Raw genomic sequence first — 72,089 nt, 5'->3', positions numbered from 1 at the left:
ACTACAATATTGATAGTGGTTTTCCATCTCATGAAAACATTGCTTCCCACAAGAGTATTGTACTGTCGAATCTTTGAGACTATTGAGCAATGTTCATGAACCTTAAGTTGATATACCTAAAACTGATGAACTACTGATGTTTCAGCCATGAAGGAAAATAAGTGGAAAGCAACGACTCTGACGTAAAATTATATTAAGTGGAAAGCAGTTGCGCATCCTGAATTAGTAGTTGCAAAGAAGGAATATGAGGGTTGTTGACAAGATGAGGGGAAACAGAAATTAGCTCGACCCAACTCAAGATAAAATTAAGAAAAAGAGGAGACGAAATGCTACTCCTATTAAAGGTATTAACAATTCAAGTATCATTACACTCACTTCCAATAATGGTAAACATCCAACAATGGTCGGTAATATGTGAAAGGCTAAGCTGACAAGGATAAGCCCTAATACAAGGAAAGCAATGACTATGACGTAAGCTTCCAATAAAGGCTAAGCTAAGCAGATAAGCCCTAATACAAAATATTCATACAATATATAATTAAACACTGACAAGGATTTTATAGCAACATACATGAAGCGGCATAAATAAATTCAAACAAGTATCATGTGAAAATAAAACTCACATTCAAAAAGTTGAAACCAAACTTTCGACGTAATCCTTAGCCCACGACCACCGTATATATTTAGTAATTCGAATTTTTTCTACTCTGTTATCTCTGCAATTATAGGTTAATGCCATTCCATCTTCATAAATTCTTGAGTATACACTCTTATAGGTTAATATCAGTTTATCACGATTCTCAGAAAGATACAATGGCAACAAATCCCAACATTCAACACTTGTCGAAGATATATTCGTAGAACTAATTTTGTATAATTGAATCCAAGACTCCTGAACTCCAAAATATTTCATTTGCCATATAACAAAATGGGTTTTCTCAAAATCATGACAAAAACAAAGACAATCCATCAAAACTACAATCGTTGGCTGATGATGTGACACCTTATCAAAACCTCGTGGCAGTAACAGTTGAGAGTATGTCTCAGTTGAGAGATCAAGTGAAAGAATCACATATTGTTCAATACTAATACTACTGTAATTCAAACGAAAGTAATCTACAACAGAGTAATCGCGAAGAGCCAACCAATTAATAGTACCACTTAAATGCACACCATTATTCTGACTAGCAAACATCTGATTTTGAAGTGGAAGCACAGGGAAAGATTGAATATATCTCCAACAAGTATCCCCCAAGCTGGAAACTTTCACCATGCTTCTTAGATTACCATGATCACGCTCTACACAAAACTCTACGACCTTAAAAGTTTCAACCAGGTTATCATAACCAAAAGAGTACACTGGATATTCATACCGAGATTCATTAAAAGAATAAAATTCAGAACTTTCTCCTGTGGCTGGGTTCCAGATAGAGAGGCGTTGATGATCGGACGAGGCATGCTGATCAATCAAGCATAGCAATCCATTGCAGGAACCAACAACCCACCAATTACAGCTATTATATCTCAATTGATAGTAAGGATCAAGAGGAACGGTGATCGGTATTTTATCGAGTAAATGGGAAATTGGAAAGGTGAAAAGAATCGCATCAAAGTGTTCCAACATAAGTGCGAGGTGCGGATTTCGTGCGGATTTCTTGAGATGCATTTGAACGAAGGAAGGATCAGAGATGATAGAGTTAAATGACTTGTTGACGGACTTGAATCGAACGAGAGTTTTCACCGGCAGCCACGAGATGATTTCTATTATAAGTTCATTGGGGAGGTCAGGGAGGTTGGGTTGACTCGGAAACAACCGCCGCCAGTTCATGTTGAACCCTAGCAAACAATTAATTGTTATCAATGGAACATATAACACACACAAACTCAAACAAACTAACAAAGAGAACAGAGGAAAGACTTTCTATTAACCACTCTTTTGTTATTCATAAAAACTTGAAAGGTTATGGAATTTATAGGCTTTCTAACCTTAATAACTAAGAAATTAAAAGCTGCGGTGATAGTACTTTGATATTTTTTACTTTTTTTTTGAAAAAAGTACTTAGATATTTCTACTTCTTAATGACTAAGCAAATACATGGCTGTGCTGCATATTTTTTTTAGTCTTAATGGCAAAGTAACTTAATAATCTAATCTTATCTCATAAGTAAAAAAAAGCAAATGGTGCCACATCATAACTTCTTTAATCTTCTAGTATAATCTTGATTTAATTTTAAACATTGCATCCCTTAAATCAAGCATTCAAACTTGTCATTCCAAGCATCATCTTCAACTTGTAAAATAACTCGATCTTCAACAAGCTTTGTAAAAATATTTGTAATTTGTTCTTCAGTGGGACAATACTCGATCACCACTTCATTTTCAGCAATCAACTCTCGTATCTTGTGAAACCGGATATCAATATGTTTGGACCGCCCTTGGATAAACTAGATAGACAGTGCAATCGCTGACTTGTTATCACAATATATCTCTGTAGGAGTATTCTTCTTTTGATCCATCACTTCTAAAATTCTTCTCAGCCACACTGTGAGTAGCACAACTATATATTGTGCTTAAGGTGTGGAAAGAGCGACAACATGTTGTTTCTTCGAAGACCATGATATTGCACCAGTGCCCAAATGAAATGTTTACACTGACGTACTTTTTCTTGTTTCTATACCTCCTACCCAATCACTATTTGTATATCCAACAAGCTTCACATTACTATTATTAACATAAAAAATTCTATCGGTCAGTGTACATTTGATATAACGAAGAATCCTCTTGGTTCCTTGCAAGTAACTTGCATGTAGCTCTTCCATGTATCTGCTAAGTAAACCAACTCCATATACTATATCTGGTCTTGTTGCAGTCAAATATCTCAAACTTACAATAAACTTTTATATCTCAATTGATAGTAAGGATCAAGGGTGAACGGTGATTGGTAGTTTATTGAGTAAACGGGAAATTGTAAAGGTTAAAAGAATCGCATCAACGTGTTCCAACATAAGTCCTAGGTGTGGATTTCGTGCGGATTTCTTGAGATGCATTTGAACGAAGGAAGGATCAGAGATGATAGAGTTAAATGACTTGTTGACGGACCTGAATCGAACGAGAGTTTTCACCGGCAGCCACGAGATGATTTCTATTATAAGTTCATTGGGGAGGTCAGGGAGGTTGGGTTGACTCGGAAACAACCGCCGCCAGTTCATGTTGAACCCTAGCAAACAATTAATTGTTATCAATGGAACATATAACACACACAAACTCAAACAAACTAACAAAGAGAACAGAGGAAAGACTTTCTATTAACCACTCTTTTGTTATTCATAAAAACTTGAAAGGTTATGGAATTTATAGGCTTTCTAACCTTAATAACTAAGAAATTAAAAGCTGCGGTGATAGCACTTTGATATATATATATATATATATATATATATATATATATATATATATATATATATTTTTTTTTGAGAAAAGTACTTAGATATTTCTACTTCTTAATGACTAAGCAAATACATGGCTGTGCTAGATTATTCCTAGCGGTGCTACATATTTTTTTTAGTCTTAATGGCAAAGTAACTTAATAATCTAATCTTATGTCATAAGTAAAAAAAAGCAAATGGTGCCACATCATAACTTCTTTAATCTTCTTGTACATTCTTGATTTAATTTTTAACATTGCATCCCTTAAATCAAGCTTTCAAACTTGTCATTCCAAGCATCATCTTCAACTTGTAAAATAACTCGATCTTCAGCAAGCTTTGTAAAAATATTTGTAATTTGTTCTTCCATGGGACAATACTCGATCACCACTTCTTTTTCAGAAATCAACTCTCGTATCTTGTGAAACCGGATATCAATATGTTTGGACCGCCCTTGGATAAACAAGATTTTTAGACAGTGCAATCGCTGACTTGTTATCACAATATATCTCTGTAGGAGTATTCTTCTTTTGATCCATCACTTCTAAAATTCTTCTCAGCCACACTGTTTGAATAGCACAACTATATATTGTGCTTAAGCTATGGAAAGAGCAACACCATGTTGTTTCTTCGAAGACCATGATATTGCACCAGTGCCCAAATGAAATGTATACACTGACGTACTTTTTCTTGTTTCTATACCTCCTACCCAATCACTATTTATATATCCAACAAGCTTCACATTACTATTATTAACATGAAAAATTCTATCGGTCAGAGTACCTTTGATATAACCGAAGAATCCTCTTGGTTCCTTGCAAGTAACTAACATGCGGCTCCTCCATGTATCTGCTAAGTAAACCAACTCCATATACTATATCTGGTCTTGTTGCAGTCAAATATCTCAAACTTACAATCAAACTTTTATATCTCAATTGATAGTAAGGATCAAGGATGAACGGTGATCGGTAGTTTATCGAGTAAACGGGAAATTGGAAAGGTTAAAAGAATCGCATCAACGTGTTCCAACATAAGTGCTAGGTGTGGATTTTGTGCGGATTTCTTGAGATGCATTTGAACGAAGAAAGGACCAGAGATGATAGAGTTAAATGACTTGTTGACGGACCTGAATCGAATGAGAGATTTCACCGGGAGCCACGAGACGATTTGTATTATAAGTTCGTCGGGGAGGTTTGGGAGGTTCTGTTGACTCGGAAACAACCTCCGCCAGTTCATGTTGAACTAGGGGTGTTCAAAACCGAACCAACCCAATAGAAAAACCGCAAACCAAACCAATCCAAACCGAAACCGCAAAAAACCGCACTTGGTTCGGATGAATTCGGATGACTTTTGCACTGAACCACGCGGTTCGGTTTGGTTTGCGGTTTGCATCTCAGCAACCGAACCAAACCAAACCAAACCGCAAAAATAATGAATATTACTTAAATATGTACTAGCCCAATTACATAGCTCAAGAATAATCTCTTTTGATTCGATTTTTCCATCGTTGCACCATCAGGTTCGATTATAATTCTTTTCCATCTCTTTCAATTCATTTCCAGTGATGAATTTGTTTTCTTTACTTCCCAATAATTTGTTTCATGCTTATGTTTATTCTTAATTTTACCTATTTTGATATAAGTTTTACCTAATATTTTATCATATAAACATCAAAATAAAATGTCCTATGTTTATTTTGTAACAAGTTGGCAATATTATAGTTAATGTAATATTTTTTTATCTCGCGATAAACCGCACAAACCGAACCAATCCAAACCGCATTGGTTTGGTTTGGTTTGGTTTGGATGAGTTTTTAAAAATCAACCGAACCAAACCAAACCGCATGCTTTTTTATCTCGCGGTTTGGATGACTTTTTTGCTCAAAACCGAACCAAACCGCACCGCGAACACCCCTATGTTGAACCCTAGCAAACAATTAATTATAATCGTTTTCTTTGTGTTTACCTTATATTAATTTCATTTAATATAAAATTAGTATCTATTCTATACTATTTTTAGAGAGAATAGCATGTTCTATTTTTTTTTGTTGATTTTTCTTTTTTAAAATTACCCTTAATTTTCAATATAAATTACAGTAACAAACATATACGAGTAAATTCAAATATTAAAATAGAAGTGTAAGAAACACGATATGATTATATACATATTTAGATTTTTTTTCTTTTATCTTTTAAAACGTGAAACAAACTCGATGCGTATATCTATACTTACTTTTTCGTTATCCCAATTATATCCTTAAACAACTTTTCATATATGAAATATTGTTGTTGGCGCATTAAAAGAATAAGAATTTATATTATATTTTTTTATTATATTCTTGGTATCATTGAAAAAGATAATCATGGTTAGTTTGATTTATTATTATTTTAAAGCAACAAACATTTATATTTTTAGTTTTAATCAAAATCAAAATTTCATAAAAAAACACTGTTCATAATTCTTAAACGTTAGTGTAATAAAAGAGCAGAAAAACAAGCATGTGAGTGTCCGTCTTTTCGCTAGTATATATAGAGAAAGTAAACCATTTTAGTTTGAGTTTTTCTCTTTAAATTTATAGCCTAAAGCAAATTTTAAAAGTTAAGAATATTATTTATTTATTTATTTTTTGGGTCAAGAGGCTAGTGGCTAGAGCTCACACATTTTAAATTTGGAGAAGTGCATGTCTAGGGTTCGAACCCCGACCCCTGCATATAATATGCAATATTCTAAAACATATTTAAAAATACAAGAATTTATATTGTATTTGTTATATTATTGGTATCATTGAAAAATATAAGCATAGTTTGTTACAATATTAAAAAAGATAACAATTTATATTATATTTGTTATACTTTTTTAAAGATATTATAATTGATATATTGTTCGTTTCATCGAAAAAGATAATCATAGTTTTTTACAATATGAAAAGGTATAATATATATTATCTACGATATATTGTTCGTTTCATCGAAAAAGATAATCATAGTTTTTTACAATATGAAAAGGTATAATATATATTATCTACTAGCGAAAATATAGATAGTGTCCATCTTTCCGCTCATTTTATTGCGCTAACTCGTGTACATTATGAACTGTATTTTGTATGAAATTATAAATACAAGTATTTGTTATTTTCAAAATGTAACAATCCCATAAAATAATGTTTATCTTTTTCAATAACAAAAGTAATTTAAAAAATATAATATAAATCCTTATTTTTTAAATACCGCTAAAAATATAACATTAATATAGGATAATTTGTTTAAGGGTTAAATTACGCAGATCTTTGGACGAATTCCTCTTCTAAGAGTTTATAAAAACTAGACCATCGACCCGTGCTATATGGATCGTAATATTTGACAGTAATAGGTAACAAAATAGTTTAGATGAATGTCATGATTGTCATATAGTGTTTCATAATATTAAGAAGCATAGACGTTGGTACTGTACCATAACATAATTTTCCATGACTATCGTCCTTGATACCATAACGTAACATAATAGATTAAGTATAGCAAGACGGGTTATCATTTATAAGTAAGATATTATGTTAAGTATAGCGAGACGGGTTAACGGTTATTCCTTTCCAAAAAAACAGCATATAAAAAAAAAATTAAGAACATAATTTTATTTTACTTTAGATAAACATTAAATGCAAAAGTGTGAAGAGAAAAATTAGGTTAAAATTATGTTAAGTATAGCGAGACGGGTTAACATTTATAAGTAGAGATTTCCAAAAAAAAAAAAGCATATAATTAGAAACATAATCCTTATTTTTTAATTTTGTTAAGTATGCAGCAACTTAACCTTATTTTTTCCCTCCACTAATCCCTTATTAGGTTTGCAACAATCAATCCTAAAATTTTGGATCTAAATTTGCATCCCTCAACCCTAAATTTTGGCTCTAAATTTGCATCATTAGTTTGTGATTATCCAAGCTACCTCAACAAAAACCATAATATTTTCCTTTTTTTTCTTTACCTATCCATGATTTTTCTCGAGGTTTCGTTCAACCTTTCTCTCTTCCTTCTTTCTTTTTTCTTCACCGCTTTCCATATAAATTCACAATCACTCATTTTTCTTTTCATTTCAGGATTTTTGGCAATTACTGCTTCAATACCTCCTTCAAAAAACTCGCTTCTTCTCTGGTAATACTTTTTTATATATGCATTTCTCTGTTTTTTATTTTTTCATCTTAATCCCTAATTTCAATTCAATTTCGCACGCACTTTTCTAAATTCTATTCGATTTTATAGAACATGAATCGTTCATCAGACTCAAAGAATTAATAACGAACTCAACATGCACAGGCGCTGAGTCAGACCTATGCCGAGACGAGTCCGCCGCATTCGTTCTCAAATTCATCGCTATGGCGTCGATTCTCTTAGCCGGAATGTTTGTAGCTGATATCTTCGCACCGACAGTAACCTCTTTGTAGCTGCAAAAGCCTTCGCTGCCGGTGTAATCCCCGTTGCCGGTATAAATAGCATTTCTCATTAGATTGAGAAATTGTTTGGGTTTGTCTTTGTAAAAACAGGTTTGAGAAAGAGTACCAGTTAACGGTTTGATAATTTTTTTCTTATTTATGTGATATGCAATTTTATTACGATTCTAATAATAAAAGGGAAATTTTGTGCATTGAGTACTTAGCATCAAGTGAGCCTATTTCTTACTCTAAAATAGCCTTGATCTTTGCTTTTTATAAAGGTGTTGTTTCTTATGAGGCAAAATTTGTGGTAATAATAATAATAATGGTAGAGCTTACTAGGAGGCAAGTTTATGAGACTATACCAAGTTGTATTCATGATTTTTTTTTTTGTACAAGTTGTATTCATGATTTTATTCTTAATGAAATGATAAGTTTGCTTGCCTAGAAAAACAATTCAATTTCTCCAAGTAGCATAAATCTCTATTTTTTTTTTTACATAAACCATAAATCTCTATTCTTCATATTCAATACTTTTTTTACATTCATGAACAAATCTTATAGTATTCAGATAGAATCTATAGAAGAAATTAAATATATCCAAAACATTAGTGTTTATTACATTTGTTATTTTTGCTGTTCTTTTTATTCTTCACAGACATAAAGATAGGCTTTGGTAAAGAAATATTATTTTGATTGGAACAAATTTAAAGAAACAAAAGTCATATTTATACCACGGGATACCAATTATTTCATCTCTTATACTTTAATTTTATATATTACAGTCCATTCGACACGTGTGGCGCATGGGTCAACAATCTAATTTTATTTTACTTTAGATAAACACTAAATGCAAAAGTGTTAGGGAAAAATTAGGTTAAATATAGAGAGACGGATTAACATTTATAAGTAAGTAACATAATAGGTTAAATATAGCGAGACATGTTAACATTTATAAGTAAGAGATTAGGTTAAGTATAGCGAGACGGGTTAACGGTTATTCCCTTCCAAAAAAACTACATATAATTTTTTTTTTGACAGAAAAAAATAGCATATAATTAGGATCATAATTTTATTTTACTTTAGATAAAAATTAAATGCAAAAGTGTGGAGGGAAAAATTAGGTTAAAATTATGTTAAGTATAGCGAGACGGATTACCATTTATAAGTAAGAGATTTCCAAAAAAATAGCATATAATTAGGAACATAATTTTATTTTACTTTAGATAAACATTAAATGCAAAAGTGTGAGAAAAAAATTAGGTTAAGTATAGCAAAACGGGTTAACATTTATTGTAAAGGGATTGACACATAAGGGATTGTTGCAGACTTAACAAAATTAATAAATAAGGATTATGTTAAGTATAGCGAGACGGGTTAACGGTTATTCCTTTATAAAAAACAGCTTATAATTAGGAAAATATTTTTATTTTACTTTAGATAAACATTAAATGCAAAAGTGTGGAGGGAAAAATTAGGTTAAAATTAGAGATGACATTTTGCATAAATTAAAACTAGGGTTAAATATTGTAAAGTCACGCGAAAAAATTAGGTTAAATTTAGGGTTAATATTGCGTCACGAGTTAACATTTAGAAATAAGAGATGACATTTTGCATAAATTAAATCTAGGGTTAATATAGAAAATTCGCGCGAAAAAATTAGGTTAAATCTATGGTTAATATTGCATCACGGGTTAACATTTAGAAATAAGAAATGACATTTTGCATAAATTAAATCTAGGGTTAATTAATATAGTAAAGTCATGCGAAAATATTAGGTTAAATCTAGGGTTAATATTGCGTCACGTGTTAACATTTAGGAGTAAGAGATTTGGTCAGAATCTGATGTTGCTACAGATTCTGACTCATAGTATGAATACAACGGAAATACAGAACACAAAGATAAAGAGTCAGAGAGATAGAAGACAAACACAAAACAATTTATACTGGTTTCACCCACAACACAGGAGTAGTGTAGTCCCCTTGTACTTCCAAGGGATTTAACTATAATCACTCTGGATTACAATTTACTCAAAGACACATCCAATAGACTTCTCATTGATTATTTTAAAAAACACATTTGCAAGAGACTTCTATGCTCTAGGAATCCATCTTTACTTGTTGCCCAAACTACCTAAGCTTAGTTTACTTTGCTACTCTATAGCATTGTTTAGCTTATGGTGCACTTGCATTTGTATGTATAAACCGGTTGTAACACTTGATTCAATAATGAGAATTCACTTTTCTATTCTTTTCATTGTTTCCTAATATATATATTATGGTACAACAAATAGGCAATTGGGTACAGTATGAAGAAGTAATTTCAATAAAGATGAAATTGTAGAATTCCACTACAACAAATAGGCAATTGGGTGGGTGAGAAGTTGATTCATAGAACTTAATAATACATAGGAAGTTGATGCATGGTGTCTCATGTGAAGCGGTTGGCATAACACGAAGGTCCAAATGCAGATTAAAAAAATTGAAGAGGAAACGTATGCTTGGGTCTTGTGAGAGAGGAAGAAAACCAGGAAAAATAACGAAGAGGAAGCGGCACGTTTCAAGAGAAGAGGTAACATATTTTTCTTTATTCAACTTTTCCGATTCTTTTTTAGTGGAATTTGATTACGATCATGTATTTTGATCCAATGAATGATATTAGCTCCTCTCATTTAAGTTGCTCCTTTCACTTGATATGCCCTAAATCTTATTGCCATTTGCAAGTTGTCATTAAATCACTGAAGCTTTCCTTTGTTTTTTTTTTGTGATGAAGCTACTAAATCTTTCTTCCTGTTTAAACTAGAACACTGGTTTTGAACCAAAATAAATACAATAACCAGTTAAAACAAACAAAGTTTTAAAAGAAAAAGAAAAAAATAAAGTCAGTTCTCAATTCTCACGTGGAACCCAAATGATTGTTTTTCTCTCTTTTTTCAGGAATTTAAATGTTTTTGTTTAACTAAAGTTGCTTAAAATAGTAGAAATTGATTGTTTGATAAAAAGTAAGTGGGCGTAGATTGTTAATTTACTCCTTAATGATTTTTGATGGATGTAAATTACCATCCCCGTGTTTTTTTTTGTTTTTTTTTAATCAGCAAAATATTATTATAAACACAATCCGAAATAGCTCAAGACGAACCGAAACTGAACGCCAAAAACACAATAAACAAAGGCGCCAGCTGCTTGTGTACTTAACAGCAAAACAACTGCACAATCCACCAAAACATAAAAAAGGAAGCTGATGCGCAAGACACCAAAACCACAACCAAACTAAAGCACACAGCACCTGCCAAACAACCAAAACACTAAACCACACACACTCAACTACTTCAACAAACATAGGCTTGGATTCAAACATCACTAATAATAAAGACACGCCGGAATTTTCAACCTACCAAGACTCCACTGCCACGACAACACCTTTATTTTATCTACCAAATCAACCTCCTTGACCATATTATTAAAAATACAATCATTCATTTCTTTCCAATTCCCCCAAATTACAGCGTGCCAAATTAACCAAAATCCCACGTCTTAGCTTTCTAGGTTGAGCCTCCGCTGACCAACAATCACAGTGCACAAACAGATTTGGAGGATTGATGAAATTTATCTGAATCCACATAAATAACTTCAGCCACACCTTAGAAATGAAGTCACAATGCAAAAAAAGGTGAGTAGGTTTCTTAACCAACACCGCAGAAAGCACAGTTGACCGAAGCCTCCTTATTCAACACTCTCCTATAAGCTAGATTCATCCGAGTTGCAATCCGATCTAGAAGTAAGGACCAAAAGAACACAATTACCTTGGATGGAGCCGGACTCTTCCAAATATACCTAAACACCACTTTCTCCGCATCCCTCACCCCACCATCTATCAAACACCTCTTTTCAAGTAACAAATAACATGATTTTACCGAAAATCCACCACTTCCCTTCGGCCTCCATAACCACGAATTCTCTTCCTTCAATGCTACAAACCCATCCAAAATCCCCAAAAGATTATTGAAAAGATCCAATTCTCACACAAACAACCTTCTACACCTAAGACATGGGAAAATCTCCCAAAGTGGGTTTGGCCGCACCCACTTATCTTCCCAAAACTCGTAGTAATTCCATTACCCACCTTACGTGTCACCTCCATATTGAACCAATTTGTACCCATTGCATCCTTCGACCAGGTGGATGCCACCGAAGGCCAACTCTCCACATCAACATTCACCACCCTACAAGCTCTAAACCCTATTACTCTTTTCCAATGAGGTTGATAATCTTGAATAAGCCTCCATTTCCACTTTGTTATAACACTGAAATTCACCAATTTGACATCTCTAATTCCTAAACCTCCTTCCTCTTTTGGTTGGCACACCCTCATCCACTTCACCCCACCACCCCCCATCCCCCCCCCCCCCCCCCCCCCCCCACACACACACACACACCCACCCACACACCCACCCACACACACACACTGCGACCTCCCAAACTAATGTATCAATATCCCCAAGCATTAGGCCTATTTTGGAGTTTTTCCAACAAAGGCTCACAAGTAGCCAATTTCTTCCGATTTGACCCTATCGGAAGACCCAAATACATAAAAGGAACGTGACCCCTATATATATATATATATATATATATATATATATATATATATATATAATAAAATCGAGTCAACTCATGAATGAAAAAAGCTAAATTATATATAACTCATGTTCAGCTCACCTCTATCATGTGTTGCATTTTTCCATCTACCATTAACATTCTATCTATCTGGAAGGCTTAAAATGAGCATTTTGGCAGTATAATTTTGATTTTGAATGTTATGGTTGTGGCAAAATTTCCGAGAGAAAGAAAAACTACTAAGAAGAATAATGCTCTTGAGTCACTAAGAAGAATGTTATAATATTAGGAGCATATAATGCAAAGTATTAAATCAAAAGTGTAACTAGGGGTGGCAAAGTTCAATTCAGACCCAAAACTGTGTCTGAACTGAACTGAACTGTTTTTTAGTTCGTTTGAACTGAACTGAATTACAATGAATCAATTCAAATCAAATTGAACTACTACTTCAAAATGGTGTACTGTTTCATTTTAAAAGAAACTGAACTGCTACTTCAAACAGTTTTTCCTAAAAGCAATCCAAATTAAGATCAAATCTCCAAAATGAATTAGATTAAAGTGCAAATTAAACAAGCAACCAACATCAATTAATCAGAAGTTCTCCATCGATTAATCAGCAACCAACATCACAAATTCTAGATTAATCAACAAAATGATTCCAAACATGCGACCGATATTTACGGCCAAACGGTGGCAAACCAGAAGAAGGAGCTGTCGATGGAGCGACAACATGAGTGGTAGAAATGACATCTTCATTCGACGACATTCTGGCAGAAAATGCATGATCCATTAAATTAAATGACAAACATACACAATGCAGATGTATTTGAATAAGAGGTGTGCATAGGTTTCTCAAACATTGCCCTTTTCATAAGCTCTTTTCATTTATACACAGCTTATAAATAAGTCCTTATAAATAAGCTGCAAATTAAGCTATTCATCAAAACAAGGCCTAAATCTAACTCAAAAGCAATAAACAAACATGAAAAGAATTGCAACACATAATCAAAAACAACACACTGCAAATTATAAAAAACTTAACTCAAAAGCTTATGAAATAACTATAAAAAAACTTAACTCAAAAGAAATAAACAAAGCTGCAAATTAAGCTATTTATATTTGGTTAAAGAAACAGCTTATAAATAAGTGCTTATATGCTATATATGAGATATGATCACTTAATAAGACAACTCGTGGTACTTGAATGCAAAAATCATTGCAAAGCAATGCAAAAAATTACCTTGGATGTAAATCAAATAACAGTCAATCAAATCGCCCAAATTTCCATTCAAAGTAGCAGTAACATATAGAACATCACATTCAACCTAAGCTAACAAAACCCCTAGGGATATATTCCAGCTACATGCAAAATTCACTGTCATTGAATAACCCTCAATTGTTGAAAAGTAAAATGCTGATAATGTATGTATCTTGCAACGCTTTGGGAGTTCACGACCTGCAGAGCAACATTATAGGCTTGACTTTCCTCATCAAAATCCTACAAGAAGTCAACGGTTAAATAATGATAAATCAAGGTTAATCATTAACCATAAAATATTCCAAAAGTTTTGATACATAAGGAGGTCATAGATTCGGTTCTCCAAACAAAATAACAACTAAAAACTAATGTTTGTCGTTAAAAAAAAAAAAAAAAAAAAAAGAAGTGAGTTCACCATGTGCCTTTCAGAATGCCAGATTTTTGGTTTTCAATTATAGTATGATCTCTTCACATGTGGGAATTATAAGTGAAACTCTATTATGTAAGTTTTGTAATTTTAACAGTTTACATGCTTTGAAATTTTATAGTTGATGAAACTTGTTCTCATTATATTTGTTACAAAGTGGTGTCTTTACCTAAGTTCTACACATCTATTTATTTATTTTCCTTAAACTATATTGCATTATCAATCATTCATTAAGTCATTAAGTACACAGCAGGAAGAAAAAGATTAAAAAACCAAAGTTGGAGTCTGTTAAGGGTGATACAATGAATTCTCTAGAAAAAGAACATGCATGAGACTTGTGACCTTGAAAAGGAAAAAACACAAGTTGCTTGAATTTGGTAGTAGGAAATGTATCAAAAATGCAATATTGACAGTGGCATGAATGAAAACACTACTTCCCACAAGAATATTTGAGAATATGAGCAAACTTTATGAAGCTTAAGTTCCTATACCTAAAACTGCTCAGACGCAAACCCTCAGGCACTCATTAAAATAATCAAATTATAATAAGGGGAAAGCAGTCGTGCCTCCTGAATTAGTAGTTGCAAAGATGGAATTTGAGGTTTGTTGGGAAGATGAGGGGAAACACAAATTAGCTCGACTCAACTCAAGCTGAAGTTAAGAAAAAAAGGGGACAAAATGTTACTTGTAATAGGTATTAACAATTCACATGCTACGAAGGTAACTCAAGTATCATTCCACTGATTTCTACAGGCAAACATCCAATAATGGTCGGTAGTTAATCGACAATATATACAGGATAAGCAGATAAGCCATCACACAATATATTATACACCAACAAGGATTTTATAGCGTCAAACAAGTAATATGTGGATGAGAAACTCACATTCAACAAGTTGAAACCAAACTTTCGACATAATGCTTGCCCCATGACCACCTTAACTTTTTAGTAATTCGAACTTTCTCTACTATGTTATCAGTGTTTCACCATTCTTATAACTAATATTGTATAATTGAATCCATGACTCCTGAACTCCAAAATCCTTCATTTTCCATATAATAAAATGGGTTTCCTCAAAATCATGACAAAAACAAAGACAATCCATCAAAACCACAACTGCTGGCTGATGATGTGGCCCCTTATCAAAACCCCGTGGCAATAACAGTTGAGTGTATGTCTCAGTTGAGAGATCAAGTGAAAGAATCACATATAGTTCAATACTAATACTACTGTAATTCAAATAAAAATAATGCAAACCAGAGTAATCGCGTAGAGCCAACCAATTAATGGTACCACTCAAATGCACACCATTGTTCCGACTAGCAAACGCATACTTGTGACTGTGAAGTGGAAGTACAGGGAAAGATTGAATATATCTCCAACAAGTATCCCCCAAGCTGGAAACTTTCACGGTTCTTATATTACCACGATCACGCTCTACACAAAACTCTACGACCTTAAAAGTTTCAACCAAATTATCATAACTAAAAGAGTACACCGGATATTCACGCCGAGGTTTAAAAGAATAAAATTCAGAACATTCCCCAGTGGCAGGGTTCCAGATAGAGAGCCATTGACGATAGGGTGAACGCTTCTTATCAATCAAGCATAGCAATCCATTGCATGAACCAACAACCCACCAAAAACAGTCATTATTATATAATTGATAGTAGGGATCAAGGTGAACTGTGCTCGGTAGTTTCTCGAGTAAACGGGAAATCGGAAAGGTTAGAAGACTGGTATTGATGGATCTTTGTTCACAGATAACAATCAAACAGAAAATTGTGCAGGAAAATTAAAGGAAAAACTGCAAACAAAACAAAAGAGAAAATAACAACTTTATTCATATCTTGTCCAAGAGGATAACAGTACTTAAATAGCTAGGTCACTGTAGACCTAATACAGAATTGGGCCGTGGGCCTCTTGAAGGAAAAGATAAAACTAGATAACTTATTATTGGCCCAACTAGCAAATTACTTCTTGGTCACATAATCTTTCAACCAAGCTGGCTTTTGACTTGTCCTTGCAGGTTTAGTAGTAATTGGCTTGCTAACATTACTCTCCGGTCCACCAACGACCTTGACCTCAAGGTCGGAGCTCAGTGTGGTAGGTTCCACAGGCAGATTGGTATCCAGGGGTGATGAAGAATCCAGAAGTTTAGAGTGTGGTAAGGTCAGGGGGGTCGGTGTATTAGTGTTGTTGAGTGTGACCTCTTCTTCTGGATCTGGTGAGGTACCATGCAGCTCTGGTGGGATAGGAACAGCGTTGGGGGTCTGAAGAGAACCATGATATGCTCTTAGTTGAGATACATGTATCACAGGGTGGATTCTCGTCTCTGGTGGAAGGTCCAGTTCATAAGCTAAGTTACCAATCCTTCTAATGATAGTGAAAGGACCAAAGAAGCGTTTAGAGAGCTTTGGACCGGCACGGCGAGCCACTGTCTGTTGACGGTAGGGTTGGAGGCGCAAGAGCACCAAGTCTCCAGGCTGGAAAACACAGTCTCGCCGTTTCTGGTTAGCTTGAACTTCCATTAGCTGTCTTGTTCTCTTCAAATTCTGCTTCAGAGATGCTAATATTGTTTGTCTGATTTGCAGGTTGGTATCAAGCTGGGGAATAGCTGTCTGGTGTTCTGTATAATCCAGGATGGTAGGTGGGAGACGGCCATAAAGCGCTTCAAATGGTGACATGCGGATTGCTGAGTGATAAGACGAGTTATACCAATATTCTGCTAAGTGAAGAAATTTGTACCACTGTTTCGGATGGTCGCTTGCAAAGCAACGAAGGTACGTCTCTAGACTCCGATTCACAACTTCAGTTTGTCCATCTGTCTCTGGATGATAGGCAGTGCTGTATTGAAGTGTCGTGCCCTGAAGGCGAAATAACTCCCTCCAAAATTGACTTAGGAATAGGGGATCTCTATCGGAGGTGATGGTTTTAGGCATACCATGGAGACGGCAGATCTCAGTGGAGAAACGGGTGGCCAGATCTTTAGCAGCAAACTTCGTGGGAAGCGCAATGAAATGGACATATTTCGTCAAACGGTCACATACCACCCAAACAGCCGTGTGACCAAATGAAGCAGGAAGATGAGTCACAAAGTCCATTGTGAGTTCCTCCCATACCTTTTCTGGAATTGATAACGGCTGAAGCAGACCTTGTTTCTTTGTGGGCATATATTTGTTTTGTTGACACACATCACAACTACGAATGAACTGTTTAACATCAGTGTAGGTTCCTGGCCATAAGAAAGATGTCGTCAGCCTTGAAAGAGTGGGCTTCAGACCAGAATGTCCTGCTGTTGGAGTGCAGTGGAATTCAGTGATGATGTTGTTGCGCCATTGGTTGATGTCAGGTATGTAAATACGGTCCCTGAAATACAACAAACCATTTTTGAAAGTGTATAGTTGTTGCATTGCCGGATCTTGAGAACTTTTAACAACCAATTGTTTGCCTCCTGCCTCTGTTGTAATAGGATCGCAGTTGTGACAAGAAGGATGGAACGGCTGAAGAGAGTACCAACAAGAGGTCGTCAGAAGAATCTGCAACATGCACTACACCATTTGTTGTCTCTGGCAACACTTTTTTAGGGGACGTGCATAAATTGTCCCCTAAAAGTCCCTAAGGCAACGTCTTTTGATTGTCACTAGAAATAAATTCGCAACCCCTGGAAATCGTCCCCTTAGATACTTATGGGGACGTTTTTGGAGCGTCACTCTATTATTTCTTTGGTAACAATCATGAATTGTCCCGTTAAATACTTTTGGGGACATTTTTGGAGCGTTACTCTATTATTTCATAAAAATTTCAACAACATCAAATTTTTGGTGGCAATCTTCCCTCTAAACTTGTTCACCAAAATACAAATTTTCCCTCCAATCATTCTTAAAAAAAATTAAAAAATCAACACAAAATATTGCTAACACAGCACGTAAAAAAATAAAATATAGCTTTTTTTTTGTAACACATAGTAGTAATAATAATATATATCTTTACGTAAAAATAATATAGCTTTTTCTTTTGTAACACATAGTAATAATAATAATATATCTTTATTTTGTAAAATAAAAAAAATAACATAATAACTTTTTTGGGGAATTAGTCACTTTAGTTCCTGAATGAGAAAAGAGTATTCACTTAAGTCCCTGAATGTAGAGAAATTGCAAAACGGTTCTTGAATGTAGACTTTGTTAGTCAATTTCAGGGATTAATGTGACTAACTGCGTCTACATTCGGGGACTAAAGTGACTAACAAAGTATACATTCAGAGACTATTTTGTATGGTAAAAATAATATCTGCATTCAGGGACTAAAGTGACGATTTCTTTCCTATTCAGGGACCAAAATACTTATATTTTTTTGACAAAAAAACATAATAAATAATAATAATAATAATAATAATAATATAATAATATAACATAAGAGTATCTTATCTTTATTTGTATGGTAGAAATACAACGTAATTAACTTTCCCAAATTCATTCAACACAAACCTAATCCAAATCACTCTTCCCTTCACTCTGTTCCATTCACACCCTCGTTTCAATCTAAGCCTAAATCAAACATTTCTCCAGAATCATGTGACCCTCGTTCCAGAATCGCTCTTGTTGTTCAACCTCACTTCATCTTCAAATTATCATCGTTAGTTTTTTGGCATAGAGTTAGTTTTTCAACCTGACTTCATCTTCTCCGGCAAAAGGGTTCTGACTTTCGACGAACGCAAGGATAAACACTCCAGCTATCTAAATTTTGTCACCGATCTACTATCTTACACAAAACAAGGTATGATTTTACACTGATATGTTGCTGAATTTGCATTTGAAACTGAAATGGTGATGATTGTCATTTTCATTCGAATCCAAAACCCTTATTGTAAAAATTAATTTTGTTAAATTTTAATTTACATGCTTGAAGTTAGGAGTGCTAGCTAATTGATGGTTTTAATAGCTAGCTATGTTTATCTTGTTGGTCTTATCTCTTCTGCTACTTATTTTATTAATTTTTACTTGTAATATGAAATGAGTTTATTATGAGGAAAAGTAATATATTACATGGAAACGATTCATTCACGAAAAAATAAACAAATTTTGAAAGGGTTTAATACCCAACTCCCCATTATACGGACTCTTGATACTCTACTCATTATAACTAAAAATTCTTCAATTAATAATTCTGCAATACCCGTTAATTTGATAGCTAACTTGTTAAGGAACTACTTAAAAAGGAACTACTTAAAAAGGACCAAGCCTTCATTTCTATTTTTATTTTTATTTTTATTTTTTTTATTTCAATTGAAAATCGATTTAAGTTGTTTTAATCGTTAAAGTTCCGGTTTTTCGTTTTTGAATGTTTCTGTAATACATGATATTTGTTTTATCGGTGGATTCGAGGGTTAATGATGTTTAAATTTTTGTCATGTATTCTTTGAGCAATTGTTTTTAATTTATGAAAAAAAGTTTCTTTAATTCGATTATGAAATTAGCTTTGTGTTTGTGAATAACCCAGGTTTAATTATTATAGTTTAATTTTAAAGTAGTAGTTGGTTTAGTTTTAGTGTTTGTGATGTTTTGGAATTTCTTTTGATGTATTTGTTGACCCTTTTATGGGTGTTTTGTCGTGAGCTATTGAAATAGGGTTATTTGGATTTGAATGACCATGCCACTAGAAGTTAGTTGGTTACTAGGCTGTATTGACACTCAGTTTATGAGCCATGTTTGGATTAGGCGTGACCCATTGTCAGACACGCGTTGTGTTCGACACCGACACTGACATATAATTACACATAATTATATGATTTTTTTTTTAAATTAGTAGCGTGTCTGTGTCCGGTAAACTAGTTATATTTTGCTTGTTAATATATGCAAAAAGTTGTTAGTAGTGACATCACTTGGAATGTAGGCAAGTGCCTGAAACTGTTAAGTTGCGTGTGTAGGGTCAGAATTAGAGCTGTGCGAATTTATGATTATGTTGTTTTGCTGAATTGTTTAAGATGTGTGTCTCGGGTCGGATTCTGTTTGTGGTGTACAATTTTATGCATATATTTTGTTTTGCTTGTTATTATATATGCATAAAGTTGTTAGTAATGACATCACATTATCTAAATGTAGGAGAGACTCTTGTCACATTATCTAAATGTTCTTGTGTTAGCATAATTACATTTAAATTTCCAACATGATATGATAGAAAGTGGATTTTGAAGGAGTCCATAACGAAACTTCTGGATCTGGTTCGGTGAACATTGATTATTGAATACATTGGATCCATATGCCATTCTTTTGGGATGATTGATGTATTTCTTTCTTTCCTCTTGATAATATTAATATGCTCAGTAGGGAATCTCGTGAATTTTCATAGGCTAATAGGTTATTAATTAATAATTATAGGTCTATTTTCAATTCAATTCTTATATATATATATATATATATATATATATATATATATGTTGGCTGAGTATTACTTATGGCTTAGGTGGTGCTATCTTTTGAGAAGCCAGTGTACAAATTTGCCTTTTTAAGATTCTGAAAAGTTAGAGGTTACCTTCATTTTTCTGTTTCACGATTCTATTTACTATTCTGCCTTGTGTTTTCTTGGTTTGTACTGTTTTTCCAAACACTGCACATGTTACTTGTAACTAGGCCAAAAATCTAATGTTGTATGTGACAAAAAGAACGAACTTTTGTTTTGTTGAGTAATTTTGGTGTCCTTGTCGGGGGATCATTAAATATGTTGTCCATGTTTGCTGTGATTTGAACATTATATTCCCTTTTGAATATTTGTTTTATCTGGATTGTGAAAATTGAATGGTAAATGGTGAATGAGATTGATAGTGACAAAATATAGGTTTAAAACTTGGAAAATGTCTCATTCCAGCTGAAAATTTCTTTAATAGACACTCTGTCTTGTATGACAAAATGCATTTAAACATGTGATTTGCTCCTTTCATGCTAATTGCTCATTTTATTATGTCCCAATCACTTTGACAAGAGTCTATCATATCACTTTCTATCCACTTGTTGATGTCTTTGATTGTCCTTTGAACCAACAATATCTATGGTTGATGTATTTTGTTGTTCTTATGCAGCAAGTTATCAATGAAGATGTTGTACAGGATGACATAGATGAGGAATTTCAAGAGGAAGACGTAGATGATGAATTTCTTGAGGACGAATTTCTTGAGGACAACTTAAGTGATGAATTTCAGGATGATGACCTAGATGATGACCTAGGTGGTGAATTTCAAGAGAATGACCTAGATGATGAAATTCAGGAGGATGACATCGGTGATGAATTTGAAGTGGACGATTTGGGTGATGAATTACAAGATAAACTTGAATGATCGAGTTGGATGGTGTTTTATTTTGGTTTGTAGTTAAACCACATTTTGGATTGTAGTTAAACCACTAAACTTGTCTGATCTATAGTTTTGTTATTTTGCTAGGCTTATACTTCAAAGCATTAAACTTATGAAGTAATGTTTGACATTTTGATTGGTAGGATTATTATATTACATCTTTTGTGGTTGTATTGCTAAATTCGATCTTGTTTGAGTTATAATTGACAATTTTAATATTGCCTTTAAGCTATAGTTACATTTCTAAAATAATTGGAAAATTCTAAAATTTTACGAGTACACTCTAAAAATGTTGCCTGTAAGCTATGGGGACGTTTTTAGGTTTTCTTAAAGATTCACATTTAAGGCAACGTTTATTAATTGAAGCAACCTATGGGAACATTTAAAAACGTCCCCTCAGAATCCCCAAAAAATCGTCCCCTATTCCTAGGGCTTAGGCGACGTTTTGAAAAAGTGTGCCCAAAGATCATGAAAAAACGTCCCCATAAACTATAGGCAACGCTCGTATAGGAGACCCCTGGAAAACGTCCCCTATACCTTTAGGCAACGCTTTTCATAGTTCTGGCAACATTTTTCGATTGTTGTTATAAAGGATAAATGGTGTAGTGATGTTTACGGCTTAGAGCATCAGCCACAAGGTTATTCTTTCCAGGTTTGTAGAAAATTTCAAAACTAAATCCTTGAAGTTTAGCTGCCCATTTTTGTTGCTCCGGTGTTTGAATAGTTTGTACCATCAGCTCCTTAAGACTTTTTTGATCCGTATAAACATAGAAATGTCTGCCCACTAGGTATTGACGCCACTTTTTTATTGCCTCAGTTATTGCGAACAGCTCGCGAGTGTAGACGGATGATTTCTGAAGCTTATTGCACATTTTCCGGCTGAAGAAAGCAAGAGGATGACCGGCTTGCGACAGGACAGCCCCCACAGCAATGGCTGAAGCATCGGTTTCCAAGCAGAATGGTTTAGAGAAATCTGGTAGTTGTAGTACCGGAGTGGTTGTCATGATGTGTTGTAATTCTTTAAATGCTGTAGCTGCTTGATCATTCCAAGAGAACTTTGTAGATTTGAGTAGATCGGTGAGAGGAGCGGCAATTGTTGCGTAGTGTCGAACAAAGCGGCGATAAAATCCGGTGAGACCAAGAAATCCCCTAAGTGTCGTGAGAGAACGTGGCGTGGGCCAATCAAGGATCGCTTTGATCTTTTCCGGATCTGGTGCAACGCCATCCGAAGAAATGACATGACCTAAGTAATCAACTTTTGAAACTGCAAAAACACACTTAGACATTTTGGCAAAAAATTTATGTGCGGCAAGCAAATCCAGTACCAAACGTAAGTGAATCAAGTGGTCAGTCATAGAATTGCTATAAATCAATATGTCATCAAAAAAAACTAAAACAAACCGTCTAAGATAGGGTCGAAAAAGATCATTCATGGCCGACTGAAAGGTAGAGGGGGCATTAGATAACCCAAAAGGCATAACAAGAAACTCATAATGACCATCGAATGTTCTAAAAGCAGTTTTATGTGTATCTTCCGGCACAACTCTAATTTGGTGATATCCTGAACGTAGATCCATCTTGGTAAAGACCGAGGCTGAACCGAGTTCATCTAAGAGCTCGTCGATGGTTGGGATGGGGAAACGGTCACGGATAGTAACGGCGTTAAGGGCCCGGTAGTCAACACAAAATCTCCAACTACCATCTTTTTTTCGAACAAGGAGGACAGGTGAGGAATAGGGGCTATTGCTAGGGACAATGATTCCATCTTGAAGCATGTCATGGATTATGGAGGTCATAGCTTCTTTTTGAGAGTGTGGGTATCGATAAGGTTTGACATTGATTGGGGGTGTGTTAGGGAGGAGAGGAATTTTATGATCATGAGGGCGTGGTGTGGGAAGGCCGTGAGGGTGTTGGAAGACAGTAGGGAAGGATTGAATGAGGCTTTGGATATCTGGAGGTAATGGGTCTGATTTGTGGGTGTCTATTGGGTCTAAATTTTCAGCGTCTGTATGGTGATTAGGTGTGGACGGTGTAAGTGTGAGGAGGTGCATGGAGGCCACAGAATCGTTATGGATAAATTGACGTATTTGGTGGAAGGTGGAGGGTGCAGCAGGTGTGCGAGGGTCACCACGTAGGGTAATCTGTTGGTTATTATGTAAGAAAGATATGAATGGGACGGAGAAATCAGCTGATATAAGGCCAAGGTCTCTTAACCATGCCATGCCCAGCACAACATCTGCGCCTTCTATTGGAAAGAGGTAAAAGGGAATGTCAAAGGTGTGGTTTTGTAGTGTAATAGGAACGCTGGGGCAGAAACCATCACATGTGAGGTGTGATCCGTTTCCAACCATGACCGAGAGATTAGGTACATGGTTGTGTGGAAGGTGAAGGTGGGTTGCAAGGCGAGGTTGGAGTATATTATGTGTGCTGCCGGTATCAATTAGAACAGATACTTCCAAACCATGTAGAAAACCTTTAAAACGGAGGGTTTGGGGGGAAAATTGACCCGTGAGGGCCTGTTGGGAAAGGTAAAAATAAGTATCGGGCTGGTCGGTGATAGGGTCTGGTTCAGGTTCAATTGTGGAGTCATCAATAGGATCATCCGGGTCAATGATGAGCAAGAGGTAACGACCGGTAGCACAACGGTGTCCAGCTACATATTTCTCGTCGCAATTATAGCACAACCCTTGGGTACGGCGCTCTTGCATTTGAGCTGATGAGAGACGGCGGATGGGCATTTTAGTAGTAGGAGGGTAGGTCGGTTTGGGAAGAGTCGTAGGTGAGGGAGGGATTTTTGTAGAGTTGTGTGGTTGTGTGGTCTGTGGTGTTGTGGTGGGTATATATGGTCGGGAAAATTTGGTTTTGGAGTCTTTAATCTTAGCCTCAATGAGTTTGGCTAAGCCAATGGCTTGTGAAATGGAAAAGGGGCGTTGGATAGCAAGTTCGTGTCGGATTTCCGGTATTAGGCCCGATATGAAACAGTTTAGGAGGGCATCATGAGGAAGGCCCAACACTCTATTACCTAGTCTCTCAAAGCTGCTTTGGTAATCAGCTACAGACCCTTGTTGTCTTAGTTTGAACAATTGTGCTTGATGGTTTTCATATGTTGAGGGACCAAATCTTAGTTCCAAAGATCTAGCAAATGACTCCCAATCAGTGATCTGATTATTTTGATACATCCATTTGTACCAACTAAGAGCTTCACCTTTCATGTAAAAAGAAGCCATGGGTAAACGGGATTCTTGGTTAATATTGTAAAAAGCAAAGAATTGATCAGCCTGAAATAACCACTCGAGTGGGTCGGTACCGTCGAAGGTGTTCATTTCAACTTTGGGTGAACGAAAATTGGTTTGCGGTGGTGTTGTGTATGTGGCACCGTTCGACGTAAAAGAGTTGTTGAATGATGGTGAACAAAAAGGGTATGGGGTCTGTGGAGTTAGAATTGAATATGAGAATGGTGGATTTGTGGTGGTGTTGGTTCCGGTAGGTGGTGGAGGGTATCCAACAGGATAGATGGTTGGTTGTGCAAAGGAGGACATGTATGTTGTTGTTGGTAGTGGCACGTGGATGGCAGTGGTGTATGGGGAAGTAATGAAATGGGTTTGTTGAGCGTTTGTGAGGTATGAGGGGATAAAGCTTTGGGGTTGTTGTGCTGGTGAAGGGATTGGTGACAGAATGGGTTGTTGTGAAGAAATGGGTTGTTGTGTTGTTGAGAGAATTGGTGAAGAAACGGGTTGGGTTTGTTGTGTGTTTGTGACAATATGAGTGAGTGGTACGGACAAGGTTGTGGTTGTGTGTGGTAGGGAGGGAATAATGGCTTCATAACCAGGAGGAACAGAAGGTGGAACGGTGATACCTGGTGAAGTGGGAGCGGTTGTAGGTGGTGGTGTGGTCCTGGACTGCAGAAGTTCAGTGAGGAGGGCGGTGAGGGAGGTGTGCTGAGCTGTCATCTGCCTCTGAAAGTTTTCATCTCTGGAATCCATGAGACTCTGCTGGTTGTCCATTTTGGTGTGAATGATTCCCAGCTGCTCAGTTAACCGTTGGTTGGTGTTGATGATGGATTCTTCGAGTCGTTGTTGGTTGGCTATGAGGGTTTCATCGATTTCCCTGTTGGGTGGGTTGGCTGGTTTAGGAGGCATGGAGTTTGGGCAATGAAAGCACCAATGATGGATCTTTGTTCACAGATAACAATCAAACAGAAAATTGTGCAGGAAAATTAAAGGAAAAACTGCAAACAAAACAAAAGAGAAAATAACAACTTTATTCATATCTTGTCCAAGAGGATAACAGTACTTAAATAGCTAGGTCACTGTAGACCTAATACAGAATTGGGCCGTGGGCCTCTTGAAGGAAAAGATAAAACTAGATAACTTATTATTGGCCCAACTAGCAAATTACTTCTTGGTCACATAATCTTTCAACCAAGCTGGCTTTTGACTTGTCCTTGCAGGTTTAGTAGTAATTGGCTTGCTAACAGGTATCAAAAGTATTATCCCATATAAGTGCGAGGTGCGGATTTCGTGCAGATTTCTTGAGATGCATTTGAACGAAGAAAGGATCAGAGATGATAGGGTTAAATGACTTGATGACGGACCTGAATCGGGAAGACAATCGCCAAATTGGGTTGGCTTTTCATGTCGGGGAAATCGGAGCGACACCGCATTGGGTTGACTCGGAAACAACCGCCGCCAGTTCATGTTGAACCCTAGCAGACAATTAATTGATATCAATGAGACATATAACAACACACAAACTCAAACAAACTAACAAAGAGAACAGAGGAAAGACTTTCTATTAATATTAAACAATATATTGATGCAATGCAAGGCTATGGTACATGATGTGCCCTTTATAGGCTTCTAACCTTAATAACTAAGAAATTAAAAGCTTAACAGAGCTGGTGATAGTACTTAGATTTTTTTTTTTTTTTTTTTTGAGGAAAGTACTTAGATATTTCTACTTATTAATTAATGACTAAGCAAATACATTGGCTGCGCTAGATTATTCCTAGCTGTGCTACTTATTTTTTTTAGTCTTAATGACAAAGTAACTTAATAGTCTAATCTTATCTCATAAGTAAAAAAAGCAAATGGTGCCACATCATAACTTCTTTAATCTTCTAGTACATTCTTGATTTAATTTTCAACATTGCCTCCCTTAAATCAAGCTTTCAAACTTGTCATTCCAAGCATCATCTTCAACTTGTAAAATAAATCGATCTTCAACAAGCTTTATTTGTAATTTGTTCTTCAGTAGGACAATACTCGATCACCACTTCTGTTTCAGCAATCAACTCTCATATCTTGTGAAACCGGATATCAATATGCTTGGACCGCCCTTGAAAAACTAGAATTTTAGACAGTGCAATAGCTGACTTGTTATCACAATATATCTCTGTAGGAGTATTCTGCTTTTGATCCATCACTTCTAAAATTCTTCTCAGCCACACTGTTCGAGTAGCACAACTATATATTGTGCTTCAGCTGTGGAAAGAGCGACAACATGTTGTTTCTTCGAAGAACATGATATTGCACCGGTGCCCAAATGAAATGTATTGACGTACTTTTTCTTGTTTCTATACCTCCTACCCAACACTATTTGTATATCCAACAAGCTTCACATTACTATTATTACCATTAAAATTCTATCGGTCAGAGTACCTTTGATATAACGAAGAATCCTCTTGGCTCCTTGCAAGTAACTAACACGTGGCTCCTCCATGTATCTGCTAAGTAAACTAACTCCATATACTATCTGGTCTTGTTGCAGTCAAATATCTCAAACTTACAATCAAACTTTTATAATTTCAGTTATTATAAAAATAAAAATTAGTATCTATTCTATACAATGTATAGTGAAAGTAGACCCTGATGAGTTGGCCTTTTTCTCCTTTCAAATTATAGCTTTAAGCAAATTTTATATCTTCTGCGTAAAAGTAAGAATAGTTATAATATACTAAGTAGTGTCACCTGAAGATACAATGTATACATAAGATAATTGTTTACCACTAATCCATTAGTTAAATTTCATACTTTTTAACATCTTTTAAATAAAATTCATGGTAGTTTTTTTAAGAAAAAAAAACTATACCACTTATAACATATACAATAATAGTAATTATGATAAAATAAGTCACGATAACAAAAAAACTATACCACTTATAACATATACAATAATAGTAATTATTATAAAATAAGTCACGATAACATATACAATAATTGTTATTATTATAAAATTATAAAATAAGTCACGATAACATATACAATAATTATTTATAAAATTATAAAATAAGTCACGATAACATATACAATAATTTTTATTATTATAAAATAAGTGACGAGACTAATATTGTTTTTTTTTTTTTGTGGTGGCCGGAGTTTGAACCCCGGACCTTGCATATTTTTATGCATTGTTCATACCAACTGAGCTAAGCTCACAAGGACAGTCACGAGACTAATATACGCTACTATAACGAATTACTAAAAATAAGTTATTTTATTATTTTTTTGAAGGAAAAAATACGTTATTTTATAATATCCTTTATATTAAAAATTGAACAATTATAATACAGATTTTATAAAAAAAAAATTACGCTTGTTTATTTTCACGTTACTTTCTACAAATGAGTCACTAAAGAGTAATTTTGAGGCATATGGTTTATACATGAGACAATTGTTTCTCATTGATAAATTAGTTATGTTTTTCTCTTTAAAATAAAAATTAGAATAAATAAAATATGTTAATTATATTTTTTTTATAAAATTCATTCATGTAACATATGTGTGATACTTAAATATTCTCAAAATAGGTTTTTTTATATCTCTTGCATGAAAAATAGAGTAATTATAATACAGTAATTATTATTTTTGGTAGTGTAGATAAGCCATCATATAATATATTATACACCGACAAGGATTTAATAGCGAAAAACAAGTAATATGTGGAAGAGAAACTCACATTCAACAAGTTGAAACCAAACTTTCGACATAATGCTTGGCCCATGACCACCTTAATTTTTTAGTAATTCGAATTTTCTCTACTATGTTATCTCTGCAATTATAGGTTAGTACCATGCTGTCTTCATCACTAGTCAATATCAGTGTATCACAATTCTCAAAAAGATACAATGGCAACAAATCCAAACATTTATGTTCACTTGTTGAAAATAAATTCTTATAACTAATATTGTATAATTGAATCCAAGACTCCTGAACTCCAAAATCCTTCAATTGCCATATTACAAAATGGGTTTCCTCAAAATCATGACAAAAACAAAGACAATCCATCAAAACCACAATTGCTGGCTGATGATGTGGCACCTTATCAAAACCCCGAGGCAGGAACAGTTGAGTGTATGTCTCAGTTGAGAGATCAAGTGAAAGAATCACATATAGTTCAATACTAATGCTACTGTAATTCAAATCAAAATAATTCAAACCAGAGTAATCGCGTAGAGCCAACCAATTAATGGTACCACTCAAATGCACACCATTGTTCCGACTAGCAAACGCATACTTGTTACTGTGAAATGGAAGTACAGGGAAAGATTGAATATATCTCCAACAAGTATCCCCCAAGCTGGAAACTTTCACCATGTTTCTTCGGAAGAATGAAAGCTTCTGAACGAAACTATACAACCTTAAAAGTTCCAACCAGGTTATCATAACCAAAAGAGTACTCTAGATATCCAAGCGGAGCACCAAGAGAATAAAATTCAGAACTTTCCCCGGTGGCAGGGTTCCAGATAGAGAGCCATTGATGATAGAATGAAAGCTTCTGATCAATCAAGCACATCAATCCATTGCATGAACCAACAACCCACCAACTACAGTCATTATTATACAATTGATAGTAAGGATCGAGCTGAGCTGTGATCGGTAGTTTCTCGAGTAAACGGGAAATTGGAAAGGTTAAAAGACTGGTAACAAAACAATTATCCCATATAAGTGCGAGGTGCGGATTTTGTGCGGATTTCTTGAGATGCATTTGAACAACGAAAGGATCAGAGATGATAGGGTTAAATGACTTGTTGACGGACCTTAATCGAATCAGTGATTTCACCGGGAGCCACCAGATGATTTCTAAAATAAGTTCGTCCGGGAGGTCGGGAAGACAATCGCCAAATTGGGTTGGCTTTTCATGTCGGGGAAATCGGAGGGACACCGAATTGGGTTGACTCGGAAACAACCGCCACCAGTTCATGATGAACCCTAGAAGACAATTAATTGATATCAATGAGACATATAACAACACACAAATTAAACAAACTAACAAAGAGAACAGAGGAGAGACTTTCTATTAATATTAAACAATAAATTGATGCAAGGTACTTAGATTTTTTTTTTTTGAGGAAAGTACTTAGATATTTCTACTTATTAATGACTAAGCAAATACATTGGCTGTGCTAGATTATTCCTAGCGGTGCTATTTATTTTTTTTAATTTTAATGACAAAGTAACTTAATAGTCTAATCTTATCTCATAAGTAAAAAAAGCAAATGGTGCCACATCATAACTTCTTTAATCTTCTAGTACATTCTTGATTTAGTTTTCAACATTGCTTCCCTTAAATCAAGCTTTCAAACTTGTCATTCCAAGCATCATCTTCAACTTGTAAAATAAATCGATCTTCAACAAGCTTTGTAAAAATATTTGTAATTTGTTCTTCAGTAGGACAATACTCGATCACCACTTCTTTTTCAGCAATCAACTCTCATATCTTGTGAAACCGGATATCAATATGCTTGGACCGCCCTTGAAAAACTAGAATTTTAGACAGTGCAATCGCTGACTTGTTATCACAATATATCTTTGTAGGAGTATTCTGCTTTTGATCCATCACTTCTAAAATTCTTCTCAGCCACACTGTTCGAGTAGCACAACTATATATTGTGCTTCAGCTGTGGAAAGAGCGACAACATGTTGTTTCTTCGAAGAACATGATATTGCACCGATGTCCAAATGAAATGTATTGACGTACTTTTTCTTGTTTCTATACCTCCTACCCAAAACACTATTTGTATATCCAACAAGCTTCACATTACTATTATTACCATAAAAATTCTATCGGTCAGAGTACCTTTGATATAACGAAGAATCCTCTTGGCTCCTTGCAAGTAACTAACACGTGGCTCCCTGATGAGTTGGCCTTTTTCTCCTTTCAAATTATAGCTTTAACCAAATTTTATATCTTCTGCGTGAAAGTAAGAATAGTTATAATATACTAAGTAGTGTCACCTGAAGATACAATGTATACATAAGATAATTGTTTACCACTAATCCATTAGTTAAATTTCATACTTTTTAACATCTTTTAAATAAAATTCATGGTAGTTTTTTTAAGAAAAAAAAATTATACCACTTATAACATATACAATAATAGTAATTATTATAAAATAAGTCACGATAACATATAATTGTTATTTAACACAATAATTGTTATTTAACATATACAATAATTGTTATTATTATAAAATAAGTGACGAGACTAATATTTTTTTTTTGTGGTGGCCGGAGTTTGAACCCCGGACCTTGCATATTTTTATGCATTGTTCATACCAACTGAGCTAAGCTCACAAGGACAGTCACGAGACTAATATACGCTAGTATAAAGAATTAATAAAAATAAGTTATTTTATTATTTTTTTTTAAGGAAAAAATACGTTATTTTATAATATCCTTTATATTAAAAATTGAACAATTATAATACAGATTTTATAAAAAAAAAATTACGCTTGTTTATTTTCACGTTACTTTCTACAAATGAGTCACTAAAGAGTAATTTTGAGGCATATGGTTTATACATGAGACAATTGTTTCTCATTGATAAATTAGTTATGTTTTTCTCTTTAAAATAAAAATTAGAATAAATAAAATATGTTAATTATAATTTTTTTATAAAATTCATTCATGTAACATATGTGTTTTACTTAAATATTCTCAAAATAGGTTTTTTTATATCTCTTGCATGAAAAATAGAGTAATTATAATACAGTAATTATTATTTTTGCTCACTTAATTTTTTTCTCTCTCTCTAAATGAGTCACTAAAGAATGACATTGACGCCTACAATTCATACCTAAGACAATTTTTAGTCACTAATCAATTAGTGATCTGTCCGGTGACGATCGAGGAATCAGAACAATTGTTCGCGATGATCCGGTTTTGCGGAGGTTGAGTCTTCATAGTGGAGGACAAAGGTGCATGTAGGCACGTTAGCACTCCAATGCTCAAGTCAATATTTGAAAGAGGTAATTATGTGCAAAATATGATTATTCATTCTTACATAGAGGAATTCCAATCTTTAAATTTATTCTGACATATTATGCAAGCATCAATTTCTTGGACGTCATAAGGGAACTCTTCTGAATAATTGCTATTAGGGTTTGGTGTGTAAATTGTTGTTTTAAGCTGAGATTGTTTCCTCTAATAAACCAGTACTTTCACTACAAATCCTCTCACCCAATTCAATAAATGCCTCAAAGGACATGTTTTACATTTCCAAGTGCATTTCTCGATGTGGATTAAGCAGAATTTCCACTTCACCATCATCTAAAGCAATAACATTTCTCAGATTTTGCACTTCGTCATCTAAAGCAACAGCCTCCTTTTCATAAACAAATAAACCTGAAATTAGCACTAGTAGAAAAAACACTTTTTAAATCAGAGAAATTAAATAGGTTGCTATCCACCAGATTTAAAAACACAATCCGGTGGTAAGGTTTTAACTATAATAACTTTTAAATAGGCCCACCTGACTTAAAAAGAAAAAAGATTTTATTAAATTAACCAAAAATAAAACAAAAAACACCCAACTCTCTCTTCAGGTTTCACGACGCGTTTTGTCTCTTCACAACACCAAACTTTCTTCACTGCGTTCTTCAATCGCCACCAAGCCGCGCCGCACCTTGATTCGATTCCACCTTCCACCTCCCATATTCTCATCATGTGTGATTCTTCGGTTGTCACTATTCTCAATTATATGCAATTCATAGATTTCCAAATCTAGGGTTTGCGATTTGAAGTAGAAGAATCTTCATCTCTAAGATCTACACGAAGCCGACATCGTCAAAGAGTAAATTTCCTTTTCATCCTCTTATCTGATTTCGTGATTTTCTTCTATCGATTCTATCATTCTGTGGTTTCTGTTGTGGATTTAGGGATTTAGGGATTTTGTGGATCTCAGGTTACAACTTCATCTCTTCTTCTTTCAGTAGAACAAAGAAGAAACTCAAAACAAAGCAAAAAAGTAGAACAAAGAAGAAACTCAAAACAAAACAAAAAAAAAGGTAAGTATTTTCTCATTTATTCTATGTTTATCAATTTTCTTTCAATAATTTATAATTTTTTTTTAATTTTTAGGTAATTGGAAATTTATTATTAACTGTTACTTAAATTTTTGGAAAATTTGTGAAGGTGAAAATGACAAGCTTAGTGGAGAGGAGGGTTTTGTTGCCATGGTTGCAGGTGTAGCGAATGAGCCTGTGTTATTGGAGCTACTTACTTCAGGTTGGTCATAAAAGTTCTACGTTTGATTCAATTTTAGGCCACTAAAGGTCATGGTTAATGTTGTTTCCCTTTCAATGTTGTTGTTTTACATGAAGTGATTCTTATTACAATAGTAATCCTATCATATCTAGTTTGTGCAAACTTGATTGTGCCCAAAGTAGATTTCTATATTTTCCTTCCTCTATGACTTTATAATAATAGAGTTTGTTCTTTTATTTACTTGCTTTGTAGGGAGTCACTCATGTGACTTGATTCACAAGAACAACTCTTTTTCCTTCGAGGTAGGATGATGAAAAGTTACCAGGAAGAGTGCGTAAGAATCACATTATGCATATATGTTGCTTTGTGTTTACGCCGTAACCCTTTAATTTGTTTTTGTTAATTTTGTTGGGTTGCCGGTACAGGATCTGTTTTTGCTTAGTTTGTTTCTTCTTACTAAGGTATTTCAACCAATAATTGCTTAGCTACAAGGGTGCTGAGTTTGAAATTGTTGACGCGTCTTTAGATGATAGAATGACGGTATGGCCGACTAATTTCTTTGAAAATATTGATGGCAACTCTTTACTTGTTCTCTCTATAGATAATTAAACGAAGAGAAAAGATTTAATTGCCTTGCTTTATAAATAGTAACTCTCAGCATATGAGGAAAATGTGGAAGAAGCAAAGCACAAACCCTAACTTGGCGCACAAGCTACATTTACATTTGTCTACAATTTCATTTGTATTTTACATTACATTTGGTTAGTTAGATAGTTATGATGAGCTGGCACTTGCATAGTGTATATATAGATTCCTCATGTACTTTCAGAACCTAATGAATCAATATACACTTTTTCTCTCTAATTGGAGATTTCTTTTCTCTCTCATGGTAGTTATTTCAGCTTTGATGGTATCAGAGCAAGTTCAAGCTTGCTCTGCTTCCGCCATTGAAATACCTTGAATTTTCTTCTTCAAGTTCGTGTTTCTTGTGATTGAATCACGAATTCTTCTTCTTTAAGCTTCGTGTTTCTTGTGATTGAATCACGAATTTCTCTTTTTCTTCTTGATTTCGTTATCTCTGTATACGAATCATTTTCTCTATTTCTTCGTTCTTGTTCATATTGAATCTATTTCTTTTCTTGCTGATTCAAGTTTCAATTCTCAATCATGGTGAGAAACAACAATAATATTCAAGATCAAGGTTTGGATCCTTATTTTGTTCATCCTTCAGAGAATTCTACAACTGTGAGTGTTACACCGCAGTTGAATGGCGACAATTATCACTCTTGGTCCATGAAGATGAGAAGAGCATTGGCTATGAAGAACAAATACAGATTTGTTGATGGTTCTATACCAATTCCGGGTGAAGATGATCTGAATCGGTTAGCTTGGGAGAGATGCAACAATTTAGTTCACACTTGGATTATCAATTCTATTGCACCTTCAATTGCTCAAAGTGTTGTTTTTATAGAAAATGCTATAGATATGTGGAACGATCTCAAAGACAGATTCATGAGAGGAGATCGTATTAGAGTTGCTCAATTGTATCAGGAGATTTCTAATCTGAAGCAAGGTAATCACAAAATCAATGAATACTTCACTGAATTGAGAGGTTTATGGGAGGAGTTAGATCAATATAGGCCTATGCCTCATTGCACTTGTCCTATGCCTTGTACCTGTCTTGCTATGAGAAATGCAAAGGGCTTTAGAGCAGAAGATAGAATCATACAATTTTTGATTGGGTTAAATGAAGAGTATCAAGGAGTGGCTTCTCAGGTATTGTTGATGGATCCTATGCCACCCATAAATAGGGTTTTCTCTTTGATTATGCAACAAGAAAGAAAGCTGCAGTATGGTGTTGTTAATATTGCAAATACACCTTTGGAAGAAACTACTGGTTTAGTTAATGCTGTGAATGCGCAGAAACCTTTTGGAAGAGGAAGAGGAAGTAACTCTACTCAAGGAAGAGGAAGAGGAAATGGAAATGGTAGATTTTGTTCTTTTTGTGAAAGGACCAATCACACAGTTGACACATGTTATAAGAAGCATGGTTATCCACCAAATTGGGGAAGAGGAGGTGGACACTCTTATGCAAACATGGTTGATGGAGAGGATTCAGAAAACAAGATGAATATTGGATCCTCAAGCAAGAATGAAGATACAGCAGGGATCACTCTTACAAAAGATCAGTATCAGAATTTAATGAGTCTTTTGGAAAAGAATAATCTTGAAGGAAAATGTTCAGCAAATGTTATCAAAGGTAGCAGCTCTTTCTCACACAATGGAGGTAATATCTCTCTTGCTCATTGTGGTAAGAATAGTGATAATGGATGGATTGTAGATACAGGAGCAACACATCATACTTGTTATGATTTAATTTGGTTCACAAATTGCATTGAAACTGAACCCGTTAGTGTCAATTTACCTAATGGGAGTGTCATAGAAGCTAATTACAGAGGTCCAGTTCAATTGTCTAAAGATTTGATCATAGACAATGTACTATATCTGCCACAATTTGCTGTCAATCTTATTTCTGTATCAAAACTAATTGAAGAGCAGGATTGCATATTGAATTTTGAAGCTAATATGTGCACAATACAGGACAAGAAAAGTTTGAGGAAGATTGGTTCAGCCGAAGAGAGGCATGGACTCTATTACTTGAAGGTTGAAAATAGAAAACATGAAGCTTCAATCTCAAGTATCGCAGGTTTAGCAGAATCTGCAAAGAAGAATGTTCCTGCTGGAATACTATGGCATCTTAGACTTGGACATTTGTCTCAAGATAGAATGGTTTGCATGAATAAAGTGTATAGCTATATAGCTGTTAGTCCACATACTGCATGTGATGTATGCCAGATGTGTAGACAGAAGGTTTTACCCTTTCCTTTAAGTAATAAGAATGCAAAGTCACCTTTTGATTTGGTGCATTTTGACATTTGGGGTCCTTTTAGTACTGTTTCAATACATGGTTATAAGTATTTTTTGACCATTTTAGATGATTGTACCAGGCATATCTGGGTTGTTATGATGAAAAATAAATTTGAGACCTCTCAAAGACTTAAAAGCTTCATTTCTATGGTTGAAAGACAATTTGAAAGAAAAGTTAAAGTGGTAAGGAGTGATAATGGGCCTGAGTTTTCCTTACAACAATTTTATGATGAAAGAGGAATATTGCATCAGAAAAGTTGTGTCTATACTCCACAGCAAAATGGTAGAGTGGAGAGAAGACATCAACACATTCTGAATGTGAGCAGGGCACTTATGTATCAGTCAAAATTACCAAAGAAATTTTGGTCCTATGCAGTTTTGCATGCTGTATACTTGATAAACAGAATCCCTACTAAGATCCTAAACAATAAGTCTTCATATGAGGTGTTGTATAATGAGGTTCCTGATCTTAGTTCTTTAAAGGTCTTTGGATGTTTGAGTTATGCATCCACCCTGTCTGTAAATAGACACAAGTTTGATTCTAGAGCTAAGAAATGCGCTTTCTTAGGTTACAAGGCAGGAATTAAGGGTTTTGTTCTCACAGAAATTCATACTTCTGAGATATTGATATCTAGAAATGTGAAATTCTTTGATATGGAATTTCCATTTCATTCATCTAATCTTATTGTTGTTCCTGATACACAGATTTTTGTTTCTGATAAGAAGTTGGAACATCAGGAATTACCTATTGATTCTAGTCCTGATCACATAGTCACTTCTGATGAGCACCATGTTGAAGACACTGCATCAGAAGAAAATAATGAAGATGAATCAAGGAACAATGTGCCAGTTCCTATTTTACCTGCTAGAAGGTCTAGTAGAAACTCACAAGCACCTGCACATCTAGCAGATTATGACTGCAATTCTATTACTTGTCATTACCCCATGGAGAAGTTTCTTAATTACTCAGCTCTTTCTCCAAAGTGTCAGGCTTATGCTCTTTCTCTGACCACTGAAGTTGAACCTACAGGCTTTCATGCAGCATCTAAAGACTCTAGGTGGATGACAGCCATGCAAGCAGAGATAAAAGCATTGAATGCAAATAATACTTGGATATTTGTGGATCTTCCTCCTAATGCTGTCTCTATTGGAAGTAAATGGGTGTATAAGATTAAAAGATATGCAGATGGCACTATAGAGAGGTTTAAAGCAAGATTGGTAGCTCAAGGGTTTACACAAACAGAAGGCCTGGATTATTTTGAAACTTTTTCCCCAGTGGCCAAGTTATCCACTGTAAGAGTTTTATTAGCTCTTGCATCTATCCATGGCTGGTATTTGCATCAGCTAGATGTAAATAACGCCTTTTTACATGGAGATCTTCATGAAGCAGTGTACATGAAGGTTCCCCAAGGAGTTCAGTCCCCTAAACCTGGTCAAGTTTGTAAATTGATGAAGTCCTTGTATGGTTTAAAGCAAGCTAGCCGCCAATGGTTTGAAAAACTCACTCAATTCTTATATGCTCATGGTTTTACTCAAGCGCACTCTGATCATACATTATTCACTAAGACCTCAGCAACATCATTCACTGTGATTTTGGTCTATGTGGATGATATCATATTGGCTGGAACCTGCTTAAAGGAGTTTGATTCACTGAAGCAAGCTCTTGACAAGGCATTTCGCATCAAAAACTTAGGGGAACTCAAATACTTTTTAGGGCTTGAAGTGGCACGTTCAGCAAGAGGTATTTCCTTGTGCCAAAGGAAATATTGTTTAGAGTTACTTGAGGATGCAGGCTTGACAGGATGTAAACCGGTTACTACACCACTTGATCCTTCTCTTCGTTTATCTCAAGATGGTGGTGCTGCTTATGCAGATGTTACTGGGTACAGGCGTTTGGTTGGAAGACTGCTTTATCTTACCACCACACGTCCTGACATTGCGTTTGCAGCACAACAGTTGAGTCAATTCATGGCCTCACCTTCTGAATCCCATCACAAAGCTGCCTTAAGAGTGCTGAAATACCTCAAACGTTCACCAGGAAGAGGATTGTTCTTTCCCACATCATCTGATTTATAGCTCCTTGGATTCAGTGATGCAGACTGGGGGGGTTGTATAGACACCAGGAGGTCCATTTCAGGCTATTGTTTCTTCATTGGTCATTCTCTGGTTTCCTGGAAATCAAAGAAGCAACCAACTGTGTCATGTTCTTCAGCAGAAGCAGAGTATAGGGCATTGGCTTCTGCTACCAGAGAACTCCAATGGATGTGTTTCCTTCTTCATGACTTGCACCAAGCACCTTCTCGCTTACCAGTACTCTATTGTGACAACCAGAGTGCTTTACACATCTCTGCGAATCCGGTTTTCCATGAACGCACCAAACATTTAGACATTGACTGTCATTTGGTGCGTGAGAAAATTCAAGCTGGTGTGATGCGTCTGCTTCCTGTCACCTCTCACAATCAAACAGCAGACATCTTTACCAAGGCAGCAGGACCTAGGCAATTTCATGCCTGTATGCTCAAGCTTGGGATGGTAGATATCTACCAACCTCCAGCTTGCGAGGGGGTCTCAGCATATGAGGAAAATGTGGAAGAAACAAAGCACAAACCCTAACTTGGCGCACAAGCTACATTTACATTTGTCTACAATTTCATTTGTATTTTACATTACATTTGGTTAGTTAGATAGTTATGATGAGCTGGCACTTGCATAGTGTATATATAGATTCCTCATGTACTTTCAAAACCTAATGAATCAATATACACTTTTTCTCTCTAATTGGAGATTTCTTTTCTCTCTCATGGTAGTTATTTCAGCTTTGACTACCATTATTTGTGTATTAAGTTATTGTTATAATAGAATTTCAACATCATGGTCTAATAGGTAGTTCAGATCTATATTTTGTTTTACTCATTCGTTTGTCTTTTGAATTCAGTATTCTCATCTAGTAATGTATGTTCTTATCAATTTTCTTTTGAATTCTGTATGCTTGTCTGATTATGTTTTTTTTTTCAAATATTGTAGCATGCGTATAAAAGGAACCTTCCTATTATTTTATTTTGTATGCTTTATTTTGGAGGCAAGAGGAGGTATACTTGTATGCATGTTGTTTGGTTTCAAATTGCATAATTGTAGATTTCAAGATATAAAACTGTTTCTTCTTGACTATAATTTCTTTGCGAAGAAACTGCACCTATATGGTTTATATTGTTTCCATTTAATATGTTTTAATATTCTGCAGGTGACGTGGACTTCAAAAATAATAGATTTCTTTCTGCTGAAAAACAAGTTGTGACCGCCAATCCAGACATAAACATTGTAAGTTTGCTCCATTGCAAGTCAGATTACCCTATTTCTCAATAGACAATATGGTAGAATCAATAATGAAATGCTTAGTCAAGAAATTCGATATCTGCTACTACTACATGTGTTTCTGAATGAGAGTTTTGTTTTTGGAATTATATCATAGGTTGACCTTCATGACGAAGATGAGTTTATAGTGATAGCTTGTGATGGCATTTGGTATGGTTCTTATGCTTGATATCCACAATTCCCCATTTTAATTAAATGTCATTTCTTGAAAATTCTTTTTCTTACGTTCACTACTACAAAAATGAGCTTATATAGCGCTTTTGAAGCGCTACTGTAAATGGTGCTGGTAAAAGTAATATAGCGTTTTTTTTATGTATAAAGCGCTAGCTAAAGCATGCTTTATATAGCGCTTTATGTCAAAAAGCGCTAGCAAAGGGTCTCCTTAGATAGCGCTTTAAAAAAGAAACGCCATCTAAGACATGTTTAAAGACAGCGTTTTTGTTTTAAAAGCGCTATGTAACATTATGTTTAAATAATGCTTTATAAAGGAAAAAAAGCGTTAGGAGAAGCATTTATTTATTTATTTATTGTCAATTTTTTTTTCCTTTGCAGATAGCGTTATTTTATCAATTTAAAGTAAAATATATATAAAGTCAGAAATTTAAAGGGAAATGTATATAATTTTGGCACATTATAATTGGGACTATTATTTATCAAATAAAACTTAACCATATCATAAAAAATGTATGTATATAAAGCATAAAAGTCAGAAATGTATAGCCTATAATATGGTAACATAGATATCTCTAGGTGTTACTACTAATTAGTTAACATAAACATCAAAATCTTCTATGGTATCATGCAGTCTTCATCTATCTTCTTGATCTTCTCAACATTTTTATCCAAAACAAGCAGGCAAATCATCATTCATTTCCAAATTTCGTTCACTCTCCTCCACTTGAATCCTCCACCTGAATATATACCAGAAAACACCATTAAGCAATAATACTATATTATATTAAAGATAAATTCAAAGTACTACTGATCATGAGTACAAATTAAAGCAAGATTATAAATTAAAACACATCTTTAAAACAAACATTATCAAATGGCACATCTTCATATAACACATCTTTAAATCACACAACTTCAAATAGCACATCTTTAAATCTCACATCTTCAAATAGAACATCTTTATATAACACATCTTTAAATCACACATCAATTACATCATTAAATAATTCATAATTTAAAATTTATTATTTCAAAGACATTTAAATAATATTAATAAAAAATGATTTCATTAGTAACTAAACTTCTTTCCTATATATTCTTTGAATGAGCTTAACAGTACCGTCACACTAAATTTAGACATGATTGTTGTATATTAATTTATATAATAAGGTCAAACTAAACTAGGAGAAACTAAGGTCCATCTTATTCAAAATCTCATAGAGTTCTTAGCCCACCCATTTTTCTTAAATTAACTCTAAATTTAAAATTCTCTTACTTTTATATTTTAATAACTTATTGGATCATTACCTATAAAAATAAGGAAGAATAAATGAATTATGGTAAGGCCTCCTACTCTATAGATGCATCGTACAATAGAGATATACCTAATTAACTAAATAAATTTGAACCAATTTTGGTTATAATTTGGATCCAAAGTTGCGGTGCACATGTATAAACAACTGAATAGCATGGCAGAAAGAAAACGATTGAATTTATTATGTAAAACTTTATTTGATTTATTTTTTTTTAAATTTGGAAACCACAACACATAGTCATGAAGACACATATATCAATTTAATCATGATCGGTGCTGGACAAAACATATACGCATAAGACAAACAATAGGCAGGTTATAATCAACACAATGTAATGATATTGAACGACAAACATAAAGGAAATCAAATAATTTACAGCACTCTAACTAAGATGCATACACTTAACACGAACAAAATTTAAGCACAAATAGCATATTATCCCAAATAAATTAAACATATAATTATAGCGATAAATTAGAATACAAATTAAATATAAATTCATTAAAAATCATGAAAAGTAACGGAAAACAAAACCCTTCACTACCCATATGATTATACAACCCTTATGATGAATAGAGACCACCCCTTACCTCTAGTTTGCAAAAGTGATGAATTCCTACAGTGAAATCTCTCTCTAGGTTCTTCTAGTTATTCCTCTTTCTCTTCTCTCCATAACCCTAGTTTTTCTTTTGCCGCTTTGTTTCTCTCTTCCTTGGGTACTCTTCTTCTCTAATTCTCTTCTCTATTTATAAACTCTAATTGATGTTGTTACCAATCTTTTTAAATTACTATTTGTCCTCTAAGTTTGTTACTAATCTTTTCAAATTGCTATCACCTCTCGAATTTGTTACTATTATTTCTGTAATTACACCGTCTTGCTATTCACACTCCCTTCTACTTAACTCATTAAAGCACTACTCATCTCATTAACTACATCTCTTTTCTACCCAATTTTACTAATCCCCCGTTCGCACTCTAATTTCTTATTCGCTCTAAAAAACTCTATTTTCTTTCTAAATATTGACTACTACACTTCCATTCAATTATTAAGAGTGTATGGGGTATTTTAATTTTTTTTTGCGAGGATATGATTTATTTATGGAAAAGTAGGATTTAGTGGGATCTGGAAATTTTGATTTGTTTTTTTAGATTTGTTTTTTTAGTTTGGATTTGTTTTTTGGAAAAAGTTTGGATTTGTTTTTTTGGAAAAGTTTGGATTTAGTTTGTTATATATTTGATTTGTTTTTTTAGTTTGGATTTATTTTTTGGAAAAAGTTTGAATTTGTTTTTTTGAAAAAGTTTGGATTTAGTTTGTTATATATAAAATATATATATGATAAAAGTATTAAAAAAAAAAAGGTGTGTTTTTTTTTTATTAAAAAAAAAGGTGTGCTTTGTTACTGCAATCCATTTTTCATTAAAATTCAAAAAAAATAATTGAAATATGCTATGCAGGGGATCGAACAGGGGACCTGTTAGTTAATGTACATTAAATCACTTTATAAAATGGCGCTTTTTTTAACCTATAAGCGCTATTTTTCTCAAGCATACAGTAGCTCTTTTTTTAACTTATAAGCGCTATTTAAGGTTGATTTATATATAGCGCTTTTCATAAAAAACGCCATATACGATTAATCATGTTTTTTATTTAAATATCTATTATTTTTATTTAACCTATACTGACGCTTTCAATACAAAGCGCTATATATACTTAAAAGGATAGATAGTGCTTTTTCAAAAAAGCGCTAGCTAAGATCTCAATGTTTTAATTTATAGCGCTTTAGTGTTAAAAGCGCTATTTATGAGGCGATATATTTTCCCAATTTTGTAGTAGTGGTTTCAGGGATTGCCTATCAAGCCAACAATTGGTAGATTTTGTACGTCAAGAACTTCTCTTGGTGAGTGTTCAAGTTATACATTTTTTTTTCAATCAGATTGTTTGAGTATTCAATACTCAATTATTCATGATATTTAATACAACACTTACCTAGTACTGTCTTGTATATGAAATGTTATTTGGACTTACATAATTTGGTTGTAGAGAATTAGCAAAGCATGCACAGACTTATGATATATCATGCTTTTAGTAATTTGTTTCTAGTATATTGTGCTTGTATTTTCTATCCTGTTGTGTTACTTGAATAACAAGGACTGTTTATGGTTTGGTTCAGAAAGAAAAACCAAACCGAACTGAAAAGAATCATTACTTACAACAGTTTAGTAAAATTGAACAAAACTGTTGATGGTTTGTCCGAACCAGAACTGGTATAAAGGTTCCAATCATCGGTTCTGTCTGTGTTATGAATTGAACCAGAACTACAAATACTATTACAGAAAATCAAACTGTACATTTTCGAACGAAACAGTTTCTTTTGAACCGAACTGTTTATTTGTTAACCTTTGCTTTGTGTACCAAATTGTCATTATTAAATTTGGCTCAAATTGCTGGCCATCACAAGTTAAAGGCACTCGTTCTGCGCATTAACTGATGTTAGGACTAAAAGCCAAAGACCGAATCAAACCACACTTAAAAAAATCAAATTGTGAAGGACAGTTCACAAACTGAACTGTGTAATAAAATACCAGCTCAGTTCAGTTCATGAACTGTTCACAGTTCTTTTCTTTTTGGTGTGGTTCGGTTTAACATTCAATTTGGTTTTTATGAGTAGTCTTATGCTTAATGATCCAAGTTTTTTTTTCTAAGCATAATGATCCAAGTAATTATTTCAATGTAGTTTGGCTGATCTGTGTAACAGACGTTTTAAGACGATACACTTTTTTCATCTCACATGAAACCAAACTCTCTGAAGTTTGTGAAATAGTGCTAGACCGGTGTTTGGCGCCATCTTTGGCTGTTGGTGATGGATGTGATAACATGACAATGATCTTGGTGCAGTTCAAAAAACCAGTGCAGACTAGTGCACCGGCTCAAGAACAATCATCTTCAAATGAACAAGATGCATCTGAACCAACATTGGAGAACAGTTGAAGTTGGCAGTTTTTTGTGCACCAACACTAAATGCATACATGTATATTTCTCTTATTTTTTATGTTTACGTGACGAGACATTGTGGTCTAGAAATATTTTGTAATTTGACATGTACTAGCAAGCACACATTAAGTTTTAGTAAATTAATATTATTGTTTTATACATTCATTGATCATATGATATTTCATATTATATTCAGTACCATAATCGTGTATAAAAAAAATTAAAATATAGAGAATTTAAATGGGGTGAACCGATTTAAATTCAAAGATTTTTGACTCTTGTTAGCCTTTTTTAAATGGTATCAACGGATTTAAATTAATAGATTTTAGATGGGTTCAACCGATTTAAATTTAACGATTTTAAACCGGGTAAAGGGGGCTGACTTAAAATCAAATACACTTTTTAAATCGGCCACCTATAAATCGGATGTTCACCCGATTAAAAAAGTCATATTCACCTGATTTAAAAAGTGTTTTCTGCACTAGTGTAGGCAAGCCTAATTTGTTCCTAAATTATAAAAAAAAAAACAGAGAATTCGGCTAATCAAAGAAAATGTTCATTGTAACACCCTAGTCTCCCGACGATAAATCTATACCTATTAATAAGGGCAAAACATGGATTTTGGTGTAGCCTATTTTTACTCCATTAAATACCCTTGACAATTTTTTGTTTTAATCTACAACAAGAGACACACAACACATACAAAAATAATTAAACTGCTAAAACTAACAATCAATTCGCTTCAAAACATGTAACTGACATAATTGTGAACTGAAAATAAACTGCCGCGAAATTTTTCAGAACTCAAGTTTTTAAGACAAATTGAAAACTACTTTCTTTTTTTCAGATGACAAATTGCAAACTACTGTCCATCCCCAATTCCAAACATTTTGTTCGACCACCAGTTCAAATAATATGTTAACTATATTTAATTGTTAACTATATTTTTAGTTGACAATTCTTATGTTCTAAAAATATAGTTAACATTATTAATTTAGTAACCATTGAGATTTTAATATATCAACAATATATTAATATGTTAACTATATATTAATATTTTTGGAATGATAGGTGGAGGGGAAGAACGACTTTAGGACATCAATTCAGAGACTTTTTTGGTTTCCGAATGATAAACTTTCTTTCGTAAGAAAAATGTGGGAGTTGACGAATGGATTTAAATACTTTGATCTATCTTGGAGGAGAAACTTATTTGTGTGGGAGGGAAGGCTTCTAACAAACTAGTTGGAGGTTTTGTAAGGATTTATTAATTGTACTCAAGGGACAAATTTTTGGAAATGGAGGCCGGAGGAGAATGGTTTGTTTTCGGTATCGTCGACTTACAAATTGTTGGAAAAATCTATGGTGTGGGAAGATAGATGGAATGACAGTGAGAAGAATATTTTCGGTTATACTTGGAAAGGCAATGCTCCATCAAGAGTGGCAGCTTTTACGTGGAAACTTTTACTTATTGTATTCAGACTGTTTGTTTTAGCTTTTTTTAAAATAGATATTTATAGTGTAATATTCTTTTGCTACAATTTTTTTTAACAAAGAAACTGTTAAGGAAAGTTTCAAATGAAAAATCCGTTTGAATAGTTTATCTTAAAATGTAATTCTAAGTATTTCATCATTTTGTTATAGTTCTTTTTGGATACTAAAATTTCGAAAAAATCTCTAAAAAAAAAAAAGCTATTTCAAATAGCTTTTCATAAAAATCATTTTTGAAAGATGTCACTTTGAAAAAATATGTGATTTTTACTATGTAAAATCTCTAACAATGAATATTTAAGCTAGTGAATGCCAAAATCTCATTTTTAACTTATACTAAATGAGTTTGAAATAACTTGTACTATTTTTGAGTAAATTTTTAAAAAATACATTTTTAGAAATACAAAGAAAAATCTATTGTTTTTATATCTAAAACAAACGGGCCAAATCTTATTATTTGCAATATTCTTCCTTTGGATGCTTTGGGAAACTGCATTTTATGTGACTCGATAGCGGAAAATATGAATAACCTCTTTGTTTTGCGATGTGACCAGTAGGGTATGGAATTTGGTGGTGCGACAGTTAGATTTCATGTTTATTACGCCTCCAAATTTGTTATTACACTTGTAATGTTGGATTGGTGAGACGGTTTGGGCAAGGATTTTGTTTGATTTGGCAAGCAACAATTTTGGTAATCTGGAATGAGGTTAATTGTAGAATCTTCAACAATACGGTGAAGATGGCAGAAGAATTGCTCGTGGAAATAAAGGCATTGTCTTGGCAATGGACTCTGGCTAGATTGAAAGTTACAATAACTTTAATGGGTTTTAGCATTCTGCAAAGTTCCATTGTCACTTGTGTTTTTTCTTAGTTCTCATTTTGTTGTACCATTCTTCATTCTTTTGGTATTTGGCTTCCCATCAGAGTCCACAATGGAAACTAAACTCCCATCCAACGTTACGAAGAGTAAAATATACAACAATATCGGAAGAGAACCATTGCTTCCAGCTTCCTGTCATGTTCGATCCTCTTTTTGCCAATGTATCCAACAACACTCATGTTAGAAAAAAAAAATTGTGTTAACAGTAACAAATTACAGTTTAAAATAAAATTATAAAATACTTCCTTAATTATTTCTAGATACTCATACTTGCATACACTAATAGTATCAAAATCATTCCCAATAAAATTATTATTAATCATAATGCTAAATTAAGCCAAATCTTGAAAATAGAATCACCTTCTTTCAACTAGTGAATAACTAACTTTCAAGTCCAAAAGGATGGTTGAATTTTCTTATGGTGAGTGGTAGAAATACATTCCTAGAAGGCAAGAACACAAATCATGGTCAATTGGTCATTGTGATGGCAACAACAAGAACAATACCATCAGACACAGTGACTGCGAACATGTGTATAAGAATTTTAAAAGTGTTGAGATGATGCTGGTACAAGCACAGTCAACTATACATTTTTGTGCAAGGCAGCAGATAGATTATGAAAGGAGACGGGTAAGGACGTGAGCTAAGCGCCCGGTCCACTCAGTCTTGTATTTCTTATACAAACTTGTGAAATAAAATTGCAGCGGAGAAGAAAACAAATCCAGTAAAATTTCTTCAAAAAAAATCCAGCAAATTAGTCTGTGGACTGCATTATTTCTATGTTGCAGCAAACATAATATAGAACCCACGACAGAAAATTAAAATATGATTTTGAAATAATCCTTCATACCAAATATTAACGAGCTCTAGTTTTTTTTTTTTTTGAAAGAATAACGAGCTCTAGTTAAAACTCATTTTTGTGAAATGAATGCATTACTTTGAGTAGACAAAAACAAGAATAGAACTGAAGGAATCATTGAATAGACAAAAACCATCACTGGTAAAATTCCAAATAAAGACATTTCCAAGCACCACCCAGTAAAAAAATTTCACTTCAACGGCAGATTGTTTATATGCATTCTAAACAATCAAAATCAATTTCCAAGTAACTTAATTCAAACATAAACCATTCAAGCTTCCCAAAATTATACCTTATACCAAGATGTGCATGCAAAATCTAGGAGTCATTTAAAAGAGTTTTTGAAACGTCGATTGTTCAAATAATATTTTGGGTCTGTTCCCATACAATCTCTCAGTCTCTATACATGGATTTTCAGTGTAAAACTTGCTCTAGTCTATATACTCTCAATTACTGATATATGTCCCTTGCTCATAAATCAGTTTCACACTTCCACCTTACACATTCTATTATTCTGTTTAGGTTTTCCCTTGCATCTCAATTCTAAATAATGTATTATCTTCCCAAAACAAGGACAATTTAATTTTTCCTATACGAATATTTAACAGTGAATGACTTTACCTCTACGATAATTGTTCTCCAGGAAATTACCTTAAAAAAATATCATCTTCAAACTTATAATATCATGAAGACAAATTCCTCCAATTCATTAGAGCCAAACATCCAACAATGGTTAATAGATACTTATTCTACATTTTAAACAAGCTAAGCAGCCAAGCAATTATACAAAATATTCACACAACATATTATTATAAACTGACAAGGATTTAATAGCAATATATATGAAGTACATCAATTCAAACTAGTTTATATGAATGACATAAAATCAAACTAGTTATACTTGTTAGGGAAACTCACTTTCAATGTGTCGAAACTAAACTTTCAACGTAATCATTGGTCCGTGACCACAATATTTTATTGGTAATTCCAATTCTCTTGACTTTATTGTCTTTGCAGTTATATATAAATGCCTCGTCGTCATCGCGGTCATTTGCCAATATCAATGTATCCCCATTCTCAGAAAGATATAGTGGTAACAAATCTAATCGTTTATGCTCCGTTGGTGAAAAGAAATTGCTATAACTAATTTTTAATAGTTGAATCCAAGACTCTGGAGCACCAAAATCCTTCATTTGCCATATAAGAAAATGAGTTTCCTCAAAATCATGACAAAAACAAAGACGGCCCATCAAAACCACAAGCTTTGGCTGATGACGTGGAACCTTACCAAAATCCCGAGGAAGCAACAATTGAGTGTATTTCTCACCCGATAGATCAAGTGAAAGAATCACATACTCCTTAACAGTAGTAGATCCATCATTCCAATAAAATAAATCCGAAACAGAGTGATCACGTAGAGCCAACCAGTTAATAGTACCACTCAAATAAACCCCATGGTTATTAAATCTGTAAAGTGGAAGCATGGAGAAGCATTGAATATTTCTCCAAGAATTATCCCCCATGCTGATAATTTTAACCCCGATTCTTGCATTACCATGCTCCACTTCCAACTCTTTACAGAATGCCACCACCTTATAAGTTCTGGCCAAAGTATCGTAACCAAAAGTAAACCAAATACAATTATTAGAAGAGGGTAACAAATACTCAGATTTTGTCCTAGTGGCGGGGTTCCAAAAACAGATTCGTGAATCTTGAAAATGTGGCTTAAGGATATCAATCAAGCATAGCAATCCATTACACGAACCAACGACCCACCAACGACAGTAGTCATTGGTCAATCGATAGTAAGGATCATAATAAAGAATGGAGGTCGATTGATTCTCGAGTAAACGAGAAATTGGGAAGGTTACAAGATTCCAATCAATTACTTGTTTATCCTCATAATTTTGTGGCAAAATTGATGTGAGGTGCGGGTTTCGTACAGATTTATTGAGATGAACTTCAACGAATTGAGGATCAGAGATGACAGTTTTGAAAAATTTGTTCACGCATCTGAATTTCATAAGAGGTTTAACGGGGAGCCAAGAGAGGATTTCCATGATGAGTTCGTCGGGGAGGAACGCCGCTGCCATAGCTTCTTCTTCCTAAGCAAAGCAAACAAATTGAATTTTAGGGTTTACAGTAAAGGGTGCAATATACGCTTATAAAACTCGTGTCGTGAGATATTTATGGATTAAACGTGGTTTACAACAATTATTTATGATTTGCTTTTATTTTATTTTTTTGAACAAGATTTGCTTTTATTCTTAATAAATGATATCCTTTTATTCGAAATCGTGATTAGAATAATAATTATGATCAACAATTTATATTCTGTCAAAAAAAAATGATTAACAATTTATAAAGGCATATTAAAAAAAATAAAAAATAAATTCAAGTATGGTTACTAGGTTTTCGTATCTGTGACCAGATACATGGTCCAATTTTTCTAAAGCTGCTACTACAAGCTTAAAAAACTTCCTGTATGTGGTGCAAAAGTTTGTCAGAAATCAGCGTCTTCATTGGAAGTACAAGTGATTCTTGAATCGGGCTTGTCTGGATTTTGATTATGATTGATAATACAATCTCCAATTAAAATCATGTGCCCTCCATCCAAAGCATCTTCAAGAATAAGTTCAATAGGAAGCCAAAGTGAAGACCAATTATTACCATAACATTGACCTGCAAAAGCTATCTGTGCAGCAGCAGGTATGACTACATTAGACTCCAGCTTAGATATTGTATTTCATTCCTTAGATACAATCCTGTGGATATTTTCCACCAAAGATAAGAATTTTGGTGGAAGCGGCTGCATTTGATGATTGAAAGATCCCCAATTTGATGGCCTACAAAATATAACATTCTTCATAAGGTTCCAAAATCTAAATTGAGTTTGGCTCCATTAAGTATATCAGAATTAATTTGGTTCTTACATTTTTAGATGAACTAAGAAAAAAACGTCAAGTTATTTTATTTTGCAAAAATTGTACAATGATCTCAATAGCTATAGTTGCGTTTTCCCTCTACAACCCCTCTTTTGAGTATTGCAGAAAAAGATACAAAATAAATAAAAGTATGTTAGTAAAGAAATAATTGATGCAATTAAAAAACTCAAAGAGAATATTATAAAAAGAGACAAGATTATTTCGCAAGAGAATAACATCAACTAAGAAAATAATTTAGACAATTTATTAAATTGAAAGATCAAATTCAATTTAGAACGAAGTAAAAATATAAACCAAGATATAGTTTTGATGGTATACCTTTGGTACTTCATCAATTTGATTTATATGACCAGTCATTATTTTAAATATAAGATCTTCATCTTCAATGTCATCTTCACCTTTATCGTCGTCAAGTGTTATGATATTCAGACAAGAATTAACTTGACCCAAAATTGAACCCATAATCGGCCTTGTTTGGTTATCAGATCTAAAATACTGTTGAAACTAGTATTGCTAATGTTAAATCAAGTATAAAATAATAGGGATAGAAAGATAAATCACTTTCGACGAGTGATAGGCTCCAGAAAAATAACGAGAGACAAGGAGAAATCTGATATTAATTCATTATATTATCGTCTTACAAACTGTTTGGCTTTATAGCTAATAAAAACTCTCTATCCCTATCTGATCAATGACAGGTGTAAACAGATCCCTCTATTGAGGCAACTAATTCCAATAAAAAAAAAACTCATAAAGGACAACTGACCATCTTCTAGATCCTTCTAAGCTTCTTGTTCCCTTCCTTGCACTAGCCAGCTCATAGTCCCTGGCCCACACAGAAACTCTCCTTTTCCTTGCTAGTTTAGGGCTTTTGTCCTCCTTTGGCCCAATATGGTTGTTGCCAGAGTTTGCTATTGGCACCTGCTTATCATTACCCATCGCTTTAAAACTCACCTTTTCCTCAAGGTGCACATTTGGATAGGCCTCTAACATTTTGTCTTTGTCGTCCCAAGTAGCCTCTGTGGCAGGGAGTCCTTACTAGTGAATCGACACTCTTGTCATGGTACCCTTCTTAGTGTGGATCAGTCTTGAGCCAAGGATTTGGAGTGGGACCATGGTGCCCACGACATAGGAGTTAGGGACAAGAATAGTAGTAGGCATATATTACCATGGTACAACTTTAGTTTCAAGACATGGAAGACTAGATGAATGCGTGCCTCGGGTGGAAGAGTCAATTCGTAAGCTACTAGGCTAATGTGCTTACTAATCAGGTAAGGACCAAAGAACCTCTTGCTCAACTTGGAGAAACAGCGGTCACACATAATATTTTGCATGTAAGGCTACAAGCGCAGCCACACCCAATCTCCCACTTTGAACTCACGATCACGATGGTGAGAGTTTTCATGACTTTTCATTCGTAGCTGCGCCTGTTGCAAGTTGTTCTTAATGACTGTTAGAATCTGAATGTGCACAGCAAGTGCCTCATCCTGTGTTGCAACGATAGTGGACCCTTTTATGTAAGAATGGATGGTAGGGGACCCTTCCATAGAAATCCTCAAAAGTGGTCATCTCGATGGCTGAATGATAGAACGAATTATACCAATGTTCGGCCAACGAAAGATATAATACCCACTACTACGGACTATCACTAACGAAACAACTAAGGTAGGTTTCCAAGGCCCGGTTCGTAACCCCTGTCTGCCCATCCTTTTGTGGGTGGTACGCACTAGAGAAGCATAAAGTAGTGAAATTCAATTTGAAGAGCTCCTTCCAAAATTGACTCACAAAGATTCGACCGCGGTCACTAACCATGGTTTTTGTCATCCCATGGAGCCAATGAATATGGGAACTAAAGATGTTGTTGTGAAGTGTGATGGGAGAGAAATGAAGTGGGTGTCCTTTACGAGACGATCAACCACTACCCAAATATAAGCTTTTCCATGGGAGGAGGCAGCTGGGTGATGAAATCCATGGAGATATCCTCCCACATTTGATTTGGAATAGGAAGTGGGTGCATCAAGCCTTGAGGTTTTGAGTGGAGTATTTGGTTGCTGACATAGAATACACGCTTGGATAAACATCTTCACATCATTAGCCAATTGCTTAAGTTTTATAAGGCTCATACTTTTTTTCGATTTTCATGTCTGGTGGACTAAACCATTAGTTTGTCTAGGTTACTCCACCTTGTAATACAGTAATTTTGTTGCAGTTGTTTTTTGGCTTTGTTTTTTGTCTTTTAATACTTTGTATTGTTTTCTACTTAGGCACACCTTGTTTTAACTTGGTTGTGTTTATCTCCAGTATTTGTTTAATTATCTCTTTGACTTCTTAAAAAAAAAAAACTGACGTGGCATATGTTAATTTCAATTTTAAATTTTTTATATACACTTATTTAACTTATCTAATTTTCTTTTTTTACGTTTAACTTATCTAATTAAAAAATCTATTTTATTATAAACTGGAAATGACTAATATTAGGGCATGCTTGGATTGACCATTTGAACTTACTTACCGGCATTTTTCATAAATATTTTTTTTAAAGGATTCATAAATATTTTTTTGGAAACAAGTATTAGCATATCCCCTCAAAAAAAAAAAAATAAGTATTGGCGTATGCAACAATTTATTTTATTTTATCTTTAACTATAGAAATTAATGCAGATAGAAAAGAGAAATACAATAATCTAAATGTTAGTAAAATGTATACTCAAGAATTTCGTACATTTTTATTTTGCTAATTTGATTACTTTTTTGCAGCACCAAGTTCGAAGAACAGTAGCAAACAGAATAGCATTCCTATATTCTTTTCATGGCTAAGGATAAAAAGAACTTTGCTTATCTATATGTAACACAAATAGAAGAAGAATAAAAAAACTAAGTAATAAAGTTGATCAGAAAGTAAATGGATCTTTTCAAATGATAAAATCTTAATGCTGTAAACGTGAGGTATTTGCTAACCTCTTCAGCCATCTTGTTGAGGCTAAATTTCCTTTGACATAACAAATGTTTTCAGAAGGATCTGTTTGGTTATATTGATTGTTTGTCCATTTAATAAAAATTGAACCTTATAATGGAATGTTCCTTGCATATCGTTATTGCCAAAACTGTTAGGGATGGCCTCATAGCTTGCATTATCTTCCATAGTTCCCTTCTCACATATTTTTTTTCTTCCTTTCTCAAAATGACACCAGAGTCCTCAAGATACCTGTTTTCTATTCGAACAATAAAATCACACCAATAAATTTAGATGTGGGTGGAAAAGGTAAGGAGTTATTAAGAGTAAAGTAGCTTTAAGCAACAACAGCAACAATATAGTTAGATCTAAGTGTGAAGCAAACCACAAGCGTATCTAATGCAACCAAGATAAAAAAAAAAAAAAAAAGAGGAAAAACAACACACCTATATTTGTTTACTCAGTTTAGACAAATTTATCCTACATTTGAGGAAGAGATCACCTCTCCAATCCATTACGATAAGAGTGATACAAAGATGTTACAAGAAATTAGTTACAATCTCACAAAGGACATATCATTATTTCTACCCATTTGTCTAGTCACTTAAACCCATTGTGAATCATAAGAGAAAACAATAAAGAAAGCTTTTTTTTTTTTATCTTTTATCTGATGAGATCTTACTACCCAAAGTGTTTGTCAACCCACGAACCTCTTACCAAAGACTTTCAACCCTAAAGTTACCTCTTTTGATTTTCCAAGATTCTCTCTCCTAAAGCTCTCCAAGAAATTGAAGAATGAAGCCTTAACCATCAGCTTTGGCGGATTACGTGACACCTTATCAAAACCCTGAGGGAGAGAGAGTTGAGTGTGCGTCTCAGGGAAGAGATCAAGTGATGGAATCACATATTGTTCAATAGTAATATCATTCAATATAAATAATCTAATCCAAAGTAATCGTGCACGGCCAAACAGTTAATAGTACCATCACTCAAATACACACCGTTGTTACTAAACTTATGAAACCAATTAAGTGGAATCACAGAGAAACATTGAATATTTCTCGAAGAACTATCGCCCAAGTTGAAAACTTTCACCATGCATCTTGCTGCACTACCATGCTCCTTCTGTATATGGAGCGCTACCACCTTATAAGTTTCGGTCAATGTATCATAACCAAAAGAGTATTGAAAATGAAAACTATATAAAGAGGGTAAAAAAATTCAGATTTTCTCTTAGGGATGGGTTCCAAAGACAAAGGCGTGAAATATGTATACCAATCAAGCAGATCAATCCATTGCATGAACCAACAACAAACCAAATATTGTCATCATTCCTGGTCATTTGAATGAAATGATCATAGTTGATGGTGGTTGTCGATGAAATCCCGAGCAAACGAGAAACTGGGAAGGTTAGGACTTCATAAACTGATATATATTCTCCGAATTTAGAAAGGAAGTTATTGCTGCGTGCAGATTTCGTGCTGATTTCTTGAGATGCGTTTGAAAGAAGTGACGATCAGAAATGAGAGTTTGAAAGAATCCTGACCAATGAAACCAAAAAGAAGCACACAATATGAATTTGTGCATTTATATAAAGTATGATTTTGTTAAATAACTTTGACAAAGGCATTTGGATTTGAAGAACGATAATGGAGTTGGGTGGGTTTAATGTTACTTTTTTTTTTATAATTTAGCAACGGAATAGGCTTGCCTAATTTCAAGTTTGTGTTTCTGAAAAGTGTTTTAAATGAGGAAGTGCAAAATCTGCTAAATGCTATTGCTTTAGATGATCATGAAGTGGAAATTCTGCTTGATCCAGTTCGAGAAATGTACTTGGAAATTGAAGACAAGTCTTGTGAGGAATTTAGAGAGGGTTGAATAATGAATGAAATTGTTGAAGGATTCATGGCTATTTATAGCCATAAAATCCTAGACTATAAATACAGTTGAAGGAAACATTTACAATGCTTTAACCGATCAAAAATAACATTAAATTCACCACAAATCTTCCGAACCTTTGGTTTATATAATTCAAACATATCTTAAACATTTTTGTTTATATAATTTGAATCATCCCAGAACGTGTTGAACCTTGCTCAGCTAAAATAAAACATGACATACCATGGATCAGCTAAATTAATTTCTTTGTCTGGTTCCTCAACCAAAGCCCAGATATCCTTGTAATTTCTAGGTCAGCTAAAACTTTCTTTAGTATCTCCAACAAAACTGACCAATGAAGCGTCCAACTCGATCGGTCGTGTAGTACTGTACTACTCAAATATCAAGAACATTGTTCTCATGTCGTCGTCATCCATGAGCTTCATCTAGGTGAACTGCACTCTTCCACCTGAGTCGGTTGACGTCGTTACTCAACATTGTCTACTCTTCTTGTGTCTCAGTGGTTGATTTGACGGTTGATTTGATTCAGTTGATCCTTCAACCCAGACTGTGTGACATCATTCTGCACCCTGAACAGATGGGGTGGTTTTCCCATGTTGAAGTAAATTGCAGCTAGCTTGGTGTTTGGATCAAGAACCAAAGTATCCATGATTTTTTTTTTTGTGTTGTTTGTTGGAACAAAATGTGTTTAACAATGAACCTTAAAGAGTTTTGATGATAACAAGGTATTAAAAATTGTAAATTGGACTAGCTAATATTTGTTCAAGTGTACAGGACCATAGTCAAAAATTTACATCATATAGAGGTTCTGAAGAACAAAAAGAGAGCTAAGGAATCAAGAAAAGGAAGCTTGAAAGCATCTGAAGAAAAGTGCATCTGAACGCAAAAGTGCATCTGAAGGCAAAAGAGCTCCTGAAGAATGATGACGTCATCAGAAGCTGAAGGTCATCAGAAGCTGAAAGTCATCAGAAGCGAATAGTCATCAGAAGCTGATAGTTCAGAAGCGACCTCATCAGAAGCTAAAGCTCATCAGAAGCTGATTATCACCACAAGCTGAAGATTCAAAGATCAACACTTCAAAAGCTGTTTGTTGGATTCGAAAACACTGCAGAAGACTAGTGGGATGCATAACGGTCATTTTGGTAAAGATTTGAAGGCATTGAATCATTATCTTCAAAAAGTGTTGACATTGTACTTTGTACGAACTATACAACCACCTTCTCCACTACTCTGTTTTGTGTCTACACTACAGGACAAGAAAACAACTCCTTAACAGCTATGCCTACAAAGATGTTCCTTCACAATGGGAATGGATTTCAAATTGGTTCTTCATAGGACAACAACCAAATCAGGCAAAAGATCATTGGTGAAAGATCAAGCTTCAACAACGACTCTTTGATGTGCTGGCAATTTCACAACGTCTCTTTCACACCTCTATATAATGGAGTGAAGACTTAGAGAATTGGTAATGTTGAACGAAAGACTCTCAACATTTTTACAAGTGCCAAACCTGTGCTGAAATTGTTCTACATTCACTTAGAATTTATGTGTCTCAAAGTCATATCTTAGAAATTCTTAAGTCTTAGAGTCTGTATCTGATTTGTATTGTGAGCACCTCTGATTGTATATCAAGTGTTCAACCTTAAACAATTTTCTGTGTAATTTTGTTTAGTTAGAAGTCTCTTGCAATTGTGCTTGAGCAGGGAAGTCTCTTGATTGTGTTCTTGAGCATAGGAAGTCTCTTGCAGTTGTGCTTGAGCAAAGGAAGTCTCTTACTGTGTGTTTGAGCAATTGTAATCAGATATTACATTCTAGTGAAATCTCCTTGGAAGTGCAAGGGGGACTGGACTACTTCCGGTTTGTGGAAGGAACCAATATAATTGTTTTGTGTCGTTCTTCTTCTCTCTCTCTCTATTTTATTCCGCTGCATTCAGATTCTGATTATCTCTTCAGAAGCTGTCTCAGTTAGCTTCTGATCTGTGTGTTCAGTTTTTTGGAGAAACGAAGAATTTTCAAAACACAATTCAACCCCCCCCCCCCCCCCCCCCCCCCCCCTTCTTGTGTTTTTCTCACCTTCATGGTTTATTGCTTATGAAAACATGCACACTAATTTAAAGAAGTTTATGTGCATTGTGAACCACATAAATTGTTAGTGCAATGTGGACCACAGGAAAAAAATATATAATGAGCTGGTTCGGATTATATAATTTGAGCTCTCCCTAACCCCATAAAGTGCCAAATTTAGCACAGTCTTGAGCTTGTTCGGATTAAATTAACTAAACAATTTTGGGAAGAGTTGCTCACTAAACACGTTTTTTCAAAGGTATTGACTAGTCAGACCACATTTTACCACGTATTTTTTACCGCAATTAATGGAAAATTACACTTTTCGCACCATCCTTCACAAATTCCTCCATGTAAATACTCATCAATCCTTCACAATTTCTCATTCCATCGTCTCACATTCTCCCCTTCTCTTTTCTTCTATAATGTCTTTCCAACATTGACATTTCGTACAAAAAGGTTACTCTAGCTTTTTAAGGGTTGTCTGAATGGGAAAAAGACATGGTGCCACTCAGCAAATCCTGTTCGAGCATTGAATCTTTTGTTTACTTTCATCATACCTCACTTTCCACTAAGATGATTTGTGTTTTTAAACTATTGATCAATAGTAACATCACGCACACGTAAGATATCTGAACCAAAGTAATCGCTGACAGCCAACCAATTAATAGTACCACAACCAAGTTACACTGTTAAAAAACATAAAATAGCAAAACTTCTGAAATTGTGCAGAAAAAATAGTGGACTCATGCCAAGCTTAAACCCATAGTACAAGCCTTACAATGTAGCCTTACATAGCAAATTTAAAAATGTGTAGAAACCTTATGCAGACAAATTCTTGAGCTTTAGACTAATAGCAGTGACATATTTGAAGCAGCTGATAAAGAATATCACAAGCAATCCTATGCTAGAGGCATAAAGTTAATAGTTCAAAAACAATCCTCTGCTTCTAAATAGTATCAAAATGACCAATCATCGCTACATGTCTTTATGATTCACGTGTTAATGGTGACAACGATAGATCATTCACATGGTAAGTTTAGTAACTCCAAAACCTATAGGCTGGGCATAACTCTTGTAATACTCTGTATGTAAGCTCATCTTTGGAGCTAAATATAGTTCCAACCTTAGGTATTTCATCTCCATCAACAATATTTGGTTCTAAACTATCATCACATTTATTATTTCCTTGGTAGATTTGTTCCTAATCTAATGATACAAATACTTCTTCCACTAACGCAATAAATTCAAAACAGAACACGAAGAAAAAAGCTTATATATGTTAATCAACTAAAAATATAAGTGATATAGGAAGAACATCAGAATAAGCTTTAAATACAAATCTAGGCTAATCCTTATCAGTTTCAAAATCACAATTGACTTAATCATAAATTAAGGTAGTTATCATTTGATCAGTGATGGGTGATAAGCCAATTTATAGGAAGTTTTCCTATTTTCTGATCACAACTTTCTGTTCAATTGGTCTTGCAGAGTTTGCTTTAGGTTAGGGATTAGCAGGTAAAATTCCTTATTTAGTGGCAATTGGGCGACTCATACAAACTCTCCTCAATTACAATTTTTAAGTTTCCCCAAATGATAAGAGTTTTGTATTATGAAGAAAAATTATCTCTCCAAAGCCCCCCCCCCCCCCCCCCCCCCCCCCCCCCCCCGCTCCCATTTTCTTCTACTTTTTCCACTTTCTCATTCCTTTTTCCCAAAGACCTCCCCTTCCTTCCCCTCCAAACTCGCAAACAAAGCCATAGTAAAAATTGTGTTCAGGCAAATTACCTAACATAAAATTTGCATGTAAATTTCCTTCATTCAATTCGTTAGAGCCTAACATCCAACAAATGGTAATAGATACTCATTCAACAATATAAACAGGCTAAGAGGCTAAGCCATCACACAAAATATTCACACAATCTAATACTATTAAATTACAAGAACTTTATAGCAACATGAAGTAACATAAACTCAAACAAATTAATATGGGGAAGAGAAACTCACTTTCAATTAGTCGAAACCAGACTTTCGACGTAATCCTTGGTCTCTGACCAGAATATTTTATCAGTAATTCCAATTTTCTTGACTCTATTGTCTATGCAGTTATAGATAAATGCATTGTCCTTGTGATCGTTTAACAATATCATTGTATCCCCATTCTTAGAAAGATACAACACGATGAAATCTAGCCGTTTAATAAGCTCCATTGGTGAAAAGAAATTGTTATAACTAATTTTATATAATTGAATCCAAGATTCCTGAACTCCAAAATCCTTCATTTGCCATATTATAAAATGGATTTGCTCAAAATCATGACAAAAACAAAGACAGTCCATCAACACCACAAGCTTTGGCGGATGACATGGCAGCTTATTAAAGCCCTGAGGCAGCAAAAGTTGAGTGTGTGTCTCAGTGGAGAGATGAAGTGAAAGAATCACATATTGATCAATAGTAACATCACGCGTAAGTAAAAAATCCGAACCAAAGTAATCGCTGACAGCCAACCAATTAATAGTACCACTCAAATAAACACCATTGTTATAATAATAATAAGCCCATAAAAGTGGAATAACAGGGAAAGGATGAATATTTCTCCAAGAATTGTCCCCCAAAGTGAAAATTTTCACAATGCTTCTTGCTGCATTGCCATGCTCCTTCGCTATACGGAGAGCTACCCCCTTATAAGTTTCAGTTAAAGTATCATAACCAAAAGAGTAGTGAAAAGATCTATTCGAAGAAACTGAAATAAAATCAGATTTAGTCCTAGTGGCTGGGTTCCAAAAACGGAGGCATGAAGTATAAAAATTAACCAAGCAGAATAATCCATTGCATGAACCAGCAACCATCCAACTAGCTTCAATCCTGATCAATTGATGGAAATGATCATAGTGAATGGTGGTCGTCGATGAATTATCGAGTACACGAGAAATTGGGATGGTACTAATGACATCAAACATTGGTGGCGAAGTTAGAGCTAGGTGCGGGTTTCGTGTTGATTTCTTGAGATGCTTTTGAATGAAGTGATGATCGGAAATGAGAGTTTTGAAAGAATTGTTAAGGCACCTGAATTTCAAAAGAGGTTTCACAGAGAGTCGGGAGAATATTTCTATGATGAGTTCGTCAGGGAAGACTGCCGACAATGACAACTGAAGACGCTCCTCCATTGTGCATCTATTCAAGTAGAACCCTAAGCAATGAAACCAAAAAGAAGCACACAGTTTGAATTTGTGCGTTTGTATAAAGTAAGATTTATTAAATACTTTAACAAAAATCCATTCTATAAATCTATGGCATCAGGAAGAAGAACGATAATGAAGTTTTGTGAGGGTTTAAAATCTTGTTGGAGGGTTTCGGTGATTGGTTTTGGGTATATTCTCGGAATTTTATAGCGTATATTCAACGCTATAGTTGTTCTTTTTTTTAGGTAAATGTAGTTGTTCTTGTTACTTTTTTCATCCTATTTGTTTCCCATGCGTCCTATCTTTTTCCAAAATTACCCTTTGTTTAGATTTTAGAATCCGAAATAGATTGATGATTATTTTTGGATTATATAATCCATATTATTTTAACCCAGAATTTTAAAGAAACAGTGGCGTATATTATTTCATTGACATAATTATAAATTACAAAAACATAAAATAAATGTAAAATACAAAAAATTAAAGAAACAAAGATGATTTATGAATTCTCATTTTATTAATAATATATCATAGTATATTAACAATAAAATTTAACCTTAAAGCTTATTACATAAAATCTTTAAACACCTAATGTTAATTTATAAAAAACCTAAAACTAAACCTATGGTGCAAGAAGATGGAGGGGAAAGAAGAAATAGATTGGGGGGGGAAGGTTTATTTCCTTTCTGGCGTATCATGCCATATATACTTCGTAGTTCAACTGCTAAAGAAACAAAACAAAGATAAAGAAGCATAGAGCTAAGGACCTTGGAAGATAAATGGATGTCAACAGTATGAAATCTAGCATCATTTTGTCCTCAATATATATAGTATACTTCCACTTCAGGTGCTAGATCAATGGTAAGTGCTTAGATGTGTAACCTCAAGATGCACAATTCAAATTTCCTCAAAGAAGGATGTAAAATAGTCACTAGCTAGTGTCACTTTAATTAATAAATATTCCCCATTTCCCAATTTTAGTCAAAAGAAAAAGGGATTACAAATATTCTAAAGCTTTCACTTCGATTTAATATTCTAAGATTTTTATAATAAAATTAGTAAATGGTAGTATAACACCAGCATTAACGCCATTCTTTAGACAGACTATGAAATATAAATATAGTCTGTCACAACACTCTATATGAGTTGCCTCTACAAGCTTCTTAAGTCCAAGAAGTCCTTATGGTGAATCATTAACATCAAGTACTTCCCAACGATGTTTCTTCAGATGTAAGTGTTCCATATCACCGTCCTCGTACAAAATATATTGAATATTCACCAGATTTTTTGTTTCATAATCATTTTGTGACTTTAAGTTATCACTTACATTTCAAATAATTGTACGCCGAAAGGTTCCCAAGAAATGAGATTAGTTATAAGTAAGAACAAAAATATATTTTCAATTAACGGGTAAGTCATCACATGATCATAGGCATCATCAACGCCTTCATAATGCCCGAAGAAAAGAATTATACACACCAAATAACTTACTGCATAAAACAAAGCTAGAAACAGATACACTGACATACTTAAAAAAAATACAAAGCGTAGTCCTAATTTCGGCTTGAAATTTGGTAACCAACAAGTGCAAAGATAGTAACATATTGCAAAATATAGTGATATTGAGATTCTTACATCTTGTCCAATGGCCACCAGATCTTGATCTTTTTACCAACCAATGAGTTACCTAGGTCTTGAGATTCATGTGCCTAAAAAAATTTAAAGCAAAAGTTAATAAAAAAATCAAGGGTCTAAATTTAAGGCACCTGAATTTCAAAAGAGGTTTCACAGAGAGTCGGGAGAATATTTCTATGATGAGTTCGTCAGGGAAGACTGCCGACAATGACAACTGAAGACGCTCCTCCATTGTGCATGTATTCGAGTAGAACCCTAAGCAATGAAACCAAAATGAAGCACAGAGTTTGAATTTGTGCGTTTGTATAAAGTAAGGTTTATTAAATACTTTAACAAAAATCCATTCTATAAATCTATGGCATCAGGAAGAAGAACGATAATGAAGTTTTGTGAGGGTTTAAAATAGTGTTGGGGGGTTTCGGTGATTGGGTTTGGGTATATTCAACTTTTTAGCATATATTCAACGCTAGTTGTTCTTTTTTTTTTTTAGGTAAATCTAGTTGTTCTTGTTACTTTTTTCATCATATCTGTTTTCTCATGCGTCCTATTTTTTTTCAAAATTACACTTTGTTTAGATTTTAGTATCCGAAATAGATTGATGATTATTTTCGGATTATATAATCCAAATTAGTTTTGCCCAGAATTTAAAATAAATAGTGACGTATATTATTTCATTGACGCAATTATAAAGTACAAAAACATAAAATAAATGTAAATATATAGAAAATTAAAGAAACAAAAATGATTTATGAATTCTCATTTTATTAATATATCATAGTACATTTACAATAAAATTTAAGCTTAAAGTTTATCACATAAAATATTCAAACACTTAATGTTAATTTATCAAAAACCTAAAGCTAAACTGGTGGTGCAATAAGAGGGATGGGGAAGACGGAGGGGGGGAGGAGAAAGAGACGGAGGGGAAGGGGTTGGGGTAAGGTTTGTTTCCTTTCTATGACAAAAGAGATCTTGATGGTCAACCTTACATTCAGACAGACCAACCTCACACGCAGACAGACCGCACTTCTGCATTAATATGTTTCGAATTCGTCAAACTTGAAGATTTTGATGCAAGCAGTTGTGTTTGGTGTTTGAACAAATCCCAGTATGATGGCCTACAAAAGATAACATTTTTTACTGAATATTCAAAAAACTAAATTGAGATTGGCTCAAGACAGTTTACATCTTTAATGTGAAGCATATTAGAATTAGGTACTTACATGTTATGAACTAAGGAAAGAAGCCTTGATGTCATTTTATTTTGCAAAAATTGTACAATGATCTCAATAGCTTTAGTCGTGTTTTCTCTCTAAACCCCTTCTTTGAGTATTGCAAAAAAAGATGTAAAATAAATAGGAGTATATGTTAGTAAAGAAATAATTGATACAATTAAAAAATTCAAAGAGACAAGATTATTTCCCAAGAGAATAACATCAACTAAGAAAATAACTTAGATGGTTTATTAAAATTGAAAGATCAAATTCAATTAAGAACAAAGTAAAATATAAACCAAGATAGAGTTTTGATGATATACCTTTTGGTACTTCATCATTGATTTGTATGACTGATCTTTATTTTAATTATAAGATCTTCATCTTCAATGTCATCTTCGCCTTTATCGTCGTCAAGTGTTATGATAGTCAGACAAGAATTAACTTGACCCAAAATTGAACCCATAATCGGCCTTGTTTAGTTATCAGATCTAGAATATTGTTGAAACTAGAATTGATAATGTTGAATCAGGTATAAAATGATCGGAATATAGAGATAAATCACTTTCGAGCAGTGATAGGCTCCAGAGAAATAAAGAGAGAGAAGGAGAAATCTGATATTAATTCATTATGTTATCGTCTTACAAACTGTTTGGCTTTATAGCTCATAAAAACTCTCTAACCCTATCGGATCAATGACACGTGTAAACAGATCCCTCTATTGAGGTAACTAATTCCAATAAAAATAAACTGATAAAAGATTCCTTCTTCTATGAAAGAAAACTAGGTCCTTTTAGGCTTTCTGCTTCCATTCCTTGCATTAACCAGCTCATAGTCCTTGGCCCATACGGGAACTCTCCTTTCCCTTGCTAATTTTGGGCTTTTGTCCTCCTTTGGCCCAATATGGTTGTTGCTTGAGTTTGCTATTAGCATCTACATATCATTACCCATCCCTTCAAGACTCACCTTGTCCTCAAGGTGGACATTTGGATAGGCCTCCAACATTTCGTCTTTGTCTTCACAAGTAGCCCCCATTGGCGGAGAGTCCTTCCCAGTGAATCAACACTTGTATCACGGTACCCTTCTTAGTGTGGATCATTCTTGAGCTAATGATTTGGAGTGGGACTATGGAGCCCACGACAGAGGAGTCCAGAACGGGAAGAGTAGTAGGAGGATTACCATGGAGAACTTTAGTTTTGATACATGGATGATTGGATGAATGTGTGCCTCTGGTGGAAGAGTCAATTCGTAAGCTAGTGGGCCCATGCACTTATTGATTAGGTAAGGACCAAAGAACCTCTTTCTAAACTTGGAGAAACAGCGGTCACGCATATTATTTTGAATGTGAGTTTGCAGTCGCAGCCACACCCAATGCCCCACCTTGAACTCACGGTCACAATGGTGAGAGTTTTCCTGACTCCTCATTCGTAGTTGCGCCTATTGCAAGTTGTTCTTAATGACTGTTACAATATGTTTGTCCACAGCAAGCATCTCATCCAATGTTGCAATGCTAGTGGACCCTTTTATATAAGAACGGATGGTAAGGGGAGCACTTCCACAGAGAGCCTTAAAAGGGGTCCTCTTGATGGCGAATTGATAGGACGAATTATACCAATGTTCGACCAATGAAAGATATGATACCCACAACTATAGATTATAATTGACGGAGCAATAAAGGAAGGTTTCCAAGGTCCGGTTGGTAACCTCTGTCGGCACATCCATTTCTGGGTGGTACGCACTAGAGAAGCATATATTAGTGTCATTCAATCTGAAGACCTCCTACAAAAAACGACTCACAAAGATTCCAGCGAGGTCACTAGCCATGGTTTTTATCATTCCATGGAGCAGGTAAATATCATAAATGAGTATGGGAACTAGAGATGCCGTTGTGAAGTGTGATGATAAAGAAATGAAGTGGGTGTCCTTTGTGAGACAATCAACCACTACACAAATAGTAGCTTTTCCATGGGAAAAAGGCAGTTGGGTGATGAAATCCATGGAGATATCGTCCCACACTTGATTTGGAATAGGAAGTGGGTGCAGCAAGCCTTGAGGTTTTTGAGTGAAGTAAGTGTGTTACTGACATAGAATACACGCTTGGATAAACGTCTTCACATTCACATCATTAGCCAAGTGAGGCCATGCAACCAAAGTCGTGATATGGGTCAATGTTCCCTTAACTCTGGAGTGTCCCCCAATGGGAGAAGCATGGAACTCCTTAAAGATTTAGGACTGCAATTTTGTTTCTTATAGTATACAGTAGCCTAAGCAACCAGTTTCTGACTTAACGTGTTCCCTGTAACATTTGTTTCATAGAATAGATGGAGTTTCATAAGCAATGCTTACTGGCACTCAATGATGGTAGAAGACATGTGACCAATTACATCCTTCAGATGCGAGAGTGCGTCAGCAACTACATTAGTTTGACCTGGAGTGTAATGTATCTCATAATCGTACCCCAACAGTTTGAAAAGCCATTTGTGTTGTGCGGGTGTTTGAATAGTCTGTGACAGTAACCCTCTTAGACTTTGCTGATATGTGAAAATCCAAAAATGACGTCCCAAAAGGTAATGACGCCATTTCTTCACTAGAGCAGTGGTAGGGATGAAAGATAAATCACTTTTGAGCAGTGATAGGCTTTAGAAAAATAAAGAGAGAGAAGGATAAATCTGATATTAATTCATTATATTATTCTCTTACAAACTATTTGGCTTTATAGTCATATAAACTCTTTAACCATATATGATCAATGACAGGGTTAAGCAGATCCCTATATTGAGGTAACTAGTTGGAATAAAAATCGGTTGAGGTTAGCTTTTATGATCGATAATTCTCTGATGTTCCAGATCTGTTGAATGCTGCATGTTCAAAGATTCGGGTCTGCTTCCACTCCAGTACCGGTATGATGGCCAAAAATTGTTGTTAACTTGCTACTGTTCTTTGTTCTTCGCAGTAAACAGTCGATGGTACGTGAGTTGACTTTGTGTTGACGATCAATTCACTCGTCAATATTTAGACCCGCTTGGTAATAATCGTTTATTAGAATTGTTCAAGGTTAGATCCACTTGGTGGATCTTTTATATATATATATATATATATATATATATATATATATATATATATATATATATATTTTGCCCGCTAGGGTTGTTGGTTAGGTCAGGTTTTATGTCCCTTTAGTTTTTATATAATTTTTCCCCTTTTTTTAATAATATATATGAGCAATTGGCAACAACTCAGAGTAGGGTTCCAATTTAGTTGGACACTATTCTTTTTGATGTCATTTTGCACTTGGCTTATCGGGCAAAAAAAGGACAACTATCCATCTTCTAGGTCCTTCTAGGCTTCCTACACCCCTTTCTTGCATTAGCCAGGTCATAGTCCTTGGCCCACATGGGAACTCTCCTTTCCCTAGCTAGTTTTGGGCTTTTGCCTCTTTCGTCCCAATATTGTTGTTGCCTGAGTTTGCTCTTGGAACCTACGTATCATAAAATAAATTAAAATAGTACAACTCGGATATTTAGTTTTTTCATGAGCTTGTTGACAAAACCACACAACAATTGGTCGACTCATAGAGACGATGAGTTGTTGCTGATAAAACAAAAATACACTCAGTAACACAGGAAAGAAAATCAAATGATATGCACAAGTGAAAAAGGAAGAAGAAGATATAACTAATATGTCCCTCAAAAAAAAAAAGATATAACTAATATGGAGATCTAAATAAGAAGAAACAAAGAAGATGAAACGATCTGGAAAAAAAAATACAAGGAAAATCTCTTTATATATTGAGTAATAGGAGAAAAAATAGAAAAAACCATAAGCTGGTTTTTTAGTTGATTCGGCCAATTTAACCTGATGTGGCATATTAGTGAAAACAAAGAGTCAACTATCACTGAAATTGATGACAGGGTGAAATTTCATTTATGGTGGTAGCTTAAGTTTCATAAGGCTCATACTTTTTTCGATTTTCATGTCTGGTGGACTAAACCATTAGTTTGTCTAGGTTACTCCACCTGTAATACAATAATTTTGTTGCAGCTGTTTTTTTGTTTTGCTTTTTGTCTTTTGATACATTTTATTGTTTTCTACTTAGGCACATCTTGTGCTTAACTTGGTCGCTTTTATCTCTAGTATTTTTTTAATTATCTCTTTGGCTTCTTAAAAAAACAAAAACTTACGTGGCATATGATTGCAATTTTTAATTTTTATATACACTTATTTAACTTATCTAATTTTCTTTTTTTACATTTAACTTATCTAATTAAAAAAAATCAATTTTTTATCAAAAAATAAAATTATTTAATTAAAAATTCTAATTTACTATAAATTGAAAATGACTAATATTAGGGCTTGTTTGGATTAACTTATTTAAGCTTACTTACTGGTGTGATACTATTTGGAGGAACTTCTAAAAACAACTTATGCCATTTTTCATAAATATTTTTTGGAAACAAAGTATTAGCATATACAAAAACAATTTATTTTATTTTATCTTTAACTATAGAAATGGCAGATTTTTTTTTTTTTGATAAGGAAAGAGCAAAATGACATCAAATAGAGAGGTTCCCAACTAAGTTGGTACCCTACTCTAATCTTTTGTCAAATGCTCATAAATATTATTAAAAAAAGGAAAAAAAAAACATAAAAACTGGGGGGACATAGACCTAACCCAGTAAAACCACACAAGAGTGTAGGTCGACCCAAACGGGTGGTACAAAGATTAAAACAACACACAAGTGTATAAGATTATCAACCTCTAATTAATCCTAAAACTAATTCAAGGTTTTCGATGCGGTGATTGAACCCTCAGTCAACGCTGAGGCGGCTCATGTACCATCAACTCCCTGCAACAATGGCAGCAAGCTAAACGACCCTTTCGAGCCTCTCAATCCAAATCAAACATAAATGAATGGCGAATCTTAAGCTGGCGTATGAATTGTCTGCCAACATAAAGGCAATTCAAGATCCATCAACTCCCTGCAAAAATAGTAACAAGCTCTACATGTCTCTTTCGAGACCATGAGTCCAACATCAGACATATAGAATGATGAGGATTTCAAATCAGTCCGAAATCAATCACGAAAATTGATACGGATATTAAGGCGGCAGCAGTTCGGAGGAGGCAAACCTTAACTTTGACACCTGCAGATCTCAACAGATCTGGACAATAATCAGATAGTCAAAGCATTGGATCGCCTACCACGAATTGATGACACACCTTCAAAAGATCATAACGACGTCAACATGGTGGAAACAAACCATAGTAGGCATGCGCAACAACAACGAAAACGATGTTGTTCACTGAACCAAACCACACAACCGCTGCAGCAAGAAACCCATACGAACGTCAACGAACAAGAACTAACACCGTATCTAAGCAAACTAACCCCACCGACATGATATTGTATCTGGAAACAACAGTAACCATGATCCAATACCAGATAGAAAAGAGAGGTGTTTGCTAACTTCTTCAGCCATCTTGGGTAGGCTAAATTTCATTTGACATAACACATTTTTTAGAAGGATCTGTTTAGTTATATTGATTGTTTGCGCCTTTAACATAAACACTTAATAAAAATTGAAGCTTATAATGGAATGTTCCTTGCATATCGTTATTGCCAAAACTGTGTTAGAGATGGCCTCATACCTTGCATTATCTTCCGTAGTTCCCTTCTCACGTAATTCCTTCTTCTGTTCTACAAAATGACACCAGAGTCCACAAGATCCCTCTTGCTAATTTGAACAATAAAATCAGACCAATAAAGTTAGATGTGTGTGGAAAAGGTATATGGAGTAATTAAGAGTAAAGTAGCTTTAAGCAACAACAACTGCAACAATAGACCTATATTTAAGTGTGAAGCAAAACACAAGCGTATCCGAAGCAATCAAGATAAGAAAGTAGAGAGGAAAAACAACACATCAATATTTGTTTACTCAGTTGAGACAAATTTATCCTATATTTGAAGAAGAGAGCATCTTTCCAATCCACTATGATAAGAGTGATACAAAGAGGGTACAAGAAATTAGTTACAAGCTCACAAAGGACATATCATAATTTCTACGCATTTTTCAAGTCACTCAAACCCACAATGAATCCTAAGAGAAAACAATAAAGAAAGTTTTATCCTTTCTCTAAGAGATCTCACTATCCAAGATGTTTGTAAAATGTTTCCCAACCCAAGAACCTATCACCAAAGACCCTCAACCTTAAAATTACCTCCTTTGATTTCCCAAGATTCTCTCTCCTGAATCTTTCCAAGAAATTGAAGAATAGAGGGCGAAATTGCGCCACGATTTGTTTGGTTCGCACCATTATTTGGAGCTTCGTGCACAGTACGATACTGAAAACCAGATCCAAAATCGTTCCACACTATTTTACTAAGCTTTTAACTATACCTTATGCTTGGAAGGTAGAACAACTGATGCAACTAATGTTTTGGAGACAAAGTAAGACTAAATGGTACAAAATATTAACAACCCTTTAGGAGGCACAGTAATACTCTCCCCAAGAAAAAAATGAAGTTTAACCCTTCTAATTTACGTGGTATCTCATCACTTCAAGTGTTGTGATCACCAAAATTTTCAAGGTCAACCCTTCTATTAAGGGCATAATTTTACGATTACTATCAAGTTTTGCTGACCTCTGAGTTGAACAGATATAGTAAATGTATGCTAGACAATTTGCAGATAGAGATGTCTCAGGATCTAAGTTACAAAGATGTTTTTATTGCTAGTTTTGCAGGTACATTTTCTAACGGTTTAAGAATTGTTCTACTACCATTGCCGGGAAATGTAGGATTGATGCATAATTTTCCAACAGTATTCATTTATTAACACTTGTTAATTGTGATGGCCATGCTCAGTGTGAGAAGCAGTAACAAGAAGAAGGGTGGAATTAGCATTGTAAATCATTACATATAATAAAAATTCAATCACAAATACACAAATATACTAAAGTAACAAATACAACATGTTGATTGTCCTTCATTCAGCAAACTCAACAAACTACTAAGTAAGAATAAAATGGTCCTAACTAAATAGGAATTTTAGTATTAACTTGCGGTACAATATCAAATTCTAAATGATTGAAAAATTACACTCTTGTTTCTTCAACACCCTCAAATGCAGCTGCCCCTTTCTGTATTTATCTTTCAATAGTGCACACGAATCTATACACGGAGTAATATCTGCAGAAGATCATATGATGTGAGCTTTATATAAAACAAGAAAATTAAAATTCATTATAGCCATTTAATGATGGCATAATTTAATTTGATCAACACTAACATTGAGCAAGTAAAAAAAGGGAAAAGGAACTGTTGAAAATATGTTTCAACAATGCAGAACATGAATCAAGTTTAAATACTAATGCCTCTAATACTGATGGATGATCAGAAGATAAAACAATTACGGTGGAAAAGGGAGATGGTACATAAGAATACTTAGAACTACAATTTTTAGAAATGATTAGTAGTAAACAAAAGTTGAAAGTGCTATAACATCAGCACAAGCAATCAAATTAATCTTATACTGATTTGGTCCAACCTGAACTTTTAATGCATAACAGAAGAATATGTACCCCCAAGCTTCGGTGGCTGTCACGACCCAATCTGAGATCATGACCGACGCAAGGCTAACAGTAACACATCATACAATTGTCCTGGATAGCCGAATTTACACTAACACACATTACTACAAATAAAATAATTGCCGAAGATAATATTTTCTAACATTTCAAAAATGCAAAATCTGTTTTGTTAAACAAGTTTGTTCCTGTCTTTATTTCCAAAAAGTACCAAAGGTATACCATCAATACTATATATTTGTTTAAATTTTACTTCATTATAAATTGAATTTGAGCTTTCAATTTAATAAACCATATGAGCATTTTCTTTGACTCGGCGAATTCACTCTCTTTCTCTTCGTTTTTTTTTTATAATTTAGCAACGGAATAGGCTTGCCTAATTTCAAGTTTATGTGTTTCTGAAAAGGATGTTGTTGTTTTAAACGAGGAAGTGCAAAATTTGCTAAATGTTATTGCTTTTGATGATGATGAAGTGGAAATTCTGCTTGATCCAGTTCGAGAAATGTGCTTGGAAATTGAAGACATTTCTTTTGAGGAATTTATTGTGAGGAATTTTAGAACAGATGACAAGTGAATAATGAATGAAATTGTTGAAAGATTCATGACTATTTATAGCCTTGAAACTATCCTAGACTATGAATACAGTCAAAGGAGACATTTACAATGCCTAAACCGATCAAAAATAACATTAAATTCACCACAAATCCTCCAAACCTTTGGTTTATATAATTCAAACAAATCTTAAACATTTTTGTTTATATAATTTGAATAGTCCCAGAACGTGTTTAACCTTGCTCGGCTAAAATTAAACATGACATACCATGGATCAGCTAAATTAATTTCTTCGTCTGGTTCCTCAACCAGAGCTTAAATCTCCCTGTGGTTTCTAGACCAGATCAAACATTTTTTAATATCTCCAACAAATCTGACCAATGAAGCATCCAACTCGATCGGTCGTGTAATACTGTACTGCCCAAATATCGATAACATCGTTCTCACGTCGTCGTCATTCCTGAGCTTCATCTAGGTGAACTGCACTCTTCCAGCTGAGTCGGTCGACATCGATACTCAACATTGTCTACCCTCCATGTGTCTCTATGGCTGATTTGACGGTTGACTCAGAGTGTGTGACATCATTCTGAACCCTGAACAGATGAGGTGGTTTTCCCATGTTGGTGTAAATTGCAGCTAGCTTGGTGTTTAGATCAAGAACCGTAGTATCCATGACTCTTTTTTTTGTGGCTTACTGGGTATGAAAACATGCACACTAATTTAAAGAAGTTTATGTGCGTTGTGAACCATAGAAATTGTCGATGCAATGGACCACAGGAAAAAATTATATCCTGAAATGGTTTGGATTATATAATTTGAACTCTCCCTAACCCTATAAAGTGTCAAATTTAACACAGTCTTGAGCTTGTTCAGATTATACTAACCAAACAATTCTAGGAAGAGTTGCTCATTAAACACGTTTTTTCAAAGTTATTGACTAGTCAGACCACGTTTTACCACATATTTTTTACCTCAATTAATGGAAAATTACACTTTTTGAAAAATATGATATATTAATGAAATTAGAGTTTTATTTATTTCTTGTTTCTTTGCATTTTTTTTCTTT

The 72,089-nt window shown here is 34.3% G+C and overlaps 5 protein-coding genes, 1 long non-coding RNA gene and 1 pseudogene across 19 annotated transcripts; 2 read left to right on the top strand and 5 right to left on the bottom strand.

The window, feature by feature from the left end:
- Window positions 1-625: 625 nt before the first annotated feature.
- Window positions 626-1,947, bottom strand: LOC146926759 (F-box/kelch-repeat protein At3g06240-like). Its single transcript, XM_085706966.1, has one exon. It carries the CDS (start codon window positions 1,826-1,828, stop codon window positions 626-628), a length of 1,203 nt encoding a protein of 400 aa, XP_085563092.1. The 5' UTR covers window positions 1,829-1,947.
- A 12,644-nt stretch (window positions 1,948-14,591) lies between these two features.
- Window positions 14,592-27,217, bottom strand: LOC146926757 (F-box protein CPR1-like; annotated as a pseudogene).
- Window positions 18,472-21,706, top strand: LOC146926758 (uncharacterized). Its single transcript, XR_015005497.1, has 2 exons — window positions 18,472-18,927; window positions 21,227-21,706. It is a non-coding gene; the product is annotated as an uncharacterized LOC146926758 (long non-coding RNA).
- Window positions 27,218-28,397: 1,180 nt separating the features above from the next.
- On the bottom strand, window positions 28,398-29,160 carry LOC146926756 (F-box protein CPR1-like). Its single transcript, XM_085706965.1, has one exon. The coding sequence runs from the start codon at window positions 29,158-29,160 to the stop codon at window positions 28,456-28,458; it is 705 nt and encodes a 234-aa protein (XP_085563091.1). The 3' UTR covers window positions 28,398-28,455.
- A 2,977-nt stretch (window positions 29,161-32,137) lies between these two features.
- On the top strand, window positions 32,138-43,921 carry LOC146926755 (putative protein phosphatase 2C 11). 14 transcript variants are annotated; one of them, XR_015005492.1, is made up of 9 exons: window positions 32,138-32,569; window positions 32,709-32,783; window positions 32,911-33,003; window positions 33,235-33,312; window positions 33,408-33,522; window positions 38,935-38,999; window positions 39,152-39,228; window positions 39,380-39,432; window positions 42,616-43,921. XR_015005492.1 is itself a non-coding variant. In XM_085700252.1 (9 exons), exons 6-9 carry the CDS (start codon window positions 38,936-38,938, stop codon window positions 42,713-42,715), a joined length of 294 nt encoding a protein of 97 aa, XP_085556378.1. In that variant the 5' UTR covers window positions 32,138-32,569; window positions 32,709-32,783; window positions 32,911-33,003; window positions 33,235-33,284; window positions 33,408-33,522; window position 38,935; the 3' UTR covers window positions 42,716-43,921. The 14 variants fall into 14 exon arrangements, 5 of the variants coding, with proteins under 5 accessions (XP_085556378.1, XP_085556379.1, XP_085556377.1 ...); XM_085700252.1 differs by having other exon boundaries at window positions 33,235-33,284; XR_015005493.1 differs by lacking the exon at window positions 38,935-38,999 and having other exon boundaries at window positions 33,235-33,284.
- A 3,738-nt stretch (window positions 43,922-47,659) lies between these two features.
- LOC146926754 (F-box/kelch-repeat protein At3g06240-like) lies at window positions 47,660-49,371 on the bottom strand. Its single transcript, XM_085700250.1, has one exon. The coding sequence runs from the start codon at window positions 49,082-49,084 to the stop codon at window positions 47,912-47,914; it is 1,173 nt and encodes a 390-aa protein (XP_085556376.1). The 5' UTR covers window positions 49,085-49,371; the 3' UTR covers window positions 47,660-47,911.
- Window positions 49,372-58,659: 9,288 nt separating this feature from the next.
- Window positions 58,660-60,067, bottom strand: LOC146926753 (F-box/kelch-repeat protein At3g23880-like). Its single transcript, XM_085708104.1, has one exon. It carries the CDS (start codon window positions 60,017-60,019, stop codon window positions 58,862-58,864), a length of 1,158 nt encoding a protein of 385 aa, XP_085564230.1. The 5' UTR covers window positions 60,020-60,067; the 3' UTR covers window positions 58,660-58,861.
- Between the last annotated feature and the right edge of the window lie 12,022 nt (window positions 60,068-72,089).

The sequence above is a fragment of the Medicago sativa genome, chromosome 4 (assembly GCF_051527215.1).
Source record: "Medicago sativa cultivar Bolivia chromosome 4, Bolivia_mono, whole genome shotgun sequence".
NCBI classification, from domain to species: domain Eukaryota; kingdom Viridiplantae; phylum Streptophyta; class Magnoliopsida; order Fabales; family Fabaceae; genus Medicago; species Medicago sativa.
This window is presented reverse-complemented; position numbering and strand designations above follow the sequence as displayed.

Excerpts from the sequence above, each read along its gene's own strand:
- LOC146926759 (XM_085706966.1), bottom strand. The coding sequence starts at position 1,828 with ATGAACTGGCGGCGGTTGTTTCCGAGTCAACCCAACCTCCCTGACCTC.
- LOC146926756 (XM_085706965.1), bottom strand. The coding sequence starts at position 29,160 with ATGATAACCTGGTTGGAACTTTTAAGGTTGTATAGTTTCGTTCAGAAG.
- LOC146926755 (XM_085700253.1), top strand. The coding sequence starts at position 38,936 with ATGCGTATAAAAGGAACCTTCCTATTATTTTATTTTGTATGCTTTATT. Across the intron at positions 39,229-39,379 it reads CCAATCCAGACATAAACATT|GTTGACCTTCATGACGAAGA; the intron begins GTAAGTTTGCTC and ends ATTATATCATAG. Across the intron at positions 39,433-42,615 it reads ATAGCTTGTGATGGCATTTG|GGATTGCCTATCAAGCCAAC; the intron begins GTATGGTTCTTA and ends TAGTGGTTTCAG.
- LOC146926754 (XM_085700250.1), bottom strand. The coding sequence starts at position 49,084 with ATGGCAGCGGCGTTCCTCCCCGACGAACTCATCATGGAAATCCTCTCT.
- LOC146926753 (XM_085708104.1), bottom strand. The coding sequence starts at position 60,019 with ATGGAGGAGCGTCTTCAGTTGTCATTGTCGGCAGTCTTCCCTGACGAA.